Source organism: Stenella coeruleoalba (genome assembly GCF_951394435.1).
Source record: "Stenella coeruleoalba genome assembly, chromosome: 7".
NCBI lineage: Eukaryota > Metazoa > Chordata > Mammalia > Artiodactyla > Delphinidae > Stenella > Stenella coeruleoalba.
This window is the reverse complement of record NC_137153.1, coordinates 8,962,807-9,034,895: the sequence shown is the minus strand read 5'-3', so window position 1 is coordinate 9,034,895 and position 72,089 is coordinate 8,962,807. Positions and strand designations below refer to the sequence as shown.

General features: G+C 39.4%; 1 long non-coding RNA gene across 1 annotated transcript; it reads right to left on the bottom strand.

Moving 5' to 3' along the window:
- Positions 1-28,663: 28,663 nt before the first annotated feature.
- LOC307188475 lies at positions 28,664-70,294 on the bottom strand. The gene is made up of 5 exons (XR_013828949.1): positions 70,222-70,294; positions 67,763-67,952; positions 35,884-36,191; positions 33,130-33,280; positions 28,664-29,329 (listed from the first exon to the last, which is right to left on the bottom strand). It is a non-coding gene; the product is annotated as an uncharacterized lncRNA (long non-coding RNA).
- Positions 70,295-72,089: the final 1,795 nt, after the last annotated feature.

The following is a 72,089-nucleotide window of genomic DNA, read 5'->3' as shown; positions in this document are numbered from 1 at the left end:
GGTCACGTATAGATTTCATGAGGGGCGGCTTGGAGATAATGACTTGTGGCTGCAGTAGTGAGAGGTAATGTCAGCGCTCCCCATGTGCAGTCTGGTGACAGGAATTAAATTACCGCGTGTCAGTCTCTCCGGGAGCAGGAAGGTTAACTTGGCCTGAACTGCATCCCACCCCTGCATCCACTTCATAATGGCCCTGCCGCAGTATGCTTAGGAGATAAATTAACTGAATTGTGATAGAAAGAGGGCTTGTGATGATGCCAGAAAGTGAGACGATCCGTAGGATATTAATACTCCAAGAAAATCATCTTGACTCTAAGCAGAAAATAATTTTGAATTAAACTTTGTAGGAATGATCTTCATAAAAAGTATTTGGGGGATAAAACTGATTTTCTCTCCTGTTTCCTCAATGCTTAATGGTGGTTGCACAGGCTTAGATTCTTTATATAGCGAACATATCGGCTGTTCCCAAATAATTAGTGCTTATATTTTTGGGAAGAATAAAGTTCAGGAAAATGGTAACTTAACGCTAGACAATTCTTTCCCTTATATTGGCTTGGATTTCTCCTATAAAATACTTAATGTCTCTCTGTTAAATTTACTGGTGATGTTTTAAGAAACAATGTTGCTTTTTCAGTCATGGCTAGGTCAGGAGGAGACCATTTTCCAGAACATAGATAAAACTCATAAAAACGTGCCACGGTTGTCAGGTTATTTTCCTGACAAACTGTGCAGCAGTTTGATTGAATTTCTTACCCTTTTACATGATCAGATTCTAAAATTTGGTGGGAGACTTCAAGCCTCCTTCCTGGACAACAGTCGCTAACGTAACCTGCCAGCTAGGATGTGGGGAAGGGGATCACACGCCCACAGGGGCGGCTGGTGACGCAGAAAAGGGGGGTGTCCGAATGGAAAAGTGATAATACCACAGTCCAAGATCGAAAATCGATTAAGGGCTTTATTCATTTTTCACATATTAACAAAATGTCTTCTGGGCACCAGACACCATGCTAGTTATCAAAAATGAAAATGAAAATAGGAGACACTTGACCTTTGAGGTGCCCACACTCCTGTAAGAAATGAAGTATGTAAAGAAAACAAAGAACTGATAGTAATCTATAGCAGTGCTGGAAATACCAACACAGGGGTCAGATGGGTGACTTGGTGAAGACAGAGGAGAAGACGTTCACCTTTGCTGGGGAGAGGAATCTGAGAAACATTTCAGTAGTGATGAAAAAATTCCCAGGACGACGTGGAAGGACATTCCAGATGGAGAGAAAAGACCATGCAAAGCGGTGAGCGGTGAGGGTGTAGTGCTGGGGAAACACAGGTGTCCCGGATCAGACTGAGCACGGAGGAATCCAGGACGCTGACGCCAGGCTATGGAGCTTAGAACTGTCATCGAAAGAAACCAGAGCTGAGGAAGGAGGTCTAAAATGGGTCATGACGTGATCTGCTTTGCGTTCCAGATCACTTTGCCCACAAGGTGGACAGTGCGTTGGAGATGGGCAGGGTGAATACACAGAGGACAGTTAGAACCCGAGGTAGAGCCAGAAGATCTTAGGGCAGAGTATTTAAGCAATGACCTCAGCGCTATTTCAGGTTCAAACTCAGGCTGGCAGTTCCATAGTGAACCCTCCAGCGACCACCTGCTAGTCAAGAAATAATAATTTCTCCTGATTAAGAGTTTTTTCAAATATCCTGATCAAATAGTAAAACAACAGTAATCTAACAAATTAAAGATGAGGTTTAGCAGATCATCCAAATTTTGTTCAACCTGACACCAGAAATGTTGTCTGTAATGTTTCCCTTTGAAGAGATGTATTCTGTGCACAGCCTCAGTCTGGACTGTGCCGTTGAGGGTACCCTGGCTGCTGGTAGCTTCAGTGTCCCATTGTGAAAGGATGTGTAGAAGCATAACATTTCATGATGTTTATTATAATATCCAGTCTATGTTATAGTCATTAAATTATAAAACACATTTCCAAAGTTACATGGTTTGAATGCCATCAAGAAGAAAGTTGAAAAGGGTTTGCCTAGGAACTTCAGGGAAGCGCACTTTCTCTCCAGATCAAGACTCAGAACTTGAACTTGCTTCCATACACCTCTAAAAGAATGTCGTGGTCTCTGGATCAAAACTTCATACAATGGCGATTACTCATAACGACTCTCTACACGCTGACTTTACAATAAGACTCAACAGCATCAGACCTCCAGCAGGTGTTGATTCTGTGTGGCGAGGTCGTGAGCATTCATAGACTGATGGATCTTAGGATGATCAGGGTCCTTTGTCACACTGTCTCCATCACCTCCAGAAGACTGTCTGTTAAAATAGATGTTCTAGCTCTTGGACTATTCTAGTTAGAGAAACGTAAAGAGTCAATAATGTATTTTGTTGTGTAACAGAGTCCTGACAATGAGTGAGTTTCTGTTCTTGTGTGTGTGTGTGTGTGTGTGTGTGTGTGTGTGCTTTAGTCAAATGCGGGTATGTTGATGGCCTTTCCCACGTGAAGCTTTCCCAAGTCTCCCCAGCAAAACCTTCCTCATGTGGGAGAACCCGGCACAGACCTTGAGCATGTAGCTTACCTGGTTTTGTTGTAGCTCTCTTTTCTTGGTCTGTTTCCTCTAACTTACTGTGAGCCTTCACGTGGGAGCACAGGGTGCCTTCTTCTCTGCCTGTAGCCCCCGGCATTGAGATCTTCCCACGGGATGTATCAGTAGACACTTGCTGATTGATGTTATGAATAGAATGTATCCATACCTTCAAAAATCCCTGGGCATTAAATTACCTGATTATTAGGAAACAATCTGAAAGATTTATTAATTCTCCAAATGACAAAATATATTATTAGACTACTGAGCTGTAAATTGCGATGCTGAGGTCTTCTGGGCAGTGAAATATTAAATGAAAAGAAATCTGTCTCATTAACTATAATTTCTAAGATAATGGACTCTAACACATGAATCATTATTCCAGAAAGAGACCTAGAAATTGTTTCCTAAAAATATCAGTAATAGCCTTTATAAGCTAAAGACCAAACCAAACAAGAAACTCTCATCTTACCGCTACAGGATCCCATGGTGCAGCCTCAGCACCACTAATTACAGCCCTTGTATCGTAACACAGGCAGGCTTAGTGGAGTGTGAGCAGACCAGAGATGGACATTTAATCTAAATCGAAAGATAAAATACTTTGTAAATCAAAAGATAAAACACTTTCTGATTATTAAAAGTTAAAATTATTGGAAATAAATAATGGCTGGAAATCGGTTTGATCAAATTATATAACATTATAAAGGAAGTAAATTGAGCTTTTTTTTTTAATCAAAAACTCAGGGATACTGGAGAATCCCTGAAACTTGAAAGAAGTAGTTTTTAATATAAATTGAAAAAGATTTACAAATTAGATTAAGAAAAAGAGGCAGGGAGCCGTCAAAAGTCCAATGGAGGACAGAGCAACAAACAGGTAGTTTCAAGATGCTTTTAGATTCTTCCCTAGACTCTGAGTAGCTGTCCAATGAAGATACATTCATTTAATGATACACTTCTAACTTCACCCAAGAGAGTTTCACCCACCTTGGTCCCATAAAGTCCTTTGGTGCCACTGTGTGAGGTAGCCCTGGTTTTATCAATATAGCTTGTCTTATAGATTATGTAGTAGAGCCCTGGGAATAAACCTGCTGGTAAGTCGTGGTTCGTGTGGACTTTGGGTGGATAGTAAGTCATGGTTCTTACGAAGTCTGGGTGGTTGGTAAGTCGTGGTTCGTGTGGACTTTGGGTGGATAGTAAGTTATGGTTCTTATGAAGTCTGGGTGGTTGGTAAGTCGTGGTTCGTGTGGACTTTGGGTGGATAGTAAGTCATGGCTCTTATGAAGTCTGGGTGGTTGGTAAGTCGTGGTTCGTGTGGACTTTGGGTGGATAGTAAGTCATGGTTCTTATGAAGTCTGGGTGGTTGGTAAGTCGTGGTTCGTGTGGACTTTGGGTGGATAGTAAGTCATGGTTCTTATGAAGTCTGGGTGGTTGGTAAGTCGTGGTTCGTGTGGACTTTGGGTGGATAGTAAGTCATGGTTCTTATGAAGTCTGGGTGGTTGGTAAGTCGCGGTTCGTGTGGACTTTGGGTGGACCAGAGGTGAACCGTGATGCTGTCTGTCGAGGTCCGTGCAGAGGAAGATGTCAGTTTCAATTTCTGGAGTGTGTGCCTCTACTAACACAGTATCATCACGCTCATCTTGCCATTCAGTGTATCTTCTCATCTTCTGTAAAGTAATGAAAGCCGACAGGCCAAGGGCATCACAGGACTGACAGCGCACAGCCAGTGCTCGTTTCAGAGAGGGTTCTCTTCTCTGGTTTAATGACGGGGCACAAGGTGACTACTCTCTAATTTGCCGGAAAGAAATGTTCATTCACTCCCACAGCACTTTGTGCCTCATAATATCCGAGCTAGGAAAGCATTTCTGTTGTTAAAAAAGCTGCTGCAACACAGGAAAATAAAAGGAAACATATTCAACTCTTTTAGAAAAATAAATCCCAATACTAGTAAGCCCACGGAATACCATTGCTGAAGGTCACCTAGAGAAGGAGGAATGAACAGGGATAAAGTAGTCCAATGAACAGAAACATAGCAGAAATGTACCATTCAAGAGTAATCTAAAAGGATCAAGCTGGTATAAATAATAGAGAAGGAAGTTGGAAGCTGGATTTGACAGCATGTTTTTTAGAGGTGGTTGAATAACCTAAGTAAGAGTGATATAGGGGTGCCAACGACAGAGTTAAGTTTCTTAATTAAAGCAGAAGTTTCTTCTGGACTGAAAAACTACTATCCTCAAAAATCCGTCCCTTCTGTGCATTTCTGCCCACCCGGGATGTGATGCCTGAGATATGCCTGGACAGCAGCTATTTTCATTTGTAGATTTAAGTTGAGGTCCCGCTAAAGCAAGACCCTAAATTGCTACCCTACTCTTTTAAAGAAGGCAGTGATGGGCTTCCCTGGTGGCGCAGTGGTTGAGAATCCGCCTGCCGATGCAGAGGACACGAGTTCGTGCCCCGGTCCGGGAAGATCCCACATGCCGCGGAGCGGCTGGGCCCGTGAGCCGTGACCGCTGAGCCTGCGCGTCCAGAGCCTGTGCTCCGCAACGGGAGAGGCCACAACAGTGAGAGGCCCGTGTACCGCAAAGAAATAAATAAATAAAAATTAAAAAATAAAATAAAGAAGGCAGTGCTCCCCTCCAGAAACTTAATATACGTGGGTATAGTCAAGAATGAGTTAGATACGAATTCTCTATTTGAGTTGTGTTGTTTGGCATATTGATGTGAAGGAAATAGTGACCTGTGAGCCTGGGGGGGCGTGAGCCCCCAGAGAAGCTCACAGGGTGTCTGTATCTCCTCTGCCCCCACGGTGCTCGGGCCCTTTGTATATAGCATCTATCACATGGTTATAGTCATTGTCTTAGTCCTTTTTAACAAAACACATATAAAAACATTAAAAATTGAAAAAGCACATTATATTAAAAAAATGTTACATTTATTTATTTATATTCTTGTCTCTCTCAGTAGACTGTGAGAACTATGTTTCATTGATCTTTTTTTCAGCACCTGGCATAGCTATTGGCTTACACTTGGCACTTTATAAATTATTATTGAATAAAGTGTGTGAATATCTTGGATTTAGGTTGATTTTCAAACCTGTGTAGGGCCTTATAAATCGTTACTCTTAGGAATTATCAGCAAATGGCTAAGGTAGGGTCTAAAATGTTTTAGAGATGACAACAGTTTGAGTATTTTGCCCTTTCCAAATAGTGTTTGTAGTATTGTAGACTGATGCTTGCATTTCAGATGTTTCCAAGTTTGAGGGTAATAAGGAAAATCAGGGAAATGAGGAGGAGAATTTAGAGGAAGAAGAAATAGAAAATTAAGATCAGATGAAAACTGTGAATTCCTCATGATCTGCCATAATTATGGTTAAGACTAAAGGTCGCACATACATTAATATATTCATTCACTGATCCATTCATTATTTCAATAAGGGTCATGTCAAGCATTGGGTGTATGTTCCGGGCATGGGAACAATGGGAAACAAGAAAGACAGAGCCTGTCTTAAGGCTTAGGGTGGGATGGTGTCAGGGAAAGCCCAGAGAAGGGGGTCCAAACCTTGCCTTTGATGATTGTAAGAAGGTGTCCAAGGCACAGAACAAGAAAAACATTAAAATATGCTAATATGCAGAGGTAAGAGATACCATGTACTTTCAAAAAATCGAAGGGTGTTTACATGCTTTTTTGCATAGACTATAAATTAGGAAACAAAAATCCTCTGCAGAAATTTCTGGATATATATCAAACGGCACGTCAGTTGAATTCTCCCACTTTCAGTAAGGTTTTCTTTCTTTCCTCCCTTTTCCCTTCTTTTTTCTTTCCCACCTCCCTCCCTCCCTTCCTTCCTTCTCAAACAGTACCTGAGTTTTGTGACATCTCAAGCAATGAAGGTTAGCAGAATGCTGTATGGTTTGTGTGACCTGTTTTATTATGCACATATTCTTAAACTTAAATGAAAAGACATATTTCTCATCTTGATTCCTCTCTTATATATATCAAATAGCGTAATCTTTCTCTAAAGCATGTGGCCAGAGGGCATAAGCTGAGCTCAGCGTAGTAGGACAAAAGCTAACATGACAGTCCCTGCCCGAGCTGGAGAGATGGGTGGTGATGAACAAAATTAGACTGTGTTGTCAGGACTCCCAGGAGTATTACAGCTAGTGCACCTGGTTCTGTAAGAGACCACAGTTCAAAGTAAGCATGGGTGACCCACAAATTTTTCTGACGGTTTTTTCTAAACATGGGATAGAATGAATGACTCGGGGCTGTTGTATTAATCAAGGCTTTTTTTCATCCAACCAATAGCCTTGCTTCCTTATACTTTTCTTTTGAACCTCTGCCTTTTTGCCCTGTGGTAAACAACTAAAAAAATCAGAGGTGTGGGGCAAATGTGGATCACAATGACCATTTACTATGTCAGCTTAATTTATTTTTGCAGAAAAGATCATTTCACGCTGGTTAAAAAAAAAATCAGTTACTCCACTCAGTATTTAATTTCATAGGCTCGCATAAATAAGGTATTCCTTCTAAGTTACTGTCACACCCCATTCCTAAAATAATTTCCAGAAGCATAAAGGGGCTGTCATGGAAGAATTTAATTTCGAAAGGAGCCCAGCTCCCTCAACACGGTTCCCCGTGGAAGCAGTTGTGCATGACTTCCGAAATGGTCCTACCTCTGAAGATTTGTAGTTGGTTCCATAATATGCAGTCTAGTGATCATCCTTCCAGGAGCATCCCCTAGAAGAATGGGTATAAAACAGGCCACCCAATAACTCCCTGAAATTTTACGCCAACTTACGTGATCGTGACATGCACAATTTTCAACAAAGAACATCTCTGTTTTCATCAGATTCCTTCCAGGGTCCAGGACCCCTCAAATGGTTAACACTCTTTGGGGGAATTAATAGTCGTTTCAAAATGAAATGGAAACTTGACAGTGTTCATTTTCAGATACCAATCTCATCCATCGCAGATACTCGGCAAGTGTGACATTAGAAGGTCACCGCCTGCTGTAGTTAGCAAGGCCTCTTTGGAGGAAATTGTCTATCATCCTTAACTTCTACCCATGGTGGAGAAAGATGTTAAAGTGCCAAGCTTGCTTCATTTCTCTTCAAGCGTCAGGATTTTATCCGAAAGCCTCAGACCAGAACTGATGATACCAGTGACGTAACATGATTTCTTCAGTTAATACTCCTTAGGAGTAGACTGCTTCCTGGTGTGATTTGCACACTTGTGCTAGGGTTCGGAGGCTACATCTGCTTCCACAAGCCTTGAGCCTGCAAGAGGACACTTGGGAGGTCCCCTTTGCAATTAAATGTTTCGCTGTTGGCCAAAATTAGGTGACATAGAACTCCTCAAATGGCTAAATTATTACTGAGGCACTAAGACTTAAAGAGAAGCCTTCCTACTGAGTTCTATCTGTTGGAAATAGAAAGAAGGGCTCCTAGAAACTTGTTGCATTGATTCTGCCATATTAACAGCAACGTTAAAAACATATATCCAGTGGTTACAGAAAATACGTGTTCTTCATGTCCTTTTAGTTCAGATGTTGCCTTATTAGGGACAAATAAGGTAATATACAAAAATTCTTAACCTATAGAACTGTGTCTCCAACATGAATTATTGTCCTTGAAGAAAGTGGTTTGATTGGTGATTCCTGTTAAGAGTTAAGTTGTGTCCCCCAAAAGATTGGTTGAAGTCTTAACTCTCAGAATTATGGGGGGAGACATTGAACGCACACCTCAGATGGTGACCTTATTTGGTAATAGGGTCATTGTAGAGGTAATTAGTTAAGATGGGGTCATATTGGAGTTGGGTGGGCCCTTGATCCAATGTGGCTGTTGTCCCTATAAGAAGGGGAGTGACACAGGCACAGACACCAGGGAGAAAGCCGTAGCAGCCGAGGCAGAGGTTGAATTTCTGCAGGAGCAGCCCAGGAACATGAGGAGTTGTCCCAACCACCCGAAGCGGGAAGAAGCAGAGAAGATGGTCCTCGCGGGTTTCAGAGGGAGTATGACTCTGCCCACACGCTGCCTTCTAACTTCTGGCCTCCACAGCTGTGGTGCACACTCCGTCTCTGTCGTTGTTAAGGGCACCCAGGCTGTGGCACTTTGCTGCAGCAGCCATAGGAAACAAATGCCACTCTTCAGAACCTCCAGCTCAAATATCCCCTGACTCTTGAAGAGCAAACACTTGTTACTCTTGTGAGCTGTATTTCAGAGCAATGGAAACCCAACATGCGTCCACCCGGTTTTCTTGATCAGGTTAGAATGGTCATTATTTACCCTACAACAGCGCTATTCTATATGGACAAAACAGTCTTGTAACTCAGGCTTCTGTAGTGAGGAAAACATGCATGAAGACAGTTCCCTGGACCTCAGTAAGTAAAGAGAACAAGGGAGCAAAAATTCAGATGTGAAATATTGCTGCAACTTGAACATGGAAACGTGAACAAGAAGTCAGTTGTATTCTTTATCGTAGTAACTCTGACTTTTAAAATGGTCTTTAGTTTCTAGTAGCAAATATTTGCAGGAAACTTAAAATGTGGCCTAAAAATATTGGAGTCATAAAATCTGCAAAGGTGCATCATAAATACTGCAGAAAGTGTACAGAAACTAAAAATCCGATCTATATCTAATACAATTCTCTGAGGTCTTTAAAGGATTTCAGTTATGTTCTAAGAGTATCATGAATTGAAACTTGGAATTTTCAGGGTATAAAACATTCTGTACTTCTCTTTAACCTACCTCTGAAAAGAAGACCAAAAGAACATCACAAGCAAAGTAGTTTTAGAATAAATGCTTCTTATTGTCACTGGCTGCAGTGGAGAAGAAATAATTGGGCCGTAATAAATCACCCATCTGTGTCAGGCTCACCACCGAAGGGGTCATGGGCTTATAAGTCTCCTTTTCTTTCTCCTTTCTGATTTGAGCAGTTAAAGATCAAGGGGATTTTCACGAGTAAAACCCACTCTCCTAATACAAATATATTATTGATTTAGAGTTTCCTGCAAAGTTTCATGGGTCAAGAGTGACCGAGGCTAAGGCGCCTTTGCCGGTTTGGGTGCCCACCTGTGACAATCAGACGTGTGAAAGGGCCTCAGCAGAGGGCTCTGGGGCTGCGGGTCAAATACAGCGTCAGGGCGAAAGAACCATGTTTCATTTAATAAATGCTTCTGGAAGGCTTGTTGCTGCCCACCGTGTTTATAGACACAACTCAGATTCTTCCATTTTCTTCTGGTTCTGCTTCTATGAAGCTTCCTTAATCAGCTGGAATTGGATGTGACTCTGATGCCATAAATCTCATAAAGGGGTCAGTTAAACAAGCCCCATTTCAGGGGCATCGACAGTGTGCTTTCTAGAGATTTTAATGAGAGACACCACTAGAGGTTTCCTATGCTTTCCAAACTGGGGGTATGGAAACATTCATGAGGGGAGCAAACTGGGACTCGATGGTTAGATTTTATAAAGAACCTGAAATATTAAAAATAAGATATTTTAATTCTCCTTAACTTCCTCACTGTACACTCTAAATGGGACCTTGTTTTATTCTTTTTAACTTTTTATTTTATTTTTATTATTTTGGGGCCTCGCCAAGCGGCTTGTGGGATCTTAGTTCCTCAACCAGGCATGGAACCTGGCCCCGGTGGTGAAAACGCAGTTCTAACTAGTGGACCGCCAGGGAAGCCCTGGAGTCTTGTTTTAATCCCTTTCTCTCTGGGCAGTTATTCACATTGTTTCTTACACTTCTGAGTTCCTCTGGGTATTTTGAAGAACTGACACCAGCATCCTCTGTTAAAGAGATTCTGAAGTGAGATTATCACTGGTCTCCCTAACAGCTGCAGGCACATTGGAGCCTAATTCCTCTGCTTTTTTGTTTTCAGTAGTGAAACAATACTTAGGAAGCTGCAGAAGTTTGGGGTTTTTTTTCTTTTACCAGAAGCAATGGTTTTATAAAATGTCTCAATTCAGACTCATTATGCCATCTCTCTAACTGTTGCAATAAGCATGGATCCTTCCAGGAGTGAAATGGCTCTGCGGAAAATTCTTCCTGCGTCTTCTTGTATGAAGACAGCTCTCTGCAGGCTGGAACTTGAGTGACCGTGAGTGTATGGGGGCTGTGGCCTCAGATGGAGAGGAACCTTTTCCAGAGAAGGGATCCTCTTTATTCCACTGCACAAAGTGGGGATAATGCTTTCTCATCAGGGTATTCTCATCAGGGTAGTAGAAAGGACATGTTTACAGCATGGAATGTAACATTCACTTCAGTTAAAAGCTTTATATCTAATAATAAACACCACTGGTAGGGTATATTTGAAAGTGGTTAACAGAGTAGATTCCAGGAGTTCTCAACACAAGGAAAAATACATTTTTTTCTTTTTCTTTTTTTTTTTTTGGTATATATTTGAGATGATGGATGTTAACTAACATATGTGGTAAACATTTCACAATATATGGACGTTATTGTGCTGTATAACTTTAACTTATACAGTGCTATGTGTCAATTATATCTCAATAAAACTGGGAAAAAATACCTTTATATTTAATACTAACATATACAATACTACTATTATTAGTATTAATTTACAGTGACAACAAATGTCTATCAAATGAATTTAAATGTATTATGGATTTATTACCATTACTAACATTGTGAATATAAATTTTATAAGGGCTTAATTTATTTTCTTGTCCCATCATATGCTAAAAAACCTAAATCTTGATCCATATTTAAAAGAATTTTTCTGCAATATAAAGAAGGTATTTACTTTACTAATTTACCATTGAAATAAATCAGAAAATTCTCATGCTTTTCACAGTTTATATTACAGTCATGTATGCTATTTTATGCACAAACCTGAGAAGTTTAAAAGAATTTTTGTGCAAATACAACTTAGATTTGCTTAGAATTGCAAATGGAAATGATTGCCAATCTCTATCAGAAACAAACTGTTTCTTCTTAATCACAAACTTTAATTACAGTTCTGGATTTAAATCCGTTTGGAAAATTTATACATAGTGGTTTTATGAAGATACTAAGTGTTCAGACCCTGGTGATTTTATTGTTATATCCCATAATAGCAGAAATTTTGCAAGATTTCACTTTTTTTAAGAGTTAGAATTTTAATTCACTCAAAAAAGATTATTGATTCATTTATCCCATTTTTATATCACGATTACTACTATCTTTTTTAAGTTGACGACTAGCATTGTGTAAGTTTAAGATGTAAAACTTGTTGACTTGATACATTAATATATTGCAGTATGATTAACACCATAGCATTAGTTAACACCTCTATCATGTCATTTTTTGGGGTGAGAATATTTAAGATCTAGTCTCTTAGAGACTTTGAAGTATATATTGCAGTCTGTTGGCTATAATCACTATGTTGTGCATTATCTCCAGAACTTATTCATCTTCTAGTTGCAAATTTGTGCCCTGTCACATCTTCCCAATTCCCTCACCTCCCAGCCCCTGGTAATCAACATTCTATTCTCTGTTTTTATGATTTTCAGCTTTGTTAGATTTTACATATAAGTGATATCATACAGCATTTTTCTTTGTCTAATTCATCTCACTTAGCACAATGCCAAGGTCCATCCATGTTATCACAAATGGCAGGATTTCCTTCTTTTTCATGGCTGAATGATATATGTCTGTATAGATAGATAGATAGATACATACATACATAATCTCACATCTTCTTTATCGATTCATCCTTTGACAATACTCAGATTATTTCTGTATCTTGGCTATCGTGAATAATGCCACCATAAACATGGAAGCACGGTTACCTCTTTGAGATCCTCTTTTCATTTCCCTTGGATATATTCCCAGGAGTGGAATTGCTGGATCATATGGTACTTCTTTTTTTAAAAAACCTAGTGAATATTTATTTATTTATTCATTCATTCATTCATTTATTTTGCGGACTCGTCATTGTGGCATGCATGTGGGATCTAGTTCCCCAACCAGGGATTGAACCTGGGCCCCCGGCATTGGGAGTGTGAGTCTTACCCACTGGGCCACCAGGGAAGTCCCTGGTACTTCTATTTTTAATGCTTAGAGGACCCTCCATTACTGCTTCCCATAGTAGCTGCACCAATTTACATTACCACCAGTAGTGTGCAAGGGTTCCCTTTTCTCCACACCCTCTCCAGCATTTATCTCTTGTCTTTCTGAATACAGACATCTTAACGGGTGTGAGGTGATACGTCCATGTGGTTTTGATTTGCATTTCCCTGATGATTAGTAATATTGAGCATCTTTCCCTTTACCTGTTGGCCGTTTGCATGTCTTCTTTGGAAAAATGTCTATTCAGTTCCTCTGCCCATTTTTAAGGGACTGTTTGAGTTTTTTTAATTCTTTAGATATTTTGGATATTAACTTTTCATCAGATTATGGTTTGCAGATATTTTCTCCCATTCTGTACTTTGCATTCTGTCAGTTGTTTCTTTTGCTGTGCAGATGCATTGAGTGCTATAATCCTAATTGTTGCTTTTTGCTTTTGTTGCTTATGCTTTGAATGTCACATTATTGAAATCATCAACAAAAACGATGTTAAGGAGTTTTTTTCCTTTGTTTTTTTCTAGGGGGTTAAAGGCATAAAGTCTTATTTTTAAGTCTTTATTTTGTGTTAAGTTTTGTGAGTGGTGAGTGGGAAGATTTTACAGAATCCCACAGGTTTTGGTGTTCTGTGTTTCCATTTTCATTCATTTTGACCCATTGGCTGTTCAGTAGTGGGTTGTTCAGTTCCCACATGTTTACACATTTTCTGGCTCTTATCTTTAATGCTTTCTGTGGCCCATTGGTTTTCAGTAGTGGGTTGTTTAGTTTCTACATGTTTATGTATTTTCTGGCTTTTATCTTGTTTGTTTCCAATTTCATACCATTGTGGTTAGGAAAAATACTTGGTGTCATTTCAGTCTTCCTCAATTTGCTTAGGCTTGTTTTGTGTCCTATCTTATGTTCGGTCCTGGAGAACATTCTGTATACACTTGAGAAAAACTTGTATTCTACTCCTGTTGGATGGAATGTTGTATGTATGTGTGTTAAGTCTATTTAGTCTAAAGTATAGTTTTCTTTTGATTTTCTGTCTTGTTGATCTATCCATTGCTGAAAGTGGGCATTGAAGTCCTTAATATTATTGCATTATTGTCTATTTCTCCTTTCAGATCTGTTCAGAATTGCTTAATATTAACTAAGGTGCTCTGATGTTGGGTGCATATATATTTAAGATTGTTATGTCTTCTTGATGAATTGACCCCTTTTTCATTATATAATTACCTTAATTTTCTCTTATTACCACTTTTGGTTTAAAGTCTACTTTATCTGACATAAGTATAGGTACCCCTGCTTTCTTTCATTTTCCACTTGCATGGAATATCTTTTTTCACCCCTTCACCTTGAGTTTAAGTGTGTCCTTAAAGCTGAAATGAGTGTCTCGTAGGCAGCATACAGTTGGGTGTTGTTTTTGTTTTTTGGGTTTTGGTTTGTTTTTTAATCCATCCAGCCACCTGCGTCTTTTGATTGGTGAATTCAATCCTTTTATAGGTAACTGACATATGAGGACTTACTAATGACATCTTGTTAATTGCTTTCTGTCTGTTCTGTAGTCCATTGTTCCTTTTATCCTCTCTTTCTGTCTACTTGTGTGGATTCTAATTTTTTGTGTGCTCTGATTCCCATCTCTTTATCTTTTGTGAATCTACTCTAGGTTTTGCTTTTTGGTTTCCATAAGACTTACATAAAACAGCTATAGATAAAACAGTCAGTTTTAAGCTAATAGCAACTGAACTTCAACTGCATGCAAATGCTGTACACTTTGACCCTTTCCATCTTGTTTTTGATGTTACAACTTACCTCTTTTTATAGTGTGTATTTATTAACAAATTATAGTAACTACAGTTATTTGTAATATTCTTTTCCTTTAACCTTACACTGTAGTTACGTGGTTAACATTCCAGTATATTACAAAATTAGTTTTATTAATCTGTGTCACCTTTATCAGTGTGTTCTGTGTTTTCACATGTTTTCAGTTACTAATTAGCATCTTTTCATTTCAGCTGAAGAACTCCTTTCACCTTTTCTTCTAAGGCAGGTCCAATGGTAATAAACTCTCTCCACTTTTGTTTATTAGGTAAAATTTTATTTCTCCCTAATTTCTGAAGAATATCTTTGCTGATAGAGTATTCTGGGCCGGCAGTTTTTTTCTTTCAACACTTTGAATATATTATGCTTTCCTTCTTGGTCTGTATGGTTTCTGTCGAGCAACTCATTGTTAGCCTAATGGGGTCTCCTTTGTAGGTTACAGTCGTTTTTCCTGCTGCTGCTTTTAGTGTTCTTTATCTTTGATTTTTGACAGTTTCATTATTGTGTGTCTTGGAAAAGGCCGTTCTGAATTGTGATAATGAGGTGATCTATGAACTTCATGAACTCAGATGTCCGAGTCTCTCCCAAGGTTGGGAACTTCTCACAGTTAATTCTTTAAATAAACGTTCTGCCCTCTTCTCCATCTATTCTTTTTCTAGAACTCCAGTGATTCTGGTATTTGATCACTTTATTCTGTCCCATAGATTACACAGGCTTTCTTCACTCTTTTTCATTTTTTTTCTTTTTTCTTCACTGAGTTACCTCGAAGTTCTCTTCTCTAGCTCACTGATTCCATCTCTTATTTGTTCAATTCTGCCCTTGAAGCCCTCTATTGCATGTTTCATTTCAGTCATTGAATTCTTCAGCTCCAGAATTTTTGTTTAGTTCTCTATGATTGCTGTCTCTTTATTTGAATTCTCATTTTGTTCATGTATTGTTTTTCTGACTTTGCAGAATAGCTTTCTGTGTTTTCTTATAGCTCTCTGACTTTCTTCAAAACGGGTACTTGAATTATTTATTGGGTAAATCACAGAATTCCATGTCTTTGAGTTCAGTTGCTGGAGTACCACTGAGATTTTTTTTGCTGCTGTCATGCATCCCTGATTCTTCATGTTCCTTGAGGTTTTGTGTCGCTGTTTCCACATCTGAAGAAGCATCACCTCCTGAATCTTTACCTGTTGCCTCATGCAGGAGGTTGGCCCTGTTCGTATGTAGGGCTTTCTCCGACCTTGTATGTGTAACCCTGTTCCACACCTCTAGCTTCTTCTCCTGGCAGAAGCCTCAAGCAGGTATGTCTTCTCTATACCTTACCACTCACCTGGCAGCTGCTAGAAGCCTCTCTCTTGTCTTCCAGGAGGCGGCCACAGCTCAAGTTTGTGCTTTCTTCTCTGGTCTGTTAACCGCATGAACGCCCAGTCTTCCAAATCTCACTCAGAATTGTGCACAAAATGCATCCCCAGAGAGGGAGCTGTGTGTCGACTCTCAGGTCACTGGGGTACCTGTGGGCCAGGTGGGGTCCTTGGCTCAGGTTTTCCCAGTGGCCCGTGGGCAGGCTTCCCCTTGGGGTCCTGAGTGCGGCCAGCAGGAGCCAGGCCGCTTTGTTGCCCTTTGATACCATCATCTGTCTCTTCTCCCATCTCCCTGCCCCCACAGTCCTGCAGGTCCCACCTCCGTTCCCTGGTGTCCATCCAGCAGCATCCTGCACAGCCGGGAAGGCAGACACCCCTTCTCCACTCTCACTGTCCCCTGAAGGGGGGTCACCACCGCTGGTTCAGCCCTCACTGTACCACATCGGGGGGGGTGAGGGCGAGGCTGGCAAGGTTCCTCTTACCTCTCAATGCATCCAAACTCGTACTTATTTTTGCTCCACTGGAGTGCTCTGTGTCACCTCAGGAAGCCTGGACTGCTACAAAGTCTCTGTCATCTGTGGGGGTCCACCTCAGTGAGCACCCCTGGCCAAGAGGGCTGGTCTGGTCCACCTGCTCCCATTGCTTCCACAGCTAGACCCAGACCTCACTGCTTTTTACTGGATGGTAAGTGAGTGAGCCAGCTCTCGGGGCTGGGGCTCGCGTGGTTGGATCCCACAGCTGCCATATAGATGCTTCTGTTCACAGATGGATGCTGTATTTTAGTTGTTAAGAGAGGACATGGAGAGGAGGGACACCTTATGTTGCCATGATGCTGCTGTTACTCCCAAGATTACAACTATCTTTAGTAATAGTTTTTTTAATCCATTTAATATGCCCTATTATGATCTGATAGGATAATTATACACATTTAATTTTTGAAATTAAAAAAATTATTTTAGAGCTTCCCTGGTGGCGCAGTGGTTGAGAGTCCGCCTGCCGATGCAGGGCACATGGGTTCGTGCCCCGGTCTGGGAAAATCCCACATGCCGCAGAGTGGCTGGGCCCATGAGCCGTGGCCGCTGAGCCTGCGTGTCCGGAGCCTGTGCTCCGCAACGGGAGAGGCCACAACAGTGAGAGGCCCGCGTACCGCAAAAAAAAACAAAAACAAAAACAAAACAAACAAACAAACAAACAAAAAATTATTTTAGCAATGGTATCCTTTATTATTGAGGAAGACTGGAGAAACTTCTGGGTCGTTTGTTTTTTCTAAGTTTTCTTTTGACTCTAAGGCTCTGTGATGCTTACTAGACAGATAACGTGAAACTCCTAGGAAAAAAAAATAGTCAACCATATGATTTTTTAAATTGCTTTGTGATATGGGTAACTATTTTTTATAAGGCCCTAGTCCTAGCAAATAACATAGGCACAGAATCCAAGGTTACTTCTTCCCCCATTTAGAAATCCTACTCCCTCTCGGATATGGAGAAAAAGGATTTGATTAATGTCAGGCCACAGGGAGATTTCTATAACAAAATCTGTCACCATGCATTTTGTAAAGGAATGCTCCCCAGAGTCAAGTAAGGTCCATTGACTGGGACCATTTGGGAAATTCCCTGGAAACTTAAGTCTCTCATGGTTTCACTGAAGGCAGGAATTTCCCTCTTGTGTTCCCAGCATCGAGCTGACCTCACTCCTTTCTAGATGTGACTTGTTCACAAGGCATTTGGGTTACACACTGAGTTTGTCTCCTTTGTGGCACAGAGCATCTGGTAATTGATTTTCTTCTGGATGGTTGACAAACTTTTATTATAGGCATGAAGAATTGTTTCTACTCATGGCAGTAAATCGTTTGGGGAAGCTGAAACACAGGTGGAAGTGTGGTTCTGCATAGCCCCTCTCCTGACAAGCTCTCTTCCCTCCTGGTTTGAGATGGAGAGATAGCCCAGATTCCTCTCAGGAGTGCTCAGGGCATCGAACCAGAAGAGAAAGGAAGACCTCTATGATAAAGGACTGGTGTGACACATTTGTCAGCCAGGCATGTCCCTGATTTAAAGTGCCCACTACTTTTTCAAAGGGATCTATGGTCTTCAAACAGCAGACAAGGAATCAAAGAAGCAAATGTGTCCAGGAGCTATGCACAGATAGAATTCACCTTGTGGACACCTGTTCTTGACCCCCGAAAGATCTTGTTTAAATATGTTTATGAATCTATCCAAAATCAATGAATGGCTTCCTCCTTAAATTCTCACAGTAGTCATGTCGCCTTTCATTGAGCAGTTTGGCAGGAAACAAGAGGGATTTTATGGTAATTTAATAGAGGGACAGTTTGCAGAGGTGTGAGTGGGGTGACTGGAACTAAAGAGGGAGATTAAAGCAGCAGCCTTAGCCACCCCCAGGCCTGGATGGACAAGGGAAAGTGCATTCGCAGACCCAGTGAGAGCTGCAGCTTGGATTAGGGATGGGCCAAGAAGATCTTTAATCGCAGGAAGAAGCAATCCATGCTAGAACCACAGGTGACTGGAGAGTTGGGGGCAGAGGCGAGACACCCCACCTCTATCCTCTCAGCCCCGCTCCCCATGGAAGGAAAAGGACAAAGACACTGTTGGGCATGTCTGCAAGACGCTTGGTGGGGTCAGGCAAGCAGCCTCCCCGGACCCAGGGGGGCAGGGCGAGACGTGGAAAGGAATGGGGCGGGGGGACAGAATACGCCACCCACAGGTGGGGCCCCCGAGTGCAGAGCCTGTATCTCACCTGCCTGTGACCATCGCCACCCAGAGCTCAGCACCTCGGCTAGCAACCTAAACACACAGAGGTTCTCATAAGATCTGCTAAACAAGCTTTCCTTCCTAAAAGTTATCTTTGCTTCCGGTCCAGAGAGAAATCCAAGAAGGTCACAAAAGACATATTGCTTCTACTTTTACAATCCAAAACCATGTTTGTTGTCCTCATTCTTTCTAACGAAAGAGGAAAACTAGAGTCGCTGAGAAAATTAATCGCGTTTAAACAACATTTTGCATTTCAGCTTCTCGGCAAAGCTCTGGGTGAGACTGGTGTCCGGGGTCGGGGGTGGAGGATACAGAAAATAACTTAGAAATTGGCCACTACAGTAAGCCTGTTTCATCTCATCTCATCTTACCCGTATTTCTTTAAAACTCTGCATCAAGGCTGAGCCCTACAGCGTGAGAGACACAGTCTCTCCTAAAGTTGGACGTGAAGTTTTCAAGTTTTAGTTTGTGATTCTACTTTGAGATGTTCCCCAAACTTTCATTAGAAGTGGAGTTAGAAAGAAGCCCCTACGTGTGGTTAAATAGGGCCAAACATAGCTTTCCTTCTTCTAGTCGTATTTCCTGCTGTTTGTCCAAATGTATAAAAACGTCCCCCTAAAGACTGTTCTCTATCGCTTGACTCCAGACCCTACGTGGCTTCCTCCTATTTCACATCAGAACAAAACTGTGCCGCTGTTAACACACTGTCTCCAAGGAGAGCACATGGCGGGGCCGCGAGCCCGTGATTCTCTGTCTCTCCTGCCAGGACTGCGGCTCCTTGGCAGTAAACCGGGATCCACGTTGTTTGTCACCATCGGCTTGTCCCATTGCCTGCTCTTCCTGGAGCCCTGTGCCCGCATACATAGAGATGTTGCTGGGTTTTGTCAGGTCCTCTACTAATAATTTAAAATCACTTGCCACACTTCTTGGAAAGGTACTTTCATCTCAGCTTCCAACGTAATGTTTGTAATGTTTTTAAGAAAGGGTTCTTAAAGTTTGGGTATGAATCTGATCTGTATGTTTCCGAACTTTTCTCTCTTACTCCGTTTGTTTTGTTTATTTATGTGAATAAATATATCTTTATGCTTCTAATTTTTTAAGTCAGGCAAGGATAGAAAAGGTAATAGACAAAGAAAATGACATCCCCATGCACAGTCATTCCGAGTTCTTTAAAAGCTCTTCCTTCCCCATAAGATAGAGCCCAGCTCCATGAGTCAGAGTAACAGGTGCTGGTGTCTCTCTGCAGCCTCGTCTGCGACTCCGCACCCTGGGACGTAGGGCTGCACCTGTGTGGACAGCGGGGCAGATCCCTTATGTGCCCTGGTTTCTCCCACCCTCCTGCCTTTGGGACTCTTCTTGCTTATTCCTTCCTGCTCCTTTGCCTCACTCCTCAATATTGCTGGAGATAAATTCAGTAGCTGTGCCCTCCTGGTAGCTTCAACAAACACCTTCCTCCCCACGTGAACACACACGCACCATACACACCACATATACCACACACACACACACGCCACACACACACGCCACACACACATGCGCCACACACACACCACACACACATCACACATACGCCACACACACACCACACACACACACACACACACACACACACACACACAGAGGTGCGTGCCACCAGCCACACACCTGTCCTCACCTCTATAACCTGAATCGGTATTATCTGCTTATATTCCTGTTTCTACTAACAAACTATTATATTAATTGGCCTACTGCTTGACCCATAGTTGAATACGTACTTTTTCTCTGAATGAGTGAATTGATTCATTACTTATACATTTATCAGAAATCATTCTACACTTCTGCAAATTTTTAGCTTTTCTCGGTCTTAAGAATACCTTAAGTTCCTACCTGTAACACAGAGTATTTTTATATGGTTCATAGTTCATCTGAAACAATCCTCAGCACATCTTTGGTGCTTTTTATTTCCATTTATTCAGGATCTAGAGAACAATGCTGTGTTTTTTTCATGTCCTTCGAGACTTTATAATCTTTATTTTCTTTCAAGACATATTCTAATCACTTTGCACAGGATTTGCTCTGTACAATATTACTCCTCCACTTCACTTTTTTCTCCTCTTTCTCTGGGGCTTCAAAACCTTTACTCAAGTTTGAGGACTGGCTACCGCAACTTGTCGTATTTTACATATGAAAACACCCTGCTTTCTTACCTGTATTGGGATAAGAAAGTATGTCTTACTTACAAAAAATGTCATTTACCTGATTTATCATCTTAATCTCCCTACAGCAATAAACTGGGTTAATATTTTCCAAAAGTAATCTGTGGTGATTCCGAAATCTGGTTTTCCTAAGTTATAACTAAAAGTTCAGGGCCTGTTTTCTTGTGAATTTAGCTGAGGTTATCTTGTTTCTTATCCACATTGAATAATCCACTTTCCAGGCCACAGTCAATATGAAAAGATTCCCTGTCCTTTGTCATTATCAGTCTGGCATTTCACTAACTGGAAGAAGATATTGTTGCTTTCAACTTTGCTATTTCTCTATTTAGTCCCTTGTCATTAAATTAAAATGTTTAACGAAAAGTAGATTTATTTAGCCATCCATTTATTTAGACCAAAAGAATCCATGGAGTACACTGTCCAAAATGTAGGCATTGGGGACATCATTTTTTTCTATAGATAACAGTGGTTAGCTTATTAGCATTCAGTAACTAAAGCCAGATAAAGTATTTTAATCCATCTTGACAAGAAGCAATTTGTATTCTACCTAGCAATCTAGTTTATATGTACAGTGATGGGTAGAGTTATATTACAACTAGATTTTTGTCAAGTAAATGAGGCTCATCTTGGGCCAGTAAGAGTTTCTTTTAGAGCCGTGGGGCATTTTCAGTGAGAAATGTATTTAATTCTGAGTCTTAATCATGCCTTTACTTCCAGAATTGTCAAGAATAGGTTCTAATAGACCTGATTAAACCCGAACCCTTCCCAGGGTTTCGCACAGAGGCACACTGTCGACTGTAAGTTTGAGAGACAGAGCTTTGCTTCCACGACCCTAGGGATAGTGTGTTCTCTTAGTTATAGTTCACTTCCAGCTCAAAACTTCCTTTTGAAACTCACCCTCAATGACAGGAAAGATTTTTCTTTTATGATTGAGACAGTAAATAAGATTTGCTAGTATAATTGGACTCACAGCTTAAATAATGGCTTGTACTACTCACAGTATATGGAATTCCTCTGAAACCATACTCATATATCTACCAAAAAATGATGTATTTTTTCAACCCTGTTTCTGTTGAACTTGAGCTATTTCTGAAGAAACGGAATTAGGAAAATTTCAGGTCCCATATACTCAGTCCACATGCATGAGTTTAATATTCACACTTGGTTCAAAAAACCTGGCGTCCTCTTGTTATCTTATAGTCTTCTGCTCAGAATCTTCACATCATAGTACAGTAAAAGCGTGCGAGTCAATGAGGCTCCGAGAAATCGAATTTTTAAGAGCTCTCTCATACCAAAATGTGAACTGAGCAATCAGCTCTGTAAATATCTGTGAAATATCCCCATGGTCTCTTTCTCTAGCTACTTCAGGAAAATCCAAATCTTGGCGCCAGGTGTTGTAAACACCCTTGCACCACTGCTCACCCTTGCCCGTCTGCGTTCCAGACAACACTGCAGCAACCTGCTTGCACAGGTACGAGCTGATCTCATTTCTCTTCTGTGGCACCATCCATCACACTGGCTTCCTGAGCATCCTGGCCTGTCACCCGCAGCACAACCAAAAGCGCAAGGGAGTTGACAACCCTTGTGGTAAGCCTGGACGGCGGGGGATGGCACCCGTGAATACCAGCTCCCTTCTTGGTCCCTTGAGCAAACAATGCTATTTGACCTGATAGCCTCCTCAGAGGATGCTGCCAGGTCAAGTCCTGTCGCCCACGGTGATGATGACATCGTGTTGGCTTTCCGCTTTCCTGCTTCACTCTTCCAAGCCCCTGACCCCACCAATAGGAAAACAGACCACTGGTACTTAAGTCCTTGATCAAGTTCTCCTTCCTGGGGAGAAGTCAGGATAAGAAAGTTTGCTTCATCATGTTTCTGACAAACCCAAATGATGAGGCTAGTGGGGGAGATCACGATGAAGAGCAGTTATCGTTTCTTACCTTTTCCCGTTGATTCAATCAAACCATCATATCCAAGCATGAGGATTTTGTTAAGAGTTGTAGTGAATACACCACAAACTAAGCTCTTTGCAGAGCCTACACCTATTCCTGATTAAATATTTCCCATCTCAGCTGGTGACGACTCAGTGCTTCCAGTTGTTCAGGGAATAATAACAATGTGACTCTCCCCTTTCTCTCTCAGGCCACGTCTTGCCCCTGTGACAATGCTCTGTCCACTTTCAGAAGACATACTCTTGCCCTCCTGGCTTTCACTGTCTCCTGGGTGGGTATATGTTGTTTTACTTCTCCCAGTGAAAGCCAGTTATAGATTTATAATAAAATACTGCTGTGCCTTCATGTGGGCAGAAACTAAATTTCTTTATTTATATCCTATGAACATCATTTCATGTGCTTCTTGGCCATCTGTATGTCTCCTTTGGAGAAATGTCTATTTAGATCTTCTGCCCAGTTTTTGACTGGGTTGTCTGTTTTTATGATATTGAGCCGCATGAGCTGTTTGTGAATTTTGGAGACTAATCTGTTGTTGGTCGCATCATTTGCAAATATTTTCTCCCATTCCGTGTGTCGTCTTTCGTTTCGTTTATGGTTTCCTTTGCTATGCAAAAGCTTTTCAATTTAATTAGGTTCCATTTGTTTATTTTTATTTCCATTACTCTGGGAGACAGATCAAAAGAGATATTGTGGGGATTGATATCAGAGAGCACTCTGGCTGTTTTCCTCTAAGAGTTTTATAGTATCCAGTCTTATATTTAGGACTTTAATCCATTTTCAGTTCATTTTTGTGTATGGTGTTAAAGAGTGTTCTAATTTCACTTTTTTACATGTAACTGTCCAGTTTTCCCAGCACCATATATTGAAGAGACTGTCTTTCTCCATTGTTTAGTCATGCCTCCTTAGTCATAGATTAATTGACCATATGTGCGTGGGTTTATTTCTGGGATTTCTATCCTGTTCCATTGATCTATATTTCTGTATTTTGTGCCAGTACCATACCATTTTGATTACTGTAGCTTTGTAGCATACTCTGAAGCTGGGGAACCTGAGCTTTTCTTTCTCAAGATTGCTTTAGCTATTCGGGGTCTTTTGTGTCTCCATTCAGATTTTAAGATTTTTTGTTCTACTTCTTCAAAAAAATGCCATTGGTAATTTGATAGGGATTGTGTTGAATCTGTAGCTTGCTTTGGGTAGCATAGTCATTTTCACAATATTGATTCTTCCAATCCAAGAACATGGTGTATATCTCCATCTGTTAGTGTCATCTTTGACTTCTTTCATCAGTATCTTATAGTTTTCTGAGTATAGGTCTTTCACTTCCTTAGGTAGGTTTATTCCTAGGTATTTTATTCTTTTTGTTGCAGTGGTAAATGGGATTATTTCATTAATTTCTCTGTCTGATCTTTCATTGTTAGTGTATAGGAATGCAAGCGATTTCTCTGTATTAATTTTCCAGTGGTAAATGGGATTGTTTCATTAATTTCTCTGTCTGATCTTTCATTGTTAGTGTATAGGAATGCAAGAGATTTCTCTGTATTAATTTTGTATCCTGCAAATTTACCAAATTCATTGATGAGCTCTAGTAGTTTTCTGATAGCATCTTTAGGATTTTCTATGTATAGTATCATGCCATCTGCAAACAGTGACAGTTTTGCTTCTTCTTTTCCAATTTGGATTCCTTTTATTTCTTTTTCTTCTCTGATTTCCATGACTAGGACTTCCAAAACTATGTTGAATAATAGTGGTGAGAGTGGACATCCTTGTCTTGTTCCTGATCTTAGAGGGTATGCTTTCAGCTTTTCACCATTGAGTTTGATGTTAACTGTAAGCTTGGCATATGACGGCCTTTATTATGTTGAGGTAAGTTCCCTCTATGTCCACTTTCTGGAGAGTTTTTATCATAAATCGGTATTGAATTTTGTCAAAATCTTTTTCTGCATTTATTGAGATGACCATATGGTTTTTGTTCTTCAATTTTTTGATGTAGTGTATCACACTGATTGATTTGCAGATATTGAAAAATCCTTGCATCCCTCGGGTAAATCCCACTGGATCATGGTGTATGATCCTTTTAATATGTTGTTTGATTCTTTTTGCTAGTATTTTATTGAGGATTTTTGTTCATTGGTGATACTGGCCTGTAATTTTCTTTTTTCGTGATATCTTTGTCTGGTTTTGGTATCACGGTGATGGTGGCCTTGTAGAATGAGCTTGGGAGTGTTCTTCCTCTGCAATTTTTTGGAATAGTTTCCGAAGGATAGGTGTTAGCTGTTGTCTAAATGTTTGATAGAATTCATCTGTGAAGCCATCTGGTCCTGGGCTTTTGTGTGTTGGGAGACTTTTAATCACAGTTTTAATTTCAGTACTTGTGATTGGTCTGTTCGTATTTTCTATTTCTTCCTGGTTCAGTCTTGGGGGATTGTACCTTTCTAAGAATGTGTCCATCTCTTCCAGGTTGTCCATTTTATTGGCATATAGTTGCTTGTGGTAGTCTCTTATGATCCTTTGTATTTCTGTGGTGTTTGTTGTAACTTCTCCTTATTCATTTCTAATTTTATTAATTTGAGCCCTCTCTCCTTTTTTTCTTGATGAGTCTGGCTAAAGGTTTATCATTTTTTTTTAATCTTTTCAAAGAACCAGCTTTTAGTTTCAGTCATCTTTTCTATTGTTTTCTTCATTTCTATTTCATTTATTTCTTCTCTGATCTTAATGGTTTCTTCTGCTAAGTTTGGGTTTTGTTTGTTCTTCTTTCTCTAGTTGCTTTAGGTGTAAAGTTAGGTTTTTTATCTGAGACTTTTCTTGTTTCTTGAGGTAAGGTTGTATTGCTATAAACTTCCCTCTTAGAACTATTTTTGCTGCATCCCATAGGTTTTGGATCACTGTGTTTTTGTTTTCATTAGTCTCTAGGTATTTTTTAATTTCCTCTTTGATTTCTTCAGGGATCCATTGGTTGTTTAGTAGCATATTGTTTAGCCTCCAATGTATTTGTGTTTTTTTGCAGTTTTTTTCTTGTAGTTGATTTCTAATCTCATAGTGTTGTCGTTGGAAAAGATGTTTGATATTATTTCAATTTTCTTAAATTTACTGAGGCTTGATTTGTGACCAAAGATGTGATCCATCCTGGAGAATGTTCCATGAGCACTTGGGAAGAAAGTGTATTCTATTGTTTTTCGATGGAATGCTCTATAAATATCAATTAAGTCCATCTGGTATAATGTGTCATTTAAGATCTGTGTTTCCTAATTGATTTGCTGTCTGGATGATCTGTCCATTGATGAAAGTGGGGTGTTAAAGTCCCCTAGTATTATTGTGTTACTGTTGGTTTCTCCCTTTATGGCTGTTAGTATTTGCCTTATATATTGAGGTGCAAATTTTTTTTCTCAAATTCATATAAGATGTGCCTGTAGTGTCTACCTTTCTGTCCATGTTAAACATTCCCATCACTTCCAAACTAGGAGGGATCCCTGTCACCTACAACTGCTGAAATACTTCATACCATTTATGTTATGCAATTCTGCATTATAGTATTTAAGTTTCTCACTAAATTCCCCCACAGCAAGGGACACACCGCTTTTTATATGGTAGACACCCAGAATTGTTATTTTGAGTGAATTCATTAGTTTACCCTTCAGGTAAAATCTAGTGAATCTTGTCAGAAATAATTAAACTTTCAAGGGAACATTGGCATTAACACTCACTGAAGTATTTCCAGACTGTTTCCCTATACCCTGGGGTGTTATGAGTCACTTGGCATTAAGACTTAGCTTTTATTAGAGGAGTCTGGCCTGAGAGTTGCTCTTCTAATTTCTTCTCGTGATTTTCTTAGCATTTTGTTACAATTTGCTAAATACCTTATAATTGATATTGATAATTCCAACAATTACATATAGGTTAGAAATAAGCAAGAATTCTGTTCTCCTTTCCATTCCTGCTCTTATTCACATAATGGGCTGTAATTAGCCCCAGACAAAAGTGTTTCTACTGGACTCCAAATAACTTATAAGAAAGCTTTTTAACATATTGAACTCTTTAGATTTTAGAAGGTAATTTCAGATCCTTGATTTAAACAAAGAAATTCACAGGGGTAATAGTTGCTAAAAGTTCATACTGGTACCCTACAGAGTTCTCCCAAATTCTAAATAATCATATATCTCTAAATTCCCCCAAAATGCTACTACTTATTCTCATAATTTGTGTTCTGTGTCCTTGTAGAGAAAATTTGGAAATTAAACTTCCTGGACTATTTTTCTCTTAGTTGTTAAGACATGATAACTATTTTATGCTCTGTTGATAGATTGATAACACTGGAGTTTAGACTGATTTTCTACCTTCAATATATCTATCTTGTTTCTGTTTTAGCTTCTTCATTCAAACCGTGATAACATTTCCACGTACTTTTTTTGACGTGACAGATAATGGGTAATACAAGCTGTCTTGCGCTTAAGAGAAAGATTGTACTTGTTTTTAAGCAGATGTGTTTTACTTTATTCATATTTAATTTTGAATGCCAAGATGGCTTCTTTTTAATTTTCCAGCTATCTCATTCAACTTAGGCTAAGTTACTTTGATTTACAGAACACATCAAATTCTTAGTGACCTACAACAAAAGTCCTATTCCCCTGCTGTAAACAACAAGGCATTTTGTATCACAAGTGAATGAACATAATTGCATTTCTCCCCTTATGCTATACAGAACTTCCCCTAGAGAATTGCTAATAATTATCAGCCCTAAGGTCATCAAGGACCAGACTGATTACTGAGGTGATTAGGGCAAAACATTTATGGATGAAACACTCACGCACAGACAGTGATCCTTAGTGACAGCCGGTGTAGAACCATCTACTCCAAGAGACCAAAAATCCCTTATTTTTACTTCCCAATCTAAAAAGCTTTGAAAAGCAGCCTGATGTGAGGTAATTGGGTGCAAAACTTGACCTGAATTGGCTTGAGACTACTTATTTTTCTTTATTTACTCATAAATAGCCTTACTTTTCTTTTGTAATCAAATGTTTGATTACAAATGCTCCCACAAGTGGTGGAACACATGAATAATCAAGGTATCAGATCAACTTTCTAAAATCTGAAAAATTTGGAATTCCAAATTTCTAAAAAAGGTTTGATTACACGCATATTGGGTAAGAACTTGTGCACTTGGATTTACCGAAAAGTGTTACTGAACATTTCAATAGATATATTCTGGGACCCACGTGGTCATAGAATCTCCATCCCCCTACAGTGAACAGGTTAAGACAGAACGTACAATGTTTAGCTGAATGATGCAGACCTCAGAAGTACATGCACAGGAGATCATAACAGGGCAGTTCAGACTCTAGAAATCCATCTGATGGATATTTTAAAAGGAAAGATCTTTGCATTTGACAAGGTAGAAGGACTAGATCCAATGCCAATAATCTGATAATAATTTGTTCAAAAAAAAATATGGGACAGCTGAAGGATGGGCTGGATTCCTCTCAGGGTAGATGCTGATGTGTTTGTGTTAGAGGATCAAATGGCAAGGGTGGGCTGGGTCCTTCAGAGCGTCAGTGCCAGCTTGTTGTATTAGAGTGTGGAACAGTGATATTCCTGGTATGTTTTCTTCTTCTTGCCAAAACCGCAATTTCTTAAGTGTTCTCTCAACTGTAGTCAGTTCTCATTATATTCCTTACAAAATGTATTAATTACCCCTTGGTTATTTGGCAGGATAAATATTAGGTTTAAGAAATCTTGGGGCTTCCCTGGTGGCACAGTGGTTAAGAATCCGCCTGCCAATGCAGGGGACACAGGTTCGAGCCCTGGTTCCGGAAGGTCCCATACGCCACGGAGCAACTAAGCCCGTGCACCACAACAATTGAGCCTGTGCTCTAGAGCCCGTGAGCCACAACTACTGAGCCTGTGTGCCACAACTACTGAAGCCCACATGCCTAGAGCCTGTGCTCTGCAACAAGAGCAGCCACCGCAGTGAGAAGCCCGCGCACCGCAACGAAGAGTAGCCCCCACTCCCCGCAACGAGAGAAAGCCTGTGTGCAGCAACAAAGACCCAACACAACCAAAAATAAATAAAAATAAAATAAATTTATATTAAAAATCATCTTATAATAATTCTACATTCAAAGAACTAAATAAAAATTAACAGTATTTTTCACAACTCCACTCCAGACAACCGTTCGGCATGACAGGCACTGATTATCTAAAATAATATTGAGTGGTTGTTTTAGATATTCTTTCTTTGTTTTTTATTTTCTATTCACCTAGGGTCACCCTTAGAAACAAAAGTGAAAATCGGGATCACATAAGCTAGGTGACTTTTCCTTTGATATGGGCAACTTCTAGCTTTCAAATCTGCAGTAACTGCAATATTTGGGAGCTAATTGCTCTTCTTATAGAATGAATCCTACATATTGATTTACCTGAAGCCTTTGAAGTACATGATTCTATATGAAATAAATATTGATTTTATATGAACCTAGTGAATGGAAAATCGGGCTGTAGGACCACAGTACATAAAACAGAGCTGCAAGAGGCCTAGGAAAGACCTACCTTAGAAACGGCAGTGGAAGTCCTGGGCCCCACAGCTTGTCCTCGGTAATTAAGTTGTCCTTGAGCTTGTCCATCTGCAAAATGAGGATGTAAACCTGTATCACCTCTTGTTCACTAAGACAGATGGCATATTTACAAAATCACTGTGCTTTCCTTGGACAGAGAGTAATTGATACATGTAAACACTATTTAAGAATGAGGATTGAGTGGGTGAAACCACGTTCATATATTTCTCTCCATCTTCATCTAACCTGAGAAACGCTTTTCAAGGTTCTACCACGTGATCACTGGGACATGAGGGTCCTCTGATGTGACCTAAAAGGCAGGAAGAAATCCTGCCTTTGCAATTTACAAGTTCTGTGACTTTGCTGGAATGTCTGGTTCTCTCTAAACCTCAGTTTCCTTGAAAGTAAAAATAAGCATAATAAATCCTATCTACTACATAGGATTATATAAATAAAATAAGATCAACTATGTAAAAGCCCTTTGAGAAATAGTACCAGTTTTGGGCACCAAAATACTGAATGTGGTAAGAAATATCTAGTGTAACAATATCTGGAAGAGTTGTTGTTTTTTCAGTTGAGACCTTGTGAAGACCACAGTGTTTTCACTAGGAATATCTGAACCAGTGGAATAAAACCCCTCTGACTTGACAATTACCTGAGAAAACATATAAAACAATGTTAGTTCTGATAATAATCTTTAATACTTTATAAAAGAATTGTCTTGCAAAAACTAAAATGTGAGTAGGAATTTGTCTATTTTGGTATTTTGCTCTAGGTTGGTTTTCTCTCTTTTTTGTTATCAAAATGTGGCTTGAACTTTAGTGTGCGTGTATACCTTAGATGATATAAGGTGTATATATATATATATATATATATATATATGTATATATATCATGATACTTTCTTAGACCATGGATCTCCGTATCACTAGCGCTTTCATAGTAGTGGAATAAGATGTTGTGTAAACAGTTGCTAAATGAATAAGCTATTCAGTGAAGAAGTAAGTCAAGAGCCTAATTATTTGAGATGTGGTCAATACAGAAAATGTAACACCCACCCCACCCCCAACTCTTGGGTAAAGGTGAGGTGTTACATGGAGGGCACCTGTGGCCGTGATAACAGGTCATCTTCTCTGGGTCCACCTTGGATGGTGAACAACCTCAGCATCTCAGGGACAGCCTGGGAGGACAGGGCTGAGTTTGCCCTGAGCACACGATCTGCCAGGTAGTATTCCATGAATGCTGAGGTGCAATTTTGTCTTGTTTTGTTTTGTTTTACATTTAATGCATAAGAAGCTTGATTGTCAATGTCTGCCATAGTTTAAGTGTAAATGTTTCCTTTCTTAATGATTTTCATGTAAATTTTTTCTTTCTTAGTGGCTTTCTTAATGAAGCACCTTGAAATCATGACATCTTGGATTTGATGAAATAAAAGGTAGCAATAGCAATGGCCTGCTAGAGGCTTTGTGTCTTTATTTTCCTTTCTTTTCTTTCTTTCTTTTTTTTTTAGCGGTACGCGGGCCTCTCACTGCTGTGGCCTCTCCCGTTGCGGAGCACAGGCTCTGGACGCGCAGGCTCAGCGGCCACGGCCCACGGGCCCAGCCGCTCCGCGGCACGTGGGATCCTCCCAGACCGGGGCATGAACCCGCGTCCCCTGCATCGGCAGGTGGACTCTCAACCACTGCGCGACCAGGGAAGCCCTATCTTCCTTTCTTGATCGTGAAAGAAACATGGACAATCCAGGAACTCGTTGGGAGTTTTGTGTCCATTTATTTTCCTTAAAACTTTACACAGTAAATGCCATATATAACTACCGTTCAAATGCTTTACAATTATCTCTGCACATCAGCCCCTGAAACTTGCTCCCATCATTCAGAAAATGCTCATGGACAGAGGGCTTCCAGTGAGTACTCTGAGAATTCTGCTGCTTGAGCAGATGCCTTTGTAACATAAATGCTATTACGAAGCAGTGAAACACCACTACTACTGTGCAAATCAAATGAGGACTACACCTTGATGCAGCTGTAGACAGAAAAAGTGATGCTTTAGAACATCTTTTTATGTTTGAAAATACAAACTTTTTTCCCTAAGGGACAACTTTAAAGAATCTCTAAGATTCAAAGCAATGGTGATAGCAGTTGTTCCTAATTGTTTTACAAATTCTGTACTTTTGAGAAATGTTTCCTTCAGAAATGAGCTGGAGATGCCTAACTAACACATTCATCCAAGTCCAAGATATAATTAGCATTCTGAAAAGCATGGTGACAGCAAGGGCCATGATTACACTATATGATGTTGAAACCTGAGATATTTGCCTTTATTCCCACTGAGGTACGACAGTATTTCAAGCCTCACATTTTATTTGATCTTCATCACATAAATTTATTTTTAAAATAGCAAAGAAGTAGCAATATTGAGGCAAAATGTAAACGTTTTAAATAGTTTTCATTTTACAGTTACTGTATATTTCCTGACTTTATAAATTTATTTATGGTTTGAGATGCTGAGAGTACAGTGATAAAGGAGAAAAGACTAGCCCCCTGCCCTGCATTCTACTTTGGGAGTAAAGTAAACATACAGCTATGCAATAGGAAAGCCAGCAGATGGTAGTACATCATACGCAGGGTAATGCCTTACAGAGTGGCTCAACGTCTCCTGTGGACCCAGAGCTCAGGGGACGTTTGCCCTCTTGTTTTAGGAGGTGGCTTTTAGTTTCAGATCTGAATAGTGAGAAGGACCATATGTGCCAGGATAAGAAGACAAAACGTTCCAGAAGAGGAAGTACCTGGAGCAAAGGCTTTAAGGCAGGAGAAAACGAAATGCGTTGAAAGAACAGGAGGAAAACCAAGGTGACGGGCCTGTGATCGGTGCTCAGAAGAGAGGTACAGATGGGAACGCCCAGGTCAGGACGGAACAGACCACTTTGGGCCTTGTAATCAAAGGAACGCAGTTATATTTGAGTCTAAGTGTGACAGAAAACCTTTGAAACTTTGAAAAGGTGATGTGAGAGCTTCTCTATAGGAAATAGATGACGACAGAATAAATGACAAAGGCAAGGATGGCCGTGTGAAGCTGTTGTCTCAGCAGAAGACTGTGGCTCTTACTAGGTGGTAGGATGGAAATGAAGAGGGCAGATTCGGGATCCACTTGGGGTCTGTAGTCAGTGAGATCTGCTGTGGATAGGTGTGAGGAGTAACCGACACAAACAAGGCAAGAACCAAGCTAGGTCTTTTGGAGTAAAAGCAAATTTACGTGAAGGCAACTTGCTGGCAGATGACAGTGGTTCAGACGGGGATCTGCTAAGCCTCCACGTGGCATCTTGATGCTTCCAGACTCAGCACTTTGACACTCAAAACTTCACCTACTGTTCAACACTTAGACTCAAGACTCAAACACTCAAACCTTTGATTCAGTACACACTGCTAACGCGCTCTTATTTTATCTTTTGAGTAGAGTTGGAGCACATTCTGTCATTAAAGTTCATCCATAATAAGGTATATTCAGGTTAACTGCAGTTATAAGACTGAAAAACGGATACAATATTTTTAAAATGATTTCAAGTTGGACAGTTCAGAGAAGCACCTCCATGCCTATTCAGAAGAAAATTCACTCTACAACATTTTAATTTTACTATAATGTACCATTCAAATGTTGATGTCTGGCCTATTTCTTATTTGGACAAAATATATACCTCACTTTCTAAAAAAAATAAATTTACAAACACATAATAACTTAAACAGACTCTAATATTTAAAAGCAAATGCAAGGATAATGCATTTTAAGACCACACAAACTATGATTAAAATTGTGATGTTTGTGTTTCCTTCACCATTATATACATTTTCTAAGTTGGCATAAAAAGGAAATAACCTGGGCTTCCCTGGTGGCGCAGTGGTTGAGAGTCCGCCTGCCAATGCATGGGACGTGGGTTCGTGTCCCGGTCCGGGAGGATCCCACATGCCACGGAGAGGCTGGGTCCGTGAGCCATGGCCGCTGAGCCTGCGCGTCCGGAACCTGTGCTCTGCAACGGGAGAGGCCACAACAGTGAGAGGCCCACGTACCGCAAAAAAAAAAGGAAATAACCTAAACTATAATGCTAAAATAATAGAGTTTTTCTAAAAGTTTTAAATGTATATTTCTATAATACTGAACATTTTGATAGACCTTTCACAAATAGAATCTCATTTAATAAAATAAATATTTGAGTTGAACTCACCCAAAATATAGAGGTAAGGTGTATAAATCACGAAAGAAAAATTTGGACACAAAAGATAAGTGATTCAATTCAGTTGTTGACATAAAATCTAAAAGGGATTACACCACTGTGAAGTGGTGGCCTTTAACCTCTGCTCCAGAGCTGCTCCAGTATTGCCCAGGAATCATACTCTATTTACAGGACCAATTCTAATATCGATTATTTTGGCCTGGGTTCTCCCCAGAAGCAGACCATCAGACAGGGTTTGAGTTTAAGGCCTTTATTTGAGAAGGGGTAGGAAGTTAAAGCCACAAAAGGAGGTTATCAATCCCATTACAACCGTGAGCCACTGAAGCTCAATCTTCCTAGAAAATCTGGAGATTATGTGAAACCTGCCTTAGAACTATTCTGAACAAGGTGTGAGGAAACCTGGATTATGTGTCTTCTTATTTACACCTGAAATTCTTTGACAGCTGCCCCTGGTAACATGTAACCCCTGGCACTTCTTCTCTGCCCGCATGTGGACCAACAGGAAACCCTCAGATGGAGCATCAAGGGGCCTTGGCAGGAAGCCTTCATCTGTAATAAGGAGAGATTCAGTCTTTCCTCTCCTGATTTTATAGGAATCAAAATTTACTGCAAAGCTATCAGAAAACTATGGCAGAGAATTTGAGGTCTGTGACATATGGCAGACGTGAACTCCAGGCTTTGGGCCTTGGCATCTACATAGGAAGGAATGTATCACAGGTGTGAGTCCTCAGCCTATGTGATGAGAAGCACCAATCAAATAACATGATGAAAGTCTGCTAAGACGTTGAATAAGGAGCAGATACAGTTGGTACCTTTGCCTTACTCAGTTGGTCTGCTCTGTGATAAAACACCACAGACTGGACAACTTGCAAACAACAGAAGTGTATTGCTCACAGTTCTGAGATCAGCTGTATTGCCAGTGTGGTCAGGGAGGACCCTCTTTCAGATGCTCTCACATGGCAGAAGGGGCTTGGGCACTGTGGGTCCCTTCTATAAGGACACCAACCTCTTTCGTGAGGGCTCCACCCTCATTGCATAAGCACCTCCCGAAGGTCCCACCTAAAAGTACCATCACTTTTGGGGGTGGGAATTTCAACATATGAATTTTTGGGGACAGACATTCAGACCATAGCAACCTTGAAGCATTTCGTGTGTTTTGTGTAGATAATATTAAAAAATTTTATGATTCATTGAATCAATCTTCTAACAACTCAATGTCTTTTCCTCACTGTATACTTGAAAAATGTTTGTCAGATAAAGAAATGGTTCATTTTTTCCAACACACCAAAGATCAATCCATTTAATGATTATAGCTACCAGCTTTTCAGTGCCTTTACTGTAAAAACGTTGAAAAACATTGTATATATATTGCATAACCTGAAAGTGGATATTAGTTCCATTTACATGAGGAAATTTAAAAATTAGTGGCATTTAAATTACTTATTGTTGGCCTTGAAAGTATAACAACATACACTTATTTAACAAAATTGTAATGTTCAGGTAACTTTTTCAAAATAAGTTTACCGCATATATATTCTTATTTTACTATACGTAACAAATTTGTTCTTCTGAAATTATGGAAGTCAAACTAAAAGTCAAAGTATTTAGAAAAACAGAGATAGTTACACAAATGAGAATTAAGAAAGGATAGAGCTTAGTTATTATTTAGACAGTAAAGATTAATAGGAAAAATATAAAAGGAGGATACTGAAATTTATATAGACCTATAACTGATTTATTTATTCTAAAAAAATATATTGAGTGGCTACTGTGTACAGAGAATCTGAAAGCTTTATTTGGCTATGAGAATTGTGAAATTTTATTATTTTCATAATTTTATTTATAAAATTTGTGAGTCTGTTTGTCAGAACTTTCCCAAGAATTTCAGAGGCTGCTCTTGAGCCCAGAGTCCAGGGAGAAAGTGAAGTGTTCTATGTGGAAAAGCACAGTCCTGAATGTGGAAAGTAGTAGAGTGCCCAGGAAAATATGAAATAGACTTTAATTTAAAAAACAGAGATTTGTACGTCATTAAATTCAGAAAGAAATAGCAATGTGCCAGATGATCTACATCAGAGTAAATAGAGCAGAAACACAGTGAGACATACCAGGTTAATTTTAATGTAAGATGTTTATGGAAACACTATATGGAAATTGGAAATGCTGGTGTTTGTGTATGAGCTTGATATGATGATGTGAACATAATTACAACAGATCAATGAGACGAGATGGGTGCCTTTTCAAGTGCACTGAGGATGAGGACTAAATTTATTGATATCTGAAGATCTACAATTATAAAGAAAATTAAGTGTTATCGATAAAGTAGTACTTGGTATCCTGGATTTTCTCATACGAGAGAATTGATTATAACGTAGGGGGCACAGGATGAAGCATGATCTCACCTTGATTTTTGAGATGGAGCTAAAGAAACGTAAAAGGTGGGAGAATCTTGAAAGTTGTCATTTCTACTTTTAAGGATAGACTTCAAGTTCATGAGTTTGATACAACCTGAAGGCAGTTAATCTAGTCGATCCTCTTGTGATTCTCCAACACAGTATTTCCAGAGCCAGTCTGACCATGAGAATCAAGTGGGTGCTTCCTGAATCTCTCTTTTCCATGAAACCACCAGGTGAACATTCTGATCAAGTAAGTTGAACACTCTACTTAAATGCCTTCTTTATCTCACCTGAAAACCCATTTTCTTCAGTGCCTGCATTTTCAAGACAAAAAATCTCTATAAAGGACAAGACGATGGGGTGGAGTACTTTCCAACAGGAACAATTTCCCCGTGAGAACTTTCTGCTTAAAAATCAAGCAACAACGCATGCCTCCCATCCAGTAGCATCGGGTTTTCAAACAACCCTAAATCCAACCACCTCCCTCCAGATGCTTTCATTTCCTGTATTTTTTTCAACCTAGTCCCCTAGATCTTACCACCAGGATACAAATGAAATAAAGGATATGGGCACTGAGGTTCAAGGTTCACAACCCCCTTTTAGGCAACACATCAAAAGCTCTTAAGAACCTTTCCATGGAATGTAAATTAATTGAATGTTAACAAAGCCATTTAACTGTAAGTTACTCGAAGTTTCTTATTTGTAATCATATCTGCAATGTCAAGGACAACAGCTGTAACAAAGGCGGTAATACATGTTTGCTGGGTAAACAGATGAATGGATGGGACAGACTCCTAACGCTTGAAGGGAATTGGTTGAAACCAGCAGCATGAAGGATGGCCAGCATATCCACCCGCAGATTGCATGGTCCCGGGTTTATGGAACATTATTTTCACGGAGGGAAAGAAATGTGTATATGTGGGTATATTGCGGGGGGTAGGGGTGTTGAAAATGACTGCAGTGTGGAAATATCTCTAGGGCTGGTTAAGAAAGAGGAAGCTGCAGTTTGGGTAGACAGTGCTTAGAGAGAAGAATATGCCTAGAATAAAGAATTATTACGCAAATAACAGAAAGAAAATTAGGAAAAAATACTTTGAAGGCTAGTGGGGTATCTTTGAGAGAACACAGAAAAGAAGCCTTAAAATATTTATAGAAGACAAAGTGCTATGAAGAATACAGTAACTTAGAAAATGCAAACCTCACTCTCAAGAATTTATTTCCCCAGAATGATGGCAAATGGCAGATGATTTTTCCCCAGCTTTATTGAGATATAATTGGCATATAACTATTGTTGTCATTCGCTGTGGTTTTGAAATGTTTGCTTTTGAGCAGGTAGTATGTGCCCCTGTTCCATCCCCATTCAGAGGGTATGAGAACACAGACTGTAGGAAAAGTCGTCCCCTCCTGCCCCCTTCCTTAGCTGATTAGGTGCCTTCCCAGGCCCCTCCTCCCCAGCTAGTTTTCCATGTCCTCCCAGGTGTGTTCTGCGCCATCCTTGCTGTTACTAGGACTTGGGAAGCTTTGCCCCGAGGGTGCATCCCCTTCGTGCGCTGCAGTAGGACTGGTGCTCAGCGTTCTATGCCTGGAATCACTCTTCTCTCAGGGATGAGGCACCTATTTTCTTCTGCTTGAGAAATAAGCCTGAATAACAAGCTCATTAGCACTAATGAGTAATGACTTAATTGCTTCCTCAATTGTATCTGATCATATAAAAGTCTCCAGCACCTCCAATAATTTTAGACTGGCATGTCTGTTCTGGAGAATTCAATCACAGTCATTTTTTATTTTTAGAATTTTGTAGTTGCAAGAGAAAAAAGTATTCCCCAGTAAGATTGTTAGCATTTAGAGAAGTTAATCATGAGAATTATATATTTTAAAATTTTTTATTGAAATGTAGTTGATTTACAATGTTGTGTTAGTTTCAGGTGTACAGCACAGTGATTCAGTTATATATATACATATACTTTTTCATATATAAAATATTATATATATATTCTTTTTTAGATTCTTTCCATTACAGATTATTATAAGATATTGAATATAGTGCCCTGTGCTATAGCGTAGGTCCTTGTTGGTTATCTATTTTATATACAGTAGTGTTTATCTGCTAATCCCAAACTCCTAACTTATCCCTCCCCCACCTTTCCCCTTTGGTAACCATAAGTTTGTTTGCTATGTCTGTGAGTCTATTTCTGTTTTGTAAATAAGTTCATTTATATCAGTTTTTTAGATTCCACATGTAAGTGATATCATATGACATTTGTCTTTCTCTGTCTGACTTACTTCACTTAGTATGATAATCTCTAGGTCCATCCATGTGGCTGCAAATGGCATTATTTCATTTTTTATGGCTGAGTAATATTCCATTGTGTATATGGACCACATCTTCTTTATCCATTCATCTGTCAGTGGACATTTAGGTTGTTTCCACATCTTGGCTATTGTAAATAGTGCTGCTGTGAACACTGGGCTGTGTGTACCTTTTCAAATTAGAGTTTTCTCTGGGTATATGCCCAGTAGTGGGATTGCTGGGTTGTATGGTAGTTCTATTTGTAGTTTTATAAGGAACCTCCATACTGTTCTCCATAGTGGCTGCACCAATTTACATTCCCACCAACAGTGCATGAGGGCTCCCTTCTCTCCACACCCTCTCCAGCATTTACAGTTTGTAGGCTTTTTGATGACGGCGATTCTGACTGGTGTGAGGTGACATCTCGTAGTTTCAATCTGCATTTCTCTAGTAATTAGTGATGTTGAGCATCTTTTCATGTGCCTCTTGGCCATCTGTATGTCTTTGGAGAAATGGCTATTTAGATCTTCTGCCCATTTTTTTGATTGCGTTTGGTTTTTTTTTGATATTGAGCTGTATGAGCTGTTTGTATATTTTGGAAATTAATCCCTTGTTGGTCGCAATGTTCGCACATAGTTTCTCCCATTCCACAGGTTGTCTTTTCGTTTTCTTTCTGGTTTCCTTTGCTGTGCAAAAGCTTTTGTTTATTTTTGTTTTTATTTCCATTACTCTAGGAGACAGATGCAAATAAAATTGCTGTGATTTATATCAAAGAGAAATTCATATATTTTTCATATTTATTTTCCCAAACATTTTTAGGTGGTTCTTGTTTGCCAACCAGACAATTCCGGAAACTAGAAAAGTTTCAGGAGACTATTTCGTGAATTAGTGATCTTTTATTCAAATGATATAAAAATCAACTGCCGTTGACCCAAGCATACAAAAATATGCTTGGATTAATAATATATACAAATAAAGCTCTGTATATTTTAGTATAACAGAACAGCCCAGGGGCAGGCTTGATTTCAAGTGCAGCCCTGTCAGGAGATCATGAGAATTTCATCAGTTTTATTTCCAGGCTGGATACTCTCAGAGAAGAAGCAACGCAGGCCCTGCTATGTCTGCCCACTCCACACCCTACTGCATTGCTCACTCCACACCACTCACAAAAGAGAGCATGTCTTCTGTCTTATTAACAGGAGAGAGAGAAAACACTGTTTTACAAAAGCCCCAGGCAGATATATCTGGTGTGTCACTGGCCGGAATTGGACCTTTAACCTCATTTCCATTAATCAGTTAATGTGCTGGTGTCTGAGGAGGGCCGGTAGGTGGCAAAGTATTGGGTGGGCCAAAAAGTGTCTTCGTTTTTTTAAGTAAAAATAAAAGACACATTTTTCATTTTCACTGAGAACTTTATTGAACAACATATTCACCCTTTTGTTCCACTACCTTCTGCCATTTTTCAGGCAACTGCATAATTCCGTCTTCCCAAAACTTTTAATCTTTTTGAGCAAAGAACTGTTCCAGGTGCCTTTTACAGTCTTCCAGGGAATTGAAATTTTTTCCATTAAGAGAATTCGGTAGAGACCAAAATAAATGGAAATCCAAAGGTGCAATGTCTGGTGAGTGCAGCAGATGAATCAGAACTTCCCAGCCAAACTGTACAGTTTTTGCCTGGTCATCAAAGAAACATGCGGTCTTGCGTTATCCTGATGGAAGATTATGCGTTTTCTGTTGACTAATCCTGGGTGATTTTCATCTAGTGCTGCTTTCAGTTGGTCGAATTGGGAGCAGTACTTGTTGGAATGAATTGTTTCGTTTTCCAGAAGGAACTCATAATAGAGGACTCCTTTCCAGTCCCACCGTGATACACAAGGTGATACACAACATCACCTTCTTTGGATGAAGACCATCCTTTGGTGTGGTTGGTGGCGGTTCATTTTGCTTGCCCCACGATCTCTTCTGTTCCACATCGTTGTACAGTATCCACTTTTCATCGCCCATCACGATTTGTTTTAAAAACGGAATGTTTTCATTATGTTTCAGTAGAGAAGTGCATGCGTAAATATGGTCACGAAGGTTTTTTCACTTAACTTATGTGGAACCCAGACATCAAAGTGATTCACATAAACAAGCTGGTGCAGATGATTTTCAACACCTGATTTGGACATTTTGAGTATGTTTGTGATCTCCCACGTGGTATAATGTTGATTGTTCTCAATTATTGTTTCGATTTGATCACTATCAGCTTCAACTGGTCTACCTGACTGTGGAGCATCGTGGAGTGAGAAATCTCCAGCACGAGACTTCGCAAACCAGTTTTGACACGTTCAGTCAGTCACAGCACCTTCTCCATACACTGCACAAATCCTTTTTTCCGTTTCAGTTGCATTTTTATCTTTCTTGAATAAAGCAGAATATGTTGAAAATGTTGCTCTTTTTCTTTCACCTTCAATATTAAAATGGCTACACAAAAATTCACCAATTTTGATAAGTCTTTTTCTACATGCACGCTGATAGGACAGCTGTCACATACAATCCAACAGAGTTGTTTCGAATGAAGTTAAAGACAACTAAGTGCCACTAGAGCCACCTTACGGAGAAAGCCGAAGGAACCTTCTGGCCAACCCAATATGAGGATGGATTTGAGGCCTTAGCGGTCCACTCCTGAGCTAATGATGGAGACCATCCCACCAGGAACACAGGCTGAGAAGGGAGAGGCGGGGATCCCCAGAGAAACGTGCTTTCGATACTAAAATGAAAAGACAGGCGTGGCTGAAGCAAAGGGAATAGAAACAAAACCACACGGAGAAACTGCAAGTCAGGAGCTTTAAGGTCACGTTCATGGCTATGTCTAACCAGCATCTGAACAGTGCTAAGAATAGAGCCTTTCATACAAGTCTTAAAGCTACGTGTATTTTCTGTTGTATATATACAAAAAAAATTGTTATTTTAACAGCACTGGGAAGACCTAAGAGGCCCAAGAGGAAACCTTTACAAATAGATTCTTTTATTGATGTAAGAGAAATTTAGCAATGAAATTCAAGTACATGAAAAGTTATTATTCAAAAGACTGGTCGATGGCCAGCTGTTCGTGATTTCTGCACGGGATGCAACCAGGGGCCGTGAGTTTAAGTTGGAGCACAAGGACTTGTAGATAATATAGTAAGACTTTCCTGTTAGTGGAGTTATTAAATCCCAGGATGCGTTGTCAAGGAAGGTTCTGGAATTTACTCTTGAGGCCTCAATGAAATAAAATGTTTTATTTCTTACTAATATGATTCAAAGAAATTCTGCTTAAAGGATAAATTGGACAAATTTTAAATATTTAAAAAACATTGATTTTTTTAAAGATTGATATTTTAAGCTGAAAATCATCAGCCAGGAATAGAAAAAAGCAAGACAAATTCTTTTCCAAATAGAATTAAATCTCCAGTTCCTCATTTGGAATACTAAATCAGCGAAATGTGAGTGATTATATTTTAGAGATTACAACAAATATGTCTCAAAATAGCAGTTTAAAAATCTTATGTTTAGGGCTTCCCTGGTGGCACAGTGGTTGAGAGTCCGCCTGCCGATGCAGGGGACACGGGTTCGTGCCCCGGTCCGGGAGGATCCCACATGCCGCGGAGCAGCTGGGCCCGTGAGCCATGGCTGCTGGGCCTGTGCGTCCGGAGCCTGTTCTCCGCAACGGGAGAGACTGCAACAGTGAGAGGCCCGGGTACCGCAAAAAAAAAAAAAAAAAAAATCTTATGTTTAGGTTGTTACCTCTTAAACAAAATCTATTCAGCAGCACGGAAACACCTTAGGTGAAAGATTTTTAGAACATGAGAATAACTCTTTTTATGAAATTTAAACCAATCGTTTTTCCAAATGCATAAAATTACCACTTTTCAGATCTGTGCAATTTAAATCCCATTAGCATGCATTAGTCATATGAGAAACCAAAATCAATTCTGCTAGTCAGGGAACTTATGTCAAGTAATTATCGGATATAATATTATTGCTCTTGTTCTTAGCCGTGCATGGGTCCCACTGAGAAAGTAGCGCTTACTTCAGAGGGAAAATTGCAGACAGGAATGTTGCAACTGGCCATCAGAAGTCCACTAAAACCATTATTGTTTTTTCCTCTTAGATTTGTAATAGTTCCACATTTCACATTTTCTTTTCTCACTGTGTATCAACAACCTCCTACAGCCAACATTAAATTTTTGCCTTGTGAGAACGAAGGCCCGTAATAGCAGTGAAGTAAATAATGCTTTTTAAACATTAGAAATTATAGGATATGGAAATAGAAACTTTGAATTTACATGATTTACGCATGAAAACTAACAGAAATAAATTTACACTTGGATATCTGGGAATGGGCTTATCAATTTCTATAGCTATTAAGAAATGTTCCTCCTCTTAAATGAAAAATCAGTACCAGTGTAATTCATCTCTATGACTAAATTAATTTTAAACAAACAAACAAAAATATCCCTGGTTTTGGGTTTTGATTCATATATTTAGTGAAAGTTTTTTTTGGGGGGGGAGGGGTGGCATTAGAGCAAGATTGAATGAAAATGATAGATTATCTTGTTAAATGATGTCTAGCAAGAAACAGTTTTGATGGAAATGCATAAACATTTTATTTTTCATTATTAATTTAGGTAACCACTGTCATACTTCTTAGATTCCAAATGCATAATAAGCTACTTGGGATTTAAAATGACTATCAAAACACTGAGAAAGCTGACCTAAGATAGTAGTTATTTCTACTTAGAGAAAATGGGACAGTATAGCTGATTCAAGATGACTAATTACCCTATGACTTACAAATGCACAGGTTTAAGAGACTTCGATCCAAAATGATCTCAAGAGTAAAAGCAGCAATATCTTTTCTATTTCTTCACACGAGTTTTAAAATTCATTTTATGTAAAGAAATCCTACCTTCTTTGTTTTCTGTTGCCAGCTCCACTTAAGTTTTATATTTTAATGATTTATTCACGCAGTGAATGTAAGTGTACAAATTAATCCATAAGCATTCATGTTATTTTGGCTCTTAAGAATATGCCAGTTGAATTGTAGAATCCTATGGGTGGAACATTTCTGGTGTACTATTGCCAAGTCATCAAGTTCCCCAAAAAACTCTGGCTGTTTCTGTTTCGTAAATAAGTTCATTTTGTATCATCATTTTAGATTTTACCTATAAGTGATACCATATGATATTTGTCTTTCTCTTTCTGACTTACTGCATTTAGTGTGATAATCTGTAGGTCCATCCATGTTGCTGCAAATGGCATTATTTCATTCTTTTTTATGGCTGAGTATTTTACTATATATATAGTGTGTGTATATATATATACATATCACATCTTCTTTATCCATTCAACTATCATTGGACACATAAGTTGCTTCAGTAACTTGGCTATTATAAATAATGATGCAATGAACATAAGGGTGCAAATATCTTCTCGAGTTAGCATTTCCATTTCCTATGGATAAATATCTAGGAGTGTAATGGCTGGCCTATTCTATTTTTAATGTTTTAAGTAACGTCCATACTGTTTTCCATAGTGATGGCACCAATTTAAATTCCCACCAACAGTGCACAACCGTTCCCTTTTCTTCACAACTTCTCCAACACTTGTTATTTCTTGTCTTTTTGATAATAACTGTTCTGACAGGCGTGAGGTAATCTCATTGTGGTTTTGATTTGCATTTTCCTGATAATTATGTTGAGCATCTTTTCATGTGTCTCTTGGCCATCTATCTGTATGTCTTCTTTAGAAAAATGTCCATTTAGAACCTCTGCCCATTTTTTCTAATTGGATTATTCAGGTATTTTGGGTATCGAGTTATATGAGATTTTTATATATTTTGGTTATTAACTCCTTGTCAGATATATGGTTTGCAAATATTTTCTTTCATTCAGTAAGTTGCCTTTTCATTCTGTTGGTGGTTTCCTTTGATGTGCAGATATTTTTAGTTTGCTATAGCCCCATTTGTTTAATTTTGCTTATCTTGCATTTGCTTTTGCTGTTAAATCCAAAAATCCAAAAAAAAAAAAAAAATCATTGCCAGGACTGATTTCAAGGAGCTTTTTTCCTGTGACTTCTTCTAAAAGTTTCATGGTTTCTGTTCTTGTATTCAAATCTTTAATCTATTTTGAGTTAATTTGTGGGTATGGTGTGAGACAGTGATCCAGTTTCATTCGTTTGATGTGGCTGTCCAGTTTTCCCAACACCATTAATTGAAGAGACTGTCCTATACCCAACATAAATACTTGTCTCCTTTGACATAAAATAATTGACTGTGTATGTGTATGTTTATTTCTGTCTCTCTAATTGGTTTCATTGGACTATATGTCTGTGTTTATGCCAATATCATATTGTTTTGATAATTCATTATTAGTGTATAGAAATCAACTGATTTTTGTATATTGATTATGTATCTTGCAGCCTTACTGAATTGGTTTATTTGACCTAACAGTTTTTCAGTAGATCCTTTAGAGTTTTCTGTATATATTATTGGGTTGGCCAAAATGTTCATTCGGGTTTCTTCATACATCTTACGGAAAAACACAAACAAAATTTTTGGCCAATCTAATATCATGTTATCTGCAAAGGGACAGATTTAGTTCTTTTGTACTTGGATGCCATTTCATTCTTTTTTATGCCTGATTGCTCTGGCTAGAACTATACTGAATAAAAGCAATGAGAGTGGGTATCCTTGTCTTGTTCCTGATCTCAGAGGAAATGCTTTCAGTTTTTCACTATTGAGTATGATGTTGGCTGTAGGTCTGTCATATATGGCTTTTATTATATTGAGGTACATTCCTTCTATGCCCACTTTGTTGAGAGTTTTATCATAAATAGATGTTGAATTTCATCAAATGCTTTTTCTGCATCTATTGACCTCATATAATTTTTATACTTCATTTTGTTAATGTTGTGTATCACATTTATTGATTTGCAGATGTTGAACCATCCTTGCACCACTGGAATAAATGCCACTTGATCATGATGTGTGATCCTTTTAATGTATCGTTGAATTTGGTTTGCTAATATTTTGTTGGGGATTTTTTTAGCTATGTTCATCAAGAACATGGGCCTGGGGGCTTCCCTGGTGGCGCAGTGGTTGAGAGTCCGCCTGCCGATGCAGGGGACACAGGTTCGTGCCCTGGTCCAGGAGGATCCCACATGCCGCAGAGCAGCTGGGCCCGTGAGCCATGGCCGCTGGGCCTGCGCGTCTGGAGCCTGTGCTCCACAACGGGAGAGGCCACAACAGTGAGAGGCCCGTGTACCGCAAAAAAAAAAAAAAAAGAACATGGGCCTGTAATTTTCTTTTCTTGTCGTATCCTTCTGGCTGTGGTATCAGGTTAATGCTGGCTTATAAATTTATTTTATTTTTGGCTGCATTGTGTCTTCATTGCTGCACACGGGCTTTCTCTAGTTGCGGCGAGTGGGGGCTACTCTTCGTTGTGGTGCACGGGCTTCTCATTGCGGTGGCTTCTCTTGTTATGGAGCATGGGCTCTAGGCATGCGGGCTTCAGTAATTGTGGCTCGTGGGCTCTAGAGCACAAGCTCAGTAGTTGTGGCACACAGGGTTAGTTGTTCTGTGTCATGTGGGATCTTCCTGGACCAGGGCTTGAAACCATGTGCCCTGCAATGGCAGGCAGATTCTTAACCACTGTGCCACCAGGGAAGCCCGATGCAGGCTTCTTAAAATGAGTCTGAAAGGATTTCTTCCTCTTCTATTTTTGGAAGAGTTTGAGAAAAATTTGTATTAATTATTCTTTGTATGTTTGGTTAAATTCACCAGTGAAGCCATCTGGTCCTGGTTTTCTCATCTGTTGGGAGGTTTTTGATTACGTATTTGATCTACTTATTAATAAAATCTTTCTGTCAGATTTTCTGTTTCTTCACAATGCAGTCTTGTTAGCTTGTGCATTTCTAGGAATTTGTTCATTTCTTATAAGTTGTCCAATTTGTTGGCATATAATTGTTCATAGTAATCTTTTGTGATCTTTGCATTTCCATGGCATGAGTTATAATGTCTCTTCTTTTATTTCAATTTTGAGTCCTCTCTCTTTTTTTCTTGGTGAGTCTAACTGAAGGCTTTTCAAAGACCAGCTCTTAGGTTCATTGACCTTTTCTGTTGTCTTTTTAATCTCCATTTCATTTATTTCTGCTCTGATCTTTGCTATTTTTTTCATTCTGCTAACTCTAGGCTTTGTTTGTGCTTCATTTTCTAGTTCCTTGAGATTTTTTCTTGTTTCTTGAGGTAGGCACTTATTGCTGTGAACTTCCGTCTTAGAATTGCTTTTGTTGCATCCCATACACTTTGGTATGTTTTGTTTCCACACTTATTTGTCTCTAGGTATTTTTTAATTTTTCTTTTGATTTTTTTGTTGATCCATTGGTTGTTCAGTAGCATGTTGTTTAATCTCCACATATTTGCGAATTTTCCAGTTTTCTTCATGTGCTTGATTTCTTGTTTATACCATTGTGGATAGAAAGATGCTTGATATAACTTCAATTTTCTTAAATTTATTAAGATCGTTTTGTGGGCTAACACAAGATGTATCCTGGAAAGTGTTCCATGTGCACTTGAGAAGAACGTATATTCTGTTGCTTTTGGATGGAATGTTCTGTATATATATGTCAGGCTCATCTGGTCTATCTTGTCACTTAAGGCCAATGTTTGCTTATTGATTTTCTGTCTGGATGTCTAACCATTGATAAGAGTAAGTTAAGTCCCCTAGTATTATTATGTTGCTTTTTGTTTCTCAGTTTAGCTTTGATTATATTCACTTTGTAAATTTAGCTGCTCCTATGTTGGGTACATAAATGTTTACAAATATAATATCCTCTTGTTGGACTGACCTCTTTATCATTTGTAATGATCTTCATTGTCTCTTGTTTCAGTCTTTGTCTTAAGGTCCATTTTGACTGATGTAAGTATTGTTATCCCTGCTTTCTTTTTGTTTCCATTTAGTCCCTTTTTCCATCTCTTCATGTTCCATCTGTGTGTGTCCTCACATATGAAGTGAGTCTCTTGTAGGAACTGACTGACTCCTCTTGGCTTGTTTTTTGTTTTGTTTTGTTTTATAAATCCATTTAGTCCCTTTAGCTGTCTTCACTCTTTATTCTTCTGTTTTATTGCTGCTCTTCTTGGGTAACTTCCACTCCCCTGACTTTCAGTTAACTCATCCTTTCTTTTGCTCCAGCTAGTCTATGGTCAAACCCCTCTATTGTATTTTTTTCAGTTTAATTATTGCACTTTTCAGCTCTCTGACTTGTATTTGGTACTTTCTTATATTTTCTAGATCTTTGTGTTCATCCATTCTTAAGTTTGGTAAGCATCTTTATGACAATTATTTTGAATTTTTTATCAGGTAAATCACTGATTTTTTTTTCATTAAGGTCTTTTTCTGAAGTTTTATCTTCTTCTTTCATTTGCAACATATTAGTCTATCTTCTTCATTTCCCTTGAATCTCTGTGTTGGTTTCTGTGCATTGGATACAACAGCTACTACCTCTCCCAGTCTGGAGGAGTGGTCTCATGTAGGAGATGAAGCTTCTAGTTCAACTGTGCCCTAGTTCTTGGTTGTCTTGGAAACCTTTGTGATTATCCAAGCAGCCTGCTTTATTTTTAGTTGCTCCCAGTAACTGAGATTGTGCTAAGACCTGCCAGTGTCCCAGAGGGGACGACCTCAGTCACTACCTAGATTCAGGCTAGTCTGACCCCAGGCAGAAGCTTTTAAAGTATAAACATAAACCTCTTCTTGTTAAGAAGAAGTATATATATCTGTGCATATATATCTGCTCCTTCTGCCCTGAGCTCTGGGGTGACAGCCAGTAAAGAACTGTTTCTTTGTTTGCTACTGTCCTGTTGAACCTGTGAACAGAAGCACCACTGGCCACCAGTCAGGTTATCAAGGAATGTGTCCTCTGGGTGGCAGCCACAAAGCTGGGGCACCAGACTTGTACACAAGCTCCTTTCTCAGAGACACCAGAAACCTGCGGTGGAGCAGAGGGAGAGTGCAAAGATGGTGACTGCTGGCCTCCCTGATCACTGCAGAAGACTGTAGTTGGTCCCTGGATGTGTGTTTAATTAGGACCCTACCCCACAGGCTGTAACTACAAAGATAAGCTAATAGGCTTCTTTCACAGAAAGACTGTGGGTTTCAATCTGCTACCTCTCCCTTGTGCCCTGGGGGTATCCAGCTAAGAACTCTGTCTGTTTGTCATACTCCTATGAGACCCATGATCGTAAGCCCACTGGCCATGAGATCCACACTACCAAAGGATGTTCCCTGGGTGGCAGCCACAAAATCAGGTCACCAAATGTGTGTCCCCCCTCCTTTTTCAGGAGATAGTGGCCACCTGGAGCAAAGCAGAGGGAGGGCATGAAGAAGGTGCCTCTGTCCCTGGAGGTTATCCCAGCCAGCCCCCTAGATGTGTCTTCATTCAGGTGCCAGCTTGTCAGGCCAACAGTTTAAGATGATCAAATAAGCCTCTTTCCACAAAACCAGGGCACTTTTCAGTCGGCCACCTCTGTGCTGGGCTCTGGGTGGGTGAGTATGTGTCTACAAGCCTTTTAAGTCTATTTCTCAGTGCCCTACAACCTTGTCTCTCATGGACAGAAGCCCCGTTGGCTTTCAAAGCTACACATCTTGGGGGCTGGTCTCAGAGGCAGGTCTTAAAAGTTGGGGTCCTGATGTAGGGTCCACACTCTTCACGCGTCAGGGAGAAGCTTGGGGTTGTGTGTCCCTCTGATTGTGCGTCACCATGCTGGACAGTGGGGTTTATGGTGAGGCTGTGTCTCAGCCCCTCCTACCCATTTCAGTGTGGGTTTTTCTCATTTACCCAACGTGCAGGAGTTGCTTAGCTAGTTTTTGTTTCTTTCAGAGGACATTGTTCCACGTGTAGCCGTAGATTCAGTGTGCCTGAGGGAGATGTGATTCAGGATTCTCCTACATCACCATCTTGAACTGAAACCAGCTGCATAATTTCTTAATGGAAAATAAAAAATTTTATAATGTCTTTGATAACTTTTTGTTATAAAATGACTGTTGAAATCCTTAATCTTTAAATGAATGCCTTCTAAAAAGAAATAAGAAGTAATTTAGGACATGACCAGGAGAAGTGAGTTTCCCTTATCGTTGGCATGGATTCTCCTAATGTCATTGGGGGTGTGTGTGTCTCTGTGTGTGTTGCCTTTTAATAGATTTAGAAACCCAAGTATTCTTCAGAATTACATTTGGGAAATATTCATCTTGGGTACTGTCAGATGTAGAAGTGGGTCTTCATTCAAATGCATGTGATAGAACTTGTAAGATAATCTTTAGACAGATCTTAGGTAAAGTGTAAAAGTGAGAAAAACAGTGAGCTAGGATCATAGCTCCCCAAGGGAGCATAAGACATATTCACACACTTAGAAAACTTACTTTTACCTGGAGAAACTAATATCCATATAAGAGCAAACAATTAAGATTACTGTGAGATTTTAACCATTTATTTTACCTATATATTCCTTTGTTGATTTACTATGTATTACTATACACTTTAAAAGTCCCTGTTAAACAGCAAATATGTATCAGGCATTGTGATAAGTTTTAGGAACTCATCCTTGATGGATGAACAGAGTCTCGTGCATGTGGTTATGGAGACATATACTTGTTTGTCAGATAACCTGGTGAATACACCCTAAAGACTTTGATTAGGTGTTTGTTAGGTGTTTGTCCTGAAGCTCCCTGGATGGAAGGAGATTTGAAGTCATTAATGCACAGAATGTTTTTGAAGCCACAGCTGTGGGGAACATGGAATAAGCAGAGTGCACAGAATGAGATGAGATGAAAGTAAATAAGAAATCATAGGGAATAACTAAAAAGGGGTGAGCAGAAAAGGCAACTGCAAACAAGGCTGAAAGGAATCATCTTGCCCTCAGCAGGGTCAGCTAGCCTGTGGTCACACAAGGAGGATAAAGTTTTAAGAAGAAAGTGGTAGTTAATGCAGCAGAAGCTGTAGAGAGTCAGGAAGGTGACCACTAAACGTCCACTGGATTTGGGGAGTGGAGGCTATTCATTTCGCGAGAGGAGTTTGGATGCAGGGCTGGGGGCCAGAACTAACCCAAACAATTCCCAGAAATTTAAGGAGTAAATTCAGGCAAGAACGATGGACACTGAATGTGAATTATATTTCTAAAAGGCTGGACTGTGGAGAGAGTAACACAGACTGTGTACCTAGTGGGGGATGGATTTAAGGGAATATTTCATCTGTGTATGTGTTTTGATTGCAGGTACTGTAATAAACATGAAAACATTTAAACATCAGGTATCTGTGCCAGTATATGGGGGACTGAACAGACAGGACAGAGAAAGTGCAGTGGGATGCATTGCCATCCCAACCGGGGTGAGGTGGTATCTCCTTGTGGTTTTGATTTGCATTTCCCTGTTGATTGGCGATGGCTGAGCATCTTTCCATGTACCTGTCGGCCATTTGTATGTCTTCTGTGGAAAGATGACTCTTCAAGCCCTTTGCCCATTTTGATTGGATTATTTGGGGGCTTTGGATATTTATTTGTATATATTTTGAATATTAGTCCCTTATCAGATACATAGTTTGTGAATATTTCCTCCTATTCTGTAGGTTGAACTTCCTTCAGTTTATTGTTTCTTTTGCCGGGCAGAAGCTATTTAGTTTAATGTAGTCCCACTTGTCTTAGTTTTTGCTGCCTGTTATTTTAGTGACTTATCCAAGAAATAATTGCCTAGACCAATGTCAAGGATCTTTTTCCCTGTTTTCTTCAAGGAGTTTTTTTTTTGGTTTCAGGTCTTACGTTTATATTTTTGACCCATTTCAAGTTAACTTTTGTGAGTGGTGTAATATAGTGGTCCAGTTTCATTCTTTTGCATGTGAATATCCAGTTTTCCAAACACCATTTGTAGAGACTGTCCTTTCTCAATTGCGTGTTTTTGGCACCCTTGTCAAAAATTAGTTGACCATGTATGTGGGGGTTTATATCTGCACTCTGTATTGTTTGACTGTTTTTATGCCAGTACCATTTTGTTTTGATTACTACAGCTTTGTAATGTAACTTCAAATCAGGTATTGTGATGTCTCTCACTTTGTTCTTCTTTCTCAGGATTGCTTTGGCTATTTGGGGTCTTTTGTAGTTCCAAACAAATTTTAGGATAGTTTTTTTTTTCAGTTTCTGTGAAAATGCCATTAGAATTTTGATCAAGATTGCGCTGCATCTGTAGATTGCTTTAGGCAACAAGGACATTTTAACAATATTAACCCTTCCAGTCCAAGAACATGGGAATATCTTTCCAGTTATTTGTGTCTTCTTCAATCCCTTTCCATCTTATAGTTTGTATTGTACAGGTCTTCCACCTCCTTGGTTAAATGTATTCCTAAGTATTTTATTGTTTTTGATGCTATTGTCATAGGATTGCTTCCCTAATTTCCCTTTCAGATTGCTCATTGTTAAGTGCATAGAAATGCAACTGATTACTGTACACTGACTATCATGCAACTTTACTGAATTTGTTTATTAGTTATAACAGGGTTTTTTTTGGTGGAGACTTTAGAGTTTTTTATATATTTATAAGATCATGTGATCAGCAAACAGAGATAATTGTACTTCTTCCTTTCCAATATGGATGCTTTTTCTTTCTTTATTCTGCCTAGTTGCTATGGCTAGGTCTTCTTGTACTATTTTGAATAGAAATGTAAGAGTGGCCATTTCTGCATTTTTCTGGTCATAGTGAAAAGGATTTTAATTTTTCATCATTGAGTATGATGTTAACAGGGGGCTTGTTATATATGGCCTTTATTATGCTGCGAACTTTCCTTCTATACCAATTTGTTGAGCATTTTTATCATGAAAGGATGTTGTATCTTGTCAAGTGCTTTTTTTTTTGGTATCTATTGAGATGATTGTATTATTTTTATCTTTGATTCTATTAATATGGTGTATCACATTAATTGATTTGTGTGTGTTGAGCTATCTTGGCATTCCATGGATAAATCCCATTTGAGCATCGGGAATGACCCTTGTTGAACTTGTTTTGCAAATATTTTATTGAAAATGTGTACATCTATATTTATCAGGAATATTGTATAATTTTCTTGTATATCTTTATCTGGCTTTGGTATCAGGCTAATGCTGGCCTCATAAAATGAGTTTGGGAGTTTTGCTTCCTGTTGCATTTTTGGGAGGAATTTGAAAAGGACTGGCTATAATTCTTCTTTAAATATTGGTAAAATTCACCAGTGAAACCATCTGGTCTTGGGATTTTCTGTGTTGAGAGGATTTGGTTAATGATCAATCTCCTTAGAACTTATTGATATCTTTAGATTTTCTATTTCTTCATGGTTCAGTCTTTGTAGGTCCTATATTCCTATGAAATTATCCAGTTCTTCTGTGTTATCCAGTTTGCTGGCATATAAGTGTAATTATTGATGGGTAAGGACTTACTAGCATCATTTTGTTAATAAATTTCTAATTGTTTTGTGTTTCTTTAGTTTCTGTCTTCATCTCTTGCTGTCTTTGTTAGTTGATCATTTGTGTGTGTGTGGTATGCTTTGATTCTTTTCTCTTAATTGTTTTTATATTATAGGTTTTGATTCTGTGATTATCATGAGTTTTTAAATACATCTTAAAGTTGTAACTGTTTATTTTAAGCTTATAACAACTTAACTACAATTGCATAAGAAAGTTCCACCCATTTAATTGCAGCCCACAGTTTGTGTTGATGTCCCAATTTCCATCTTTCTAAATCTTGTATCCATTAACATAATATTGTAGCTATGGGTTTTTTTTTTTCAACAGTTTTGTATCTTAACCAGAGTGCTATATTTTAAAATGATTTATATACCATTATTGCAGTATTAGAGTATTTTTAATTTGACTATATATATGCCTTTACCAGGTCATTTTATACTTTCATATGTTTTCAGGTTACGAAGTAGCATCCTTTTTTTCATCTTGAAGAACTCCCTTTAGCATTTCTTATAGGGAAGGTCTAATGGTGACATATTTTCTTAGGTTTTGTTTGGGAATGTCTTTCTCCATTTCTGAATGACAGCTTTGCTGGGTTAAGTATTATTGATTGTTAGGTTTTTTTTTTTCCTTTGAGCACTTCGATATATCATTTCACTCTGTCCTGGCCAGGAAGGTTTCTGCTCAGAAATGCTTATAGTCTTATAAGGACTCCATTGTATGTGATGAGTCTTTTATCTCTTGCTGCTCTTAAAATTCTCTGTCTTTGATTTTTGGGAGTGTGATTATAATGTGTTTCAGTGAAGATCTCTTTGGGTTGTGTCTCTTTGTGGATCTTTGAGCTTCCTATCCCTGAGTGGCCATATCTCTTCCCAGATTTAGGAAGTTTTCACTTCTTTATATACAGCTTCTATCCCTTTTTCTCTCTTCTCCTTCTGGGACTCCCATAATGTGAATATTATGTCTTTTGATCATGTCTCACAGTTCACACAGGTTTTCTGCTCTCTTTTTCATTCTATTTTTTATTCTCCTCTGACTGCATAATATCAAGAGATCTGTCTTCACACTCACAGATTCTTTCTTCTGCCTGGCTGAGGTTGCTGTTGAAGCTGCCTATTGCACACTTCATTTCATCCAGTGTATTTTTAATCTCCAGAATTTCTGTCTGGTTCTTTTTTCTGATTTCTATTTCTTTGTTGAACTTCTTGTTTTGTTCATGCACTCTTTTCCTGAGTTCATTGATTTGTCTATTTGCATTCTCTTTAACTTTGCTGAGCTTCCTTAATATATTTTGAATTCTTTACCAGGTAACTCATAGGTCTTCATTTCTTTGGACAATTACAGAAATATTATTCTGTTCCTCTGGTGGTGTCATGTTTTTTGCTTTTGTCTTCTTGGTGGCTTTGCACTGATGTCTGCACATTTGAGGGCAGATTCACCTCTTCTAGTCCTTCCGTACTGGCTTCAGTGAGAACAGACTTTCACCTGGAGGTGGCTGCAAGGGTGCTGGATGGGTGGGGTGCAGTGTCCTTGCATCCTGAGAAGGCACAGTGGCATAGTCTCCACGCTGCTCTGTCAGCCCAGGTTGACCTTGCTCAGACGGCCACGGGCCTGCAGGAAGCAGTGGCAGGTAGGACTATTGGGATCTTCAGAGACCACAGCTGCTAAGGTCTTCCTGTTCATTTTTCTTTTTCCCCAAGGGAAGAAGCTCTAGCTGAGGGATCCTCTCGGCACTTGGTCTGGTGGGCTGGCACTGAGAGTGCTCAGAACAGTATTGCAGCCATGGTCCTGGGATCTGGGACACACAGAACTGCCACAGGGCGTGAATCCTGCATGGATCCTATAGCACAGGTGCATTGCCTGTGGCTAAGGCACGGGTGTCTACTGTGTGGGGGTGTGCTGATACCCTGTGAAACCAGTACCTGAGGATCAGGGGCTCACTGTGGAGATGCTGGTGTGGGGAGGGGGCGCCCAGCAGCACAGGCTCTGGGATAACAAGATATAGTGGTGGCTTGGGCCCAGGGGTCAGTGGTAGCAGAGCCCTTGGATGGTAGGTCTAAGTCTCAACTCTGGCCCAGGGGCTGTCACAGGCCAGCAGCAGCATGGCTCCAGGCTGGTTTCTTAAAGCGTCTGTTGGCCCCGAGGGGCCTGGGCTGAGTGCAGTGATAGCTTATCCTTGTCAGTGACAGTTCAGAGCCACATCCTTGGAGCCAAGGGGATGCCCCGGCAATGGCTGTACAGAGCCATGACCTGGCACCTGGAGAGTGGGGTCCAGGGCAGTGACACCATGGTCTCAGCAAGGAAGGGTCAGAGATGTGCCCTGGGATCCAGGGGGTGGGACTCGGGGCGGCTGTAGCTTGAGCCCAGGAATGAGGGGTCGGAGCCACGACCTGAAAGCCAGGAAGCAGAGCTCAGGGCAGTGGCAGCGCCCCTGGCAGTGATGGTCCAGGGTCTCAGTATGGATGGGGATGAACCTCAAGGTGGCACAGCCCCGTGCCAGCAACACTGGGTCAGAGCCTTGGCCTACTGTGAGGGGTGGGCTCCAGGCTGTGGCAGCACCCCTGGCACTGATGATTCACAGCTGGACCTAGAACGTGGAGCATGACAGCACAACCTGAGGCTGGCAGCCAAGTCACGCCTGGGGGCCCTGGCTCAGGGCAGCAGGGGCCACCCCAGAAAGGGGGTGCAAAGCTGCAACCCAGGGCCAGGAGGGGCAAAGAGCAGTGGCAGCTCCAGCCCTATACAGGATGGGGTGCTGTGATGCCAGATGCCTGAGATGGGGGCACAGAGGCCCCCAGGGCAAGCGCCATCTCAGCACCTGCTCCAGCCCCTTGGGGGAGAAGCAGAGGCTGATCCAGGCTGCTCTTCCCACTGAGATCAGCAGTGATAGAGACTGAGGAGATCTCTGTAGCCACAGCTGCAAATGTCCACCATGGTGAGCCCTGCTGGGCTCTCCTGCTGTCCTTCTCAGGGGGAAGGGGGGTGAACATTCTCCAGGGGGTTCTTGCAGGTGCTGAGCTGCTCCTGACTGCGGCAAAGGTACTTCCTGTGCTTTTCTATGTCCATCCTCAGTGTCTGAGCTCTGTAGGTTTGTACTGCTCCTTTGTAATGCACAGCTTTCCCTGAGTTCTTTTTAATTAGTTTTTATTGGAGTATAATTGCTTTACAATGTTGTGTTAGTCTCTGCTGTACAGCAAAGTCAATCAGCTATACGCATACATCTATCCCCTCTTTTTTGGATTTCCTTCCCATTTAGGTCACCACAGAGCACTGAGGAGAGTTCCCTGTGCTATACAGCAGGTTCTCATTATTTATCTATTTTATACACAGCAGTGTGTATATGTCAGTCCCAATCTCCCAATTCATCCCATCGCCTCTTCCCCGACTTGGTATCCATACGTTTGTTTTCTATGTCTGTGTCTCTATTTCTACTTTGCAAATAAGTTCATCTGTATCTCTTACACTGTTGGTGGGAATGTAAATTGATACAGCCACTATGGAGAACAGTATGGAGGTTCCTTAAAAAACTAAAAATAGAACTACCATACGACCCAGCAATCCCACTACTGGGCATATACCCTGAGAAAACCATGTGTCAAAAAGACACATGCACTCCAGTGTTCACTGCAACACTATTTAGAATAGCCATGACATGCAAGCCACCTAAATGTCCATCAGTAGAGGAATGGATAAAGAAGCTGTATGTATACATATATACAATGGAATACTACTCAGCCATAAAAAGGATCGAAATTGTGCCATTTGCAGAGATGTGGATGGACCTAGAGACTGTCATACAGAGTGGAGTAAGACCCTGGGCTCTTTTCTCCAGTTTGTAGTTGTTTATTTACTGTTGTGTTGTGACCTCTTGGCCCTCCGTCTTCCTGGCGTCACATTTATGACTTTTTTTTTTTTTACATCCATTCTCCTTTGGTTTTATCTTTGACCCTTGTCCTGTTTGGGACTATTATGAATGAAGCTACTGGAAATACTTTTTGCAGATCTTTTTGTGCATATGTTTTCATTTCTCATGGTTAAAAATGCATGCTATATTCTCTGGGTCATAGGCCTGATGTACATTTAATGTGATAAGAAAATGCCAAACTGTTTCCCAAAATAGCTATACCACTTTACACACCCCGTCCACACTGCATCCATCCTCACCAACATTTGGTGCTGTCACTTCCGTCAGCTGGAAATGGTCCTTATTGTTTTAATATGCAGTCCTCATGGCTGCTGATGTCGAGTGGTTGGTTGGTTGTGCTGCTTGGTTATTCGTATATATACTTTTTTTTTTAAATTTTTTTGCGGTACGTGGGCCTCTCACTGTTGTGGCCTCTCCCGCTGCGGAGCACAGGCTCCGGACACGCAGGCTCAGCGGCCATGGCTCACGGGCCCAGCCGCTCCGCGGCATGTGGGATCTTCCCGGACCGGGGCACGAACCCGTGACCCCTGCATCAGCAGGCGGACTCTCAACCACTGCACCACCGGGGAAGCCCCATATATATACTTTTGAAAAAGGTCCAAGTCTTTGTCCATTTTTATTGGCTTTCTTCTATTACTGATTTCTGTGTGTTTTTATATATTCTGGATAAAGAAATTTTGTCAGATAAAGGAATTGCAAATCTTTCCCTTCACTCTGTGGCTGGCCTTTTAATTTTTTAATAATATACATTTTATGAGCCGAAGTTTGTATTTTTGATAAGGCTCAATTTATCAATGTTTTGCCTTTTATGTGGGTGCTCTTTGTGTTATTGCTAAGAAGTCCTTTCCTATGTCAGCACACAAACATATTCTCTTGAATTTTTTCTAGAAATGTTATAGTTTTAGCTTTTGCATCTAGGCCTGTCAGCTGTCTCAAACAAATTTGTGTGCATTGTGTGGGACAGAAGTTTATATTTTTGTTGTTTGGTTTTTGTATATTCAGTTGTTGAAGAAATAGCTGTTGAAAAGACCTACTCCCCTTTTAATTGCCTTGGCATCTTTGTTAAAATTCAATTGGCCATAAACGTGTGGATTTATTTCTGAAGATTTTATTCTCTTCTATTGATCTGTTTGTCTCTACTGTCATCAATACTACGCTGTCTTAATTGCTGTAGATTCACAGCAGGTCTTGAAATCAGGTGGTGAACGTCCTCCAACATCATTCTTCTTTCTCAAGATCATTTGGCTATTTTAGGCTCTTTGCATTTCCACATCAATTTTACAAGTAGTCTGTCATTTTCTACAAAAAAAAAATCTGCAATTTTGATTAGAATGTCATTAAATCTATAGATTAGTATAATGAAACAGACAACTTAATATTTAGTCTTCTAGACGATAACCACCACGTTATCTCTTTGTGTATTTTGGTTTCTTTTATTTCTTTCAACAATGTACTGTAATTCTCCACGTAGAGATCTTGCACATATTTTGTTAAAGGTATCATTAAATATTTTACGCTATTGGTGCTATAATATTATAGATGGCTTTAATTTCATTTACAATTTTATTGATATTAAATAGAATTACAATTCACTTTTTTATATTGATTCTATATCCTATACCCTTGCTAAGTTCACATATTAGCTCAAAGAGGTATTTCTCAATCTTCTATGATTTTCTATATAAGCAGTCTTATCTCTCTATAAAAAATTCTTACGGCTTCCTTTGTGATCTTTAAGATCTTCTTTCCCAAAGCGACAGTGGAGGAAGTTTTCTCTGCTGAACCTGGACGTGGTGTGCGTAAACATTGCCCATATTTCACAGTTCCTGGCACCCGCTCCTGTTGAACTTCACCTCCTGAGGTGAGGAAAATAAATTCCAGCTGTGGACAGCATCTTAGACCTTGGCTTTTGATCTTCCCTTTCTGACCACTTGCCCTTTGGATTTCGGAGTAGCTTAGTCAGTCCCAGCAATTGTGTAAGCCAGTTCCTTGAAAGCAAACAATATATAATGCTTATAAAACTTCCACCTCCTACGCATTGTGCTTCTCTGGTTGAACCCTGACTGCCACAGGTTTTGCACACTTTTTTCTATAAATCATCTTATAATTTATTAAAGTAAATTGCCCTAACACATTGTTATTGTTTGAGGAAGCTTTAAAACAAAATCAATATATATATATTTTTTATTTTAGCATCTTTATTGGAGTATAATTGCTTTACAATGGTGTGTTAGTTTCTGCTGTACAACAAAGTGAATCAGCTATACGTATACATATATCCCTATAACTCCTCTCTCTTGCGTCTCCCTCCCACCCTCCCTATCCCACCCCTCTAGCTGGTCACAAAGCACTGAGCTGATCTCCCTGTGCTATGCAGCTGCTTCCCACGGGCTATCTATTTTACATTTGGTAGTGTATATATGTCCATGCCACTCTCTCACTTCGTTCCAGCTTACCCTTCCCCCTCCCTGTGTCCTCAAGTCCATTCTCCACGCCTTTTATTCCTGTCCTGCCCCTGTGTTCTTCAGAACCTTTTTTTAGATTCCGTATATATGTGTTAGCATACGGTATTTGTTTTTCTCTTTCTGACTTACTTCACTCTGTATGACAGACTCTAGGTCCATCCACCTCACTACAAATAACTCAATTTCATTTCTTTTTATGGCTGAGTAATATTGCATTGTATATATATGCCACATCTTCTTTATCCATTCATCTGTCTATGGACACTTAGGTTGCTTCCATGTCCTGGTTATTGTACACAGAGCTGCAATGAACATTGTGGTACATGACTCTTTTTGAATTATGGTTTTCTCAGGGTATATGCCCAGTAGTGGGATTGCTGGGTCGTATGGTAGTTCTATTTTTAGTTTTTTAAGGAACCTCCATACTGTTCTCCATAGTGGCTGTATCAATTTTCATTCCCACCAACAGTGCAAGAGGGTTCCCTTTTCTCCACACCCTCTCCAGCATTTATTGTTTGTGGATTTTTTGATGATGCCCATTCTGACCGGTGTGAGGTGATTCCTCATTGTACTTTTGATTTACCTTTCTCTAATGATTAGTGATGTTGAGCATCCTTTCATGTATGTATATATATATATATATGTATTTTAAAAATTATCAGTTTAGTGCCTGCTACCTAACATTTTTATCAAAATGTCTGGACAGACTCTTGGGGAAAAAAATCTGTCAGCTCTTTATGGTGACATCTACATTTGTCCACACTGTGTTTTGGGTTCTTTTTAACTATTAATATATCCAGCGCTGAAAATCTGTCTATTCAGTACATGCTAGCATTTGGATATTATGCTAATACATGTTCTACAATTGATGGGAAATATCTCAAGAAATCCCCAAGTTTAACATAAATGAAATGTACATACATATCATTAAAATTTTTTAAACATTTTAAACTTATGCTTGCTTCTTCATCTATAATTTTGGCCTTAATAAATAAAATTTGATTGCCATTTCCATTTATTCTGCACACAGTATTTTTCTCTTGCTGACTCATCATGTTATCTATTTTATAATTACTGGTTTTTTTCCAGGTCAGTCTGATATATTTATTCCCTTAACCTCTGTAATGTCTGAGATTTACCATGTGTTTTCATGGTCTGTTCTTTGGCATCTGGGGTGAAAATAATTATGTCTTCAGAAACATAAACATTCAATTCTACCCATTTGTGCACTCCAAAAATAGCTTCATAAGTTAACAGCTAAAATGGGAAGGCAAAGTTACTAAAGAATTCTTGACGCTCATTTGCTGTGTGTGGCCTCTTTGTATAAATAGACGGTGGCTGTTTGAAAGCAAAATAATATAAGCATAAGAAGGAGGCAATGAAACCTTGAAACTCACTCCCAGTATGGCTTTTAACAAAACACGTCTTCCAGAGAATGATATTTATGTCTCTCTGCATTTCTCTGCTTCTTCTACTGGGAATTCCAACAAGAGATTATCATTGTATAGGCTTCCTGATTTTACATATATTGCTTTATTTTTATCTTTCAGTATTATTGAGATATACTTGACAAACATTACTGTATGAGTTTAAGGCATATAGCATAATGGCTTGATGTACATATACTGTGAAATGATTGCCACAGTAAACCTAGTGGACATCCATTACCTCAAAGACATTGAAAAAAAACAGAAAAATGTGTTTTTCCTTTCGATGGGAACTCTCAGCGGTGTTCAAATACACCATACAGCAGTGTTGACTACAATCGTGCTGCAGGTTAACTCACAGCACTTAATCTGTCTTGTAAGTGGAAGCCAGTATGCTGGCCGCCTTCAGCCAGCTCCCCCACTCTTCACCCCTGCCTCTGGTAAAGATCTAATCTCTTTGCAAAGACTTTGTTTTGATTCCACATATGAGCACTTGTGGGTTTTTTGTCTGACTTTTCGCTTACTATAATGTCCTCAAGGTCCATCCTTGTCACAAATGGAAGGATTTCCCCCTTATTTATAGCTGAGTAATATTCGTGTGTCTGTGTGTGTGTGTGTGTGTGTATTGTATATAAATCACATCCTCTTTATGCATTCCTCTGCTGTTGGACTCTAAGGTTGTTACCAGCCTTGGCTTTTATAAATAATGCAATGAATATGGAGGTGAAGATATCTCTTTGAGATAGTGATGCCCCTTCTTTTGAATAAATACCCAGAGTGGAATTGCTGATTCATACGGTAGTTCTATTTTTAACATTTTTAGGAACATACATACTGTTTTCCACAGTGGATGCACCAATTTACATTCATACCAACAGTGCACAAGAGTTCTTTTCTCCACATCTTCACCAGGAACTGCTATCTCTTATCTTTTTGATGACAGCCACTCTGACAGGTGTGAGGTGATATCTCACTGTGGCTTTGATTTGCATTTTGCTGATAAGCGAGGTTGAGCACCTTTTTCATGTACCTGTTGGCCATTTGGATATCTTGTTTGGAAAAATGTCTGTACAGGTAGTTTGCCTAGTTTTAATTGGATTATTTGTGGCCTTTTTTTGCTATTGAGTTTTGTGAATTCTTTATATATTTTAGATGTTAATCTCTTATGAGACACATGGTTTACAAATATTTTCCGCCATTTACTAGGTTAGGGTTAGGTTTAAGGTCCTATGTTTAAGTCTTTAATCCATTTCAAGTTAATTTTTGTGACTGGTGTGAGATAGGGGTCTATTTTTATTCTCTTACATGTGAACATCCAATTTTCCCCATACCATTTATTAAAAGACTGTTTCCTCCACTGAGTATTCTTGGCTCCTTTATCAAGTATTAGTTGACCATAATGCATGAGTTTACTTCTGGGGTCTCAACTCTGTTTCACTGATCTAGGTATATCTCTTTTTATGCCAGTACCATGTTGTTCTGATTATTATAGCTTTACAGTATAGCTTGAAAATCAGGAGACGTGTGATACCTCCCACTTTGTTTTTAAGATTGCTCTGGCTCTCCAGTCGTTTGTGGTTCCACACAAATTTTAGGATTGTTTTTATTACTATTATGAATAGAATTCCATACAATTCCATACTATTGGAATATTAATAGAGATTTCTTTGGATCTATAGATGGCTTTGGGTAGTGTGGATATTCCAACAATATTAATTCTTCCAGTCTATGAACATGGGATATCTTTCCACTGATTTGTGTCTTCCTTAATTTAATCAATGTCTTGTAATTTTCAGTGTTCAGATCTTTTATTTCCTTGGTCAAAGTTTTTCCTAACCATTTGTTTTTATGTATTGTAAATGGGATTATTTTCTTATTTCTTTCTCAGATAATTTTTTGTTAGTGTATAGAAACTCTACTGGTTTTTATATGTTAATGCTGTATTGTGCAACTTTAGTGAAGTCATTGATGAGATCTAATACTTTTTGATTATGTTTACATTTTTCTCTATATAAAATCATGTCATCCTCAAATAGATACAGTTTTTCCTCTTCCTTTCCAATTCTGGTATTTGTTTTTCTTGCCTGAGAGCTCTGGCTAAGGACTTCCAGTATTATTTTGAATAGAAGTGCTGAGAGTGGGCACCCCTTCTTGTTCCTGATCTTAGAGGAAAAGATTTCAACTTTACACTACAGAGTATATATCATGAATGGATATTGAATTTTGGCAAATTTTTTTTCTGCATCTATTGAAGTGATTTTTATCTTTTACTCCTTGTGGTGTATCACTTCTGTTTTGCATATATTAAACCATCCTTGCCTCCCAGAGATAAATCCTATGTGATTATGGTGAATGATCCTTTTCATGCTGCTGAATTCAGATTGCTAGTATTTTATTGAGAAATTTTGCATCTATACTCATTAGGAATATTGACCTGTAGTTTTCTTGTTTGTCCTTTTCTGGCTTTAGTATCAGGGTAATGCTGGCCTCTTCAAATGAATTTGGGAATGTTCCCTCCTCTTAGATTTATTGGAAAAGTTGAGAAGGATTGGCATTCATTCTTCCTTAAATGTTTGGTAAAACTCAACAGTGAAGCCATCTGGCCCTGGGCTTTCTTCATTGGGAGATTTTGATTACTAGTAAGCCTGCTCACTCAGGCTTACTAGTAATTGGTCTCTTCAGATTTCCCATTTCTTCATTTCAGTCTTGGTACGTGATAAGTTTCTCAGAATTCATCCATTTCTTCTAGGCTGACCAGTTTGTTGGCATGTAGTCGTTCATAGTAGCCTGTTATGATCCTCTGTATTTCAGTACTAGCAGTTGTAATGTTTCCTCTTACATGTATAATTTTGCTGATTTGAGTCCTCTCTTTTTCCCTTTTTTAGTCTAGCAAAATGGTAATTTTGCTTATCATTTCAAAGAACCAACTTTTAGTTGTATAAATTTTTTCTATTATATTCCTTTTCTCTTTCATTTATTTATGCTCTTTATTATTATTTCCATTTATTAATTGAGGTTTAGTTCTTTTTTGCCTAGTTTTAGGATCTTTTTATTTTCTTGATATATTTGTATCACTATGGACTTCCTGTTAAACTGCTTTCATTACATCCATGAGTTTTGTTATGTTGTGTTTCCGTATTTGTTTAATTCAATATACTTTTTAGTTTCCCCTTTAATTTTTTCTTTGATCCACTGGGTGTTCAGGCAAGTGTTGTTTAATTTCCACATATTTGGGAGTTTTCCAGTTTTCCTCATTTTTAGTTTTATTCCATTGTGGTCAGAGAAGATACTTGGTATAACTTCAACCCTCTTGAATTTGAAAGACTTGTTTTATGGCCAAATAAATGATCTATCCTACAGTATGTTTTATGTGGAATTGAGAAGTGTATGTATTCTGATTTTGTTGAACAGAGTGTTCTGTATGTCTGTAGATCCATTTGGTGTATATTGTTGTTCAAATCAACTATTTCCTTATTGATTCTCTGTCTGGGTGATCTACCCATTGCTGAGTTGGTGTATTAAAGCCCCCAACTATTATTCTATTGCTGTTTGTTTCTCCTTTTATTCCATTAGTAGTTGCTTTATGTTATGTTTTTGTGCTCCAATTAAAATTTCCCATTTGTTAAATCTTCTTGATGGATTGATGATCCCTTTACCATAATAATAATGACCTTCTCTTTTTACCATTTCTAGTTTAAAGTTTGTCTTTAAGTATAGCCAACCCTTGTTTGTTTGGCTGTTGGTTTTCTTTTTGTTTTCTTTTGGTTATCCTTGCCTGAACTGTCCATTTCCATCACTGCACTCATGGTCTGTGTGTCTTTCAAGGTAAAGTGAGTCTCTTGAAGTCAGCATATCATTGGATCTTGTCATTGTTTGATTTTAATCCAGTCAAACAATCTATGTCTTCTGGTTGGAGAATTTAATGCATTTAAAACAATTAATGATAGGTAAAAATTTACTATTACTATTTTGTTCATTGTTTTGTAGACTTATCATTCCCTGCATCTTACTTTGCTATCTTCTTTTGTAATTTGATGACTTTTTGTTTCAGTATGCTTCAAATTTATTATCTTTTGTGCACCTACTGCAGGTTTTTCCTTTGTTGTTACCTTGAGGCTTACATAAAGTATCTTAAAACCATAGCATCCACTTTTATACTGGTAAGAACTTTCATAACATTCCTAAACTTTACACTTTTATTTCTCCTCTCCTCATTTTAGGCTATTGATGTTATAGTTCACATATTTTATGTTGTGTATCCAATAAGAGATTATTATAGTTATGGTTATGTTTAACACATCGTTTTTTAGCTTTTAAACTCAAGTTGTAAGTGAATTACACCCCACCATTACCATATTAGAGACTCTGACTTTGACTACATATTTACCATTACCAGTGGGTTTTGTACAATCTTCATATGTTTTTACATTGTTAACTACTGTCCTTTTACTTCCACTCAACTCTCTTTAGAACTTCTTGCAAGACAGGTCTACTGGTAATGAATGCCCTCAACTTTTATTGAGAAACTCTTATCTCTCCTTCATTTCTGAAGGATAGCTTTGCCAGCTGTAGTGTTCTTGGCTGACAGGTTTTTATTCTCAGTATTTTGAATATATCATCCCATTCTCTCCTGACCTGAACATTTACTGTTGAGAAATCCGTCAGTAGTCTTATGGGGGTTCCCTTGTATGCAACTTGTCAATTTTCTCTTGCTGCTTTAATTTTTTTCCTTTGGCTTTGATTTTGACATAATTAAATTTGTCTTTGCCTTCCCTATTCATGTTCAACCTATTTGGTATCTTTTGGGCCTCATAGATCCAGACATCCAGTTCTCTTCCCAGGATTGGGAAGTTTTCAGCCATTTTTGCTTTAAATATACTTTCTGTCCCTTTCTCTTTCTCTTCTCCTTCTGGGAGTCCCTCAATGCAAATATTTTCTTTTTTCTTTTGATGGTGTCCCATAAGTGCTTTAGACCTTCTTTATCCTTTTTCATTTTTTTATTTTCACTGCTCTGTCTTCAGGGTCACTGATTCTTCTGCATGGTTAAGTCTGCTGTGGAAGCTCTCTATTGAATTCTTTATCCCAGTCATTGCATTATTGAGCTCTTGAATTTGTTTCTTGACGATTTCTGTTTTCTATTGTTGAACTTCTCATTTTGTTCACGCATTGTTTTCCTTATTTTGCTTAGTTGTCTGTGTGGTGTTGTAGTTCACTGAACTTCTTTAAGAGGATTATCTGAAGTTTTTGCCTGACAGCTTATAGTTCTCCATGTCTTTAGGGTCACTTATTGGGAATTTATGATTTTTGGGGGGTGGTGTCTTGTTCACCTGATTTTTCATGATCCTTGATTCCTTATGTTGGTATCTGCACATTTGAGTAGGTGGTCTCCTCTTCCAGACTTTACAGGCTCACTTTGGCAGAGTTCTTCACCAGTCTGTTCATCTTGGGATTCTAAACATGTCAGGTGATATTGTCCTTGGGCAGATGGGGCTTGCTGTCAGGGTCTATTTTTGGGTGAGGCAACTATCTGAACTGTGAGGTTGGAGAGAAGGTGCCACTGGCTGATAACAGTTGGATAAGTTTGCTTCCCAAGAGATGCTGTAGGATGGGTGCTTTCCTGAGTTCTCTGGTCAGGCTTCCTCGACAGTGGAAACTGGGTACTATATTCACAGGTAGGCAGTGCTGTGAATTAGCTTCCCTGCCCTGGTAGGGCAGCAGAGTGGGCCTCAGAGCCTGCATGGTTGGTTGTCTGGGAACCTGAATCAGGCAAGTCTGTGCACAGAATATCCAGACCAGGTGGGGCCACAGTCTTGCCTACAGATAGGGAAAGCCACGGGCTGTGTCTCCATTCACGTGCTACTGTAAGCAGGGCTGTGGGACGGGCTGTGTCTCCATTCACGTGCTACTGTAAGCAGGGCTGTGGGACGTGTAACAGAAGAACAAACCTGACTCCCTACTGGATCTATTCCTTTAACGATAACCTTTGTGCTCTGTCCCTTGTGCTTAGTCATGCTGGCTCTGCACCTTCATAAAAGAATATTGCCTGTAGCCTGAAATATACAGATTGGCCCATTCTCAAGGCTCTGACCTTTAAAAGTATAACACTTCTCCATCCATACAGAGCTAAAATGTTGCAGAACAGAAAATAACAATTGTCTTGTTGGCATTTTACAGGAGCATTGTGACCTGACCTACACAGACAGCTGCAAGAACAAAGGATTCTGAAACCAAGAAGTTTGCAACAATAACCAGCCACACCTCCTCCCCTTTCAGTGTAGAAGCAGCCTGAACTCTAACTCAGGTAAGAGGGTTCTTTGGGACACCAGTCCACTATCTTCCCAGTCTGCTGGGTGCTTGGACTCTGTAACAGTTGGACTGCACAGCTTCCCGTGTGCTCTTGAGCAGTGGACAGGGATATGAATAGTTTTTCTGCCCTGGAGGGGCCCCTAGATAGGCCCCAAGATCACTCTCTTGTGTGGGGATCAAATTAGGCAGAATCGTGCACCAAATTCCCTGGCTTGATGGACCAACATCCTAACTGCAGATGCAGGGCCACTGGCGGGGCTCTGCCCCAGTGCCACTGTAACTGGAGCTTCAGGATGGGCTACACGGATTCCCACGAGCTCAGGTAAGGCTTTCTCCTCGGAGGGGCTAGGAGCTACGCTCAGCAGGTTGGGGGCTTTACCTTAGCTCCCCTGCCAGGGTTGCCTGGAGAAATAGCTCCAAGGACAGAAAGGCGCTTTGTTTGGGGTCTGGACTTGAGGGGAATCATTCCCCACCTTCCCTGGCTCTGCTCCAGTGCTACTGGGCAGGGCAGCTTCCAGGTTGGTCCATGCTGGAGCCACACTCAGCCGTGGGTGGGTTATGACGCAGCTCCCCTCTGCTTGGTCAGAGGGGCAGACCAGGCTCCAGGTCTACTAAGGTCTTTGTCTGAGTTTGCGTATCAGGCAGACCTGCCCCCCACGAGTCCCCAGCCAGACGGCGCCTGCTTGGACCTGCAGGTGAGTAAAGGCTCTGGGTGGGACTTTGACTTGAGCTCTGCAGGCAGGAACCTGGTCTGTCCAGGTCCCAGGGCTGGTGCTGCAAGCCCCTCCCCCTTCTCTGTCCCTATACAATTCCCGGGGCAAAGCCTGCAGACTCCCCACGATCCTGGTGAGGCAGGACCAGAGTGGGGCTCCTGAGAAGCAGCCACCGTGCTGGGGTCTGGATGTCCCCCCGGGCTCTCTCCCCACACCGAGCCCTCTGTGTGCAGTGCTGTCAGAGTGTAGCTGTTTCCCTTACCTTCTAATGGTGTGTCTGTGGTGCAGCTGCACCACCTGTTCTAGGGTTTCACGGTGGGGTCTTGTCCATGAAGAGTTGTTAGTTGCTGTTCTTGGGAGGGGAGCAAAGTCTTGTGACGTCACTCCTCTGTGTAACTTTAATTTTAATATGAGCCACGGGAAAGTATTACTGTGTTCATCTTGGACAGATCCTGAGAGAATCAAATAATCAGGATACTTTGATAGCTTTGATAGCTTGAAATAAATGTAAAATCTGTTAAGAAGCTTGAAATAATTGTTAAGGAAAAAATACGTATTTATGTGAAAGGTTAACTGAAACTTTCCTTAAAGGTAGTCCCTCTTTTGTAGTTTATTTTAAAGCCTAATTTGAGAACCAATTAATTTTTAATTTCCCTCATGATTACTTCCCAATCAAACCCATCTTGACCAATCTTTCAGTCCCTTGGGAAATTCCCTTTATCTAGGCCATGTTTTGCTCACGAATTTAAAAGGCAGAAAGACTGGTGACCTGAAATGGTATTGCCCCAAACCACAAAATTCAACAGAAATGCATCATGTTCCACAAACATTTCACTTGCATTTCAGATGAAATTAAATTATATCAATTAACATTTAAGAAAATAGACCCGTTGGAGACTAAGTGACACATACTAATTAACCTGTCGGTTAGACCTCAGAATAAACCCATCTTAGTGCATATCTGTGAACACCTTATAAGTGTGTCCTTGACTTTGGAGGGAGGGATTTGGAACTTGTCTTTTTAAAAATTCAGCAAATCTGCTGAGTGAAAATTGTACAAGCACGTACACTGATGTAAGCACACACTCAACATCCATACGTATTAATACATTTTAGGAAGTGCTCTCCTCAAAACAAAATCTGCAGTTGCAAAATAGTGTGTTATCTGATGATAGTACCATGCAGTAGTTCTAACAGTAAAATCTCAACATTCTCACCTAACTTTCAGCTGATGGAAAAGTCAATAGCAGCCATTATTTGATAGCTAGGGATTCTACTATTGAAAGGTAAAAATGAAGGAAGGAAAGACAGCTGACTATATTGTCCATCAAATTTCCAAATTCAGGGCATTGATGTGTATTTTGAAATCTTATAGAGAACTGGGAAGGAAGGAAACAGAAAGAGAAAGATATAGAAAGACAGGGAGATAGGGCAGTGGATAAAGGGGGAGAGGGAGGTAGGGAGAGAAGTTAGCAGTATTTGTAACTCTTTGTCTGCATTAATAAGGATTTTCTCTGCACTTGCAACTAAAGAAAATACAAAAGTCAGTCATTTGCTGAGGCTGGCATCACACTATGAGTGGTAGCAATATATTAGGTTTTCATTTAGATATTGCTGCCTAAAAGATGTGTTTACACCTCCTAACCTGAGGGGTTTTTGCTTAAGAGAGCTGTGCAAGTAATAATTGCTAAATAGGGTTTAAAAGCATCTAATGCTGGCATCTAAAGCATTTAACGTCCTGAGGTATCTGCTCTCTGATGGGCTCACAGAAAGTCATCATTTTTAGAAGTGTTTTTTCCCTTGTTGTTAGTGTGGGCAAGAGGCTCCCTCTAGCTCTCTACATCCAAGGAAGAATCCAGAAGCCCTATTTTTAATTTTTTGAAAAGTATATTTTGACAGAACTAACAAAATGAATTCCCGTTAATAAAATATAACATTTTGATTCAGTTTGTGTAAATATAACCATATGATCCAATTTATAGGCTATACTTGTGAGTATGTGTTCATTTTAAAAATGTAAGTGGATGGAATGACTGATATTATTTGAATAGGAACTTAGTTTAAAATTTAGTTGTCACCTAATATTCTAAGACACGTTAAGTTCATCTAAATACTTTGAATGCTGTAACGTGCTGCCACTCAAATTCAGGCCATGCAGATTCAGGTCTGGTGTCTACTAATCCTTTATATATTTCTGGCTATTTTATTTTCCTAAAAGCCTCGTTACCCTAGAAAATTTCCACAGGTGCATTTGGGGAAGGAGACTCTGCGTGAGACTTCCGTAGAGGGAGGTATAGCCCACCCATCAATCAAAGGTGTCCTCAATCAGCTCTGACCTGTGACTGAGCTGGGGTCTGCAGAAGCAGTGAAGCCTCCTTACCCTGCATCAGGGTGACTCATGGCTACATTGAGGTCATCTCAACTGGAGTACTTGCTCTCATACAGAGTAAGTCACTTTTTAAGTAGTTGGCTCATGAATTTCACTCCAATGATCAATTAGCCACAGAATCATTTAAACCAAGTCATTCTCTTTACCATTTTTCTGCTGCCATTTATAGTATAATTTTATATAATTTAAATATGTATGAATATTAATGTATATAATATGCAAACATACATGTGCCAGATATTTTCAGATAGGACAAAGCATGTTTAGGTGCTGGATTAGAAGACTGGAGGAATTAAAAGCCAGGCGTGTGATTATTGCATTAGTTCACTTACCTAGAAATGAGTGTCAAAGCTGTATCAAAACGTGAAGTAATGATTTCTGAAGCATTTCCTTACTTGGGAAACTCTGTGATTAAAAAACAGTTGTAAAGGCACTCCTGTCCATGTAAAGAATATATATGACTATTAATGACAGCTACCAATAATTTATATTCTTAAATTCAGTTTCCATAGATTTTCCTTCCCTCCCCCTCCCCTGGAACATAACTCTTTCTTATATAGAATCAACTAAAAAAGGAACACAAAATCAGAAAGAGCAGTTAGCCAGAGACCCAAATTTAGTATGTTAATAACAAAAAATAACCCAGAAGATAAAAAAAAATTTTTAGAAGGAAATATGACATTACTAAAAGCATGGAAATAAAATGTGGTAATTATGCAAGACTTGTGAATACATTATAGATAACTCATTATTGTTTTTGTTGTTTTGAATACGTATTTCCATGGCAACCTGTGGATCATAATACATATGGTCCTTTAGAGATTTCAAAAATAGCCTTGAAAATGCAAACTCTCTTAACGTTTAAAATCTCAGGAGGCAAAAATGTTGCAGCAAACTATCATAGTTTAAAATTATATTTAGCTTAATGTTTATAAATATTTAGTATCTATTGAAAATACGATTTCTTTAGGAAAAATATGCAAACGTTTATATTTGGTAGCTGCTTTTCATCTTAGCATATTTTTATGACACTAAGCGTAATATTATATTTATGCGATTTGACATTACGCTTCCCAGTGTTTCTTGCGTTTCTGAAGGTGAACTGGTGAAAACACCTCCTGGGATTCATGCTCTGTATCTTCTTCGAGCCTCAGTTTATTTTATCCATAAAATTCGGAGGTTCCCTAACAATTTATCTTTAGTAAGTGGTACAACCACTTGTCATGCCAATCTAGGCAAATCCTTAAACTCTTGAAAGTTTGTTCCATTCCATGTAAAGGGAAGGGCCAACATGGACAGATATTCCCCTACATGTTATAAATTTAGTTGCTTTCTTCCAGGTTGTAGAGAGCATTCTCTATATTCAAATGAACAGTAATACTTTCCTCTCTACAAAACCCTAAATAAAGGAAAGTAAAAATACCTTGGTATTAAATAGATGAATCCAAGCAGAAATGCCGAAAATATTTTTGCACTTTTTCTTACTTAAATTCAATGATTACATCATTCAGTTCCTACGTTGACATTACAATAATGTATATGTTTTTAAATTGAAAGTGGAGGAGCAACATTAGTTTGTTTCCTAGTCTATATAACCTTAAAATTAATGTCCGTCACTCACTGAATGATTAAACTATTATTACACAACTCTAGGAAAACTGTCAGGGCGCAAGAGTAACATTCGGGAATACGGTAGAGAAGCAAGTGCCAGCAACCTGTTTCTCCACCTAGAAAATAATTTTATGGCACAAAATGGCTGAAGTGACTATCCTGCAACACTGGACTCTATTTGAATACTTGCTGCTTCCAGGAGAAAGCCTGGCTGGTAAGTTACAGTTAATATTGGTTGATTTTTGTCTTCAAGATGGTAGTGGCTCTCTATCCCACATCCCTGAGCCCTGTGCCAAGCAGCGGTGGGGAGGGCAGCCTGTGTTTCAGGCACGGCTTGTTGGAGCCAAGATGGGCAATTAGGGCCTTGTCCAACTGCTGATAGATGCTTCTGATCACCAAGATACAATACAGAGGCTGGCCCTCATTGTTTCACCCGACCAGCTAAAGAGGCTCCAGAAAATTTAAAGAAACCACGTCTGGATTTTTCTTGGACATTCAAAAAGAGCAGGGAATATACGGGAATTTAGAAAGCCATCGCACATGCCCGAGGAGAGAGACAGGCTCAGAAAAGAACTAAGACCTTAAGCTT